A 60,948-nucleotide genomic window follows, 5' to 3' on the forward strand; every position below is an offset into this window, starting at 1 on the left:
CATGTACTGAGGTACAGTGAAAAACTTGTCTTGCATACCGTTCATACAGATCAATTCATTACAACAGTGCATTGAGATAGTACAAGGTAAAACCATAACAGAATGCAGAATAAAGAGTCACAGTAATAAGGTAGGTCTTAATGAGGTAGATTGTGAGGTCAAGAGTCCATTTCTTCATACTAGGGAACCGTTCAATAGTCTTATAACAGCAGGCTAGAAACTGTCCTTGTGCCTGGTGGTATATACTTTCAGGCTTTTGTATCTTTTGCCTGATGGGAGAGGGGAGAAGAGAGACTGTCTGCGGTGGGCGGGGTCTTTGATTATTTTGGCTGCTTTACCGAGGCACCGAGAAGTGTAAACAGAGTCCATGGAAGGGAGGCTGGTTTCCATGATGTGCTGAGCTGTGTCCACAACTCTCTGCAGTTTCTTGTGGTCACAGGCAGAGCAGTTGCCATACCAAGCCGTGAAACATCCAGATAGGATGCTTTCTATGGTGCATCGATAAAAGTTGTTGAGTGTCAAAGGGGACATGCCAAATTTCTTTAGCCTCCTGAGGAAGTAGAGGCACTGGTTAGCTTTCTTGGCCATGCTGGATACATGGTTGGACCAGGACAGGCTATTGGTGATGTTCGCTCCTAAGAACTTGAAGCTCTGAACCCTCTCAACCTCAGCACAGTTGATGTAGACAGAAGCATATGCACTGCCCCCCTTCCTGAAGTCAATGAGCAGCTCTTTTGTTTTGCTGCATTCAATAGTCTTAAAACATTTTTTTACTGAGCACCATTGCCACTCCTGTGAGCCCTTGGGGTTATACACACTTTCATTGTTTGAGGGGATTCCCCAGCAGACTCAGCTGCTCAATGTCTCAATGAAGGAAGGACCCCAGACTGAGGTCCTTCTCCACAGAGCCATTGTATTGGCTGCACCGAGCTTCAGTGCATCCCTCAGCACATACTCCTGCAGCATGAAATGTGTCAGTTGGCAGCATTCCCTTATGGACATCTGTTGTGAAGACTAACAAGCTTTGGGCAGACCAAAGGGCGTCCTTCACTGAGTTGATGACCTTCCAGCAGCACTTGATGTCCATCTCAGTGTGTGTCCCTGGGAACAGCCCGTAGATCAGAGTCCTCTGTCATGCAGCTACTCAGAATGAAGCATGACAAGGACCCTTGCATCCTTCTCCACACCCTCCTCGCAAATCCACAGTCTGCAAAGAGGTGAGTGACTGTCTCCTCCCCACCGCAGCCGTCCCAAGGGTAGCATGCATTGGGAGTGATATTCCGACCACACAGGAGGGATCTTACCGGAAGGTCCCCTCTCCCTGCCAGCCAGTTGAGTTCTTTGTGCTTGTTGGTGAGCTCCGATGATGAGGCATTCTATAAAATGATTTGCACAGTCTGCTCATAATTATCAGGTTTACTATCACTGACATATGTTGTGAAAATTGTTGTTTTGTGGCAGCAGTACAGTGCAAGACATAAAAATCTATAAATTACAAAATTGCGAAAAAAAAATGAGGTAGTGTTCATGGGTTCATGGACCGTTCAGAAATTTGATGGCAGAGGGGAAGAATCTGTTCCTGAAACATTGAGTTTGGGTCTTCAGACTCCTGTACCTCCTCTCTGACGGTAGTAACGAGAAGAGGGCATGTCCTGGATAGTGAGGGTCCTTAATGATGGATGTTGCCTTCCTCAGGCACCGCCTCTTGAGGATGTTCTCGCTGGTGGGGAGGGTTGTACCCATGATGGAGCTGGCTGAGTCTACAACCTCTGCAGCCTCTTTCGGTACTACACATTGGAGGCTCCATACTAGGCTGTGATGTAACCAGTCAGAAAGCTCTCCACCGTACATTTATAGAAATTTGTAAGAGTCTTTGGTGACGTAGCAAATCTCCTCAGACTTCTAATGAAGTAGAGCTGCTGGCATGCCTTCTTTGTGATTGCATCAATGTGTTGGGCTCTGAGATGTTGACACCCAGGCACTTGAAGCTGCTCACCCTTTCCACCGCTGACCCCTCAATGAAGACTGGTGTGTGTTCTCCCGACTTCCCCTTCCTGAAGTCCACAATCAATTCCCTGATCTTGCTGATGTTGAGTTCGAGATTGTTGTTGTGACGCCACTCAACCAGCCGATCTGTCTCACTCCTGTACACCTCCTCATTGCCATCTGAGATTCTACCAACAACAGTGGTGTCATCAGCTAATGTATAGATGGCATTTGAGCGGTGCTTAACCACGCAATCATGAGTGTAGAAAGAGTAGAGTAGCGTGCTAAGCACACATCCTTGAGGTGCGTCTGTAGAACAGCCCCATAGTATCCACGAGTCCTTGCCCTGCAGTATCTGTGGGATGTGCTGTACCAACCCTGGCTGATGGACTTATGGTCTAAGATCTGGAAGAACTTTTCCACAAAGGGCAGGTGGTGTGGCAACATCTGGGATGTTTCACGGCCAGACCCTCCTTTACAATACCAGGGAAGCTTGGTGCCAACATACTCTGTTTCCAGGCACAGCCTGATGCAGCCACACAGGAAGGTGGTATCAGGATAAGGGCGATGTTGGGTATACTTTTGCCCCAGTTGTCCAATAACTAACGGATCGTGACTCATCTGACTCGTTCCAGGCATATTACAGCCATTTCACCATCGAGTGCAACAATTCCAAGCTTTCAGCATTCCAGCATTTTTATTCCAGATCGCCAGCATTCCTTCCACATTCAGATAATTATTCTGCATTTAAACTACCTCCAATTTTCCTTGAAACACCACTGCTTTTGTTTCTCCTGCCTTCCGCCTTCCTGTGTACTTTCTTCTCCCTTCCCCATTTTCTCTGCATGTGATTTTACTTCTAACACGGTAGTGTAGTGGTTAGCATAACGCTATTACAGCACCAGCAACCCGGGTTCAATCCCGGCCAGTGTCTATAACGAGTTTGTACATTCTCCCCGTGTCTGTGTGGGTTATGTCCGGGTGCTCCAGTTTCCTCCCACATTCCAAAGACATACAGGTTAGGAAGTTGTGGGCATGCTGTGTTGGCACCGGAAGTGTGGCGACACTTGCGGGCTGCCCTCAGAACACTCTATGCAAAAAATGCATTACACTGTGAGTTTTGATGTACATGTGACTAATAAAGATATCTTATCTTACCTCAACTATTCCTGGTTCTGATGAAGGATCTCAGACCAGAAGCAGACATGCTGCCTGACTTGCTGAGTGTCTCCAGCATTTTCTGTTTTAATTATTTTAAAAATATAAATAATAGTGACAGTGAAATGACTGAATTGTCATGGAAACTCGTGCAGCTCATCAGACGGAAGAAAATGTGACACCTGTACCTCATCTGGTCCACATGTAATTGCCTCATGATGTGTTCTGCTGCTTAGTGCAGGAGTAAATAGGAGTGGGGGGTAAGTGCCAGTCTTGCCAGTGACACCCAAAGTGAAAAAAAAAACATAGTTTCACATCAAGCTTTGTTAACCAGATGAGAATGGGGAAATAATTCTGAGAAATAGAGAAATAGTAGAGATCTTCAATAATTTATTTGGATCAGGCTTCACAGGGGAAGAAACTACAAAAATCCCCAAAAATAATAGAAAATCTAGGGACTAGAGGGAGGCAGGAACTTAAAACCATCCCTATAACTAAAAACCAAAACACTGGACAAACTAATAGAGCTAAAGGCTGATAAATCCCCTGGATGTGAAGGTCTGAACACCAGGATCTTTATGGAAATGACTGCAGAGAGAGTGGACGTGTTGGTTGGAATCCACCAAAATTCCCCAGATTCTGGAGAGGTCCAGGAGGATTGCAAAGACAAATGCAACATCACTATTGAAGAGAGGAGGGAGACAGAACCGCAGGCTGGTTGGTGTGAGATCTGTCATTGGGAAAATGCCAGAATAAGTAGGTGATAGCAAGGACACTTAAGGTAACTAAGCAGAGGCAACATGGTTTTATGAGCAACACATACAAAATGCTGGAGGAACTCAGCAGGTCAGGCAGCATCTATGGAGGGAAATAAACAGTCGACGTTTTGGGTCAAGACCCTTCATCAGGACTGGAAAGACAGAAGCCAGAATAGGAAGGTTGGGGGAGGGGGAGGGGCAGATGATAGGTGAGTCCAGGTGAGAGGGGGAAGGTAAGTGGGTAGGTGAGGGGTAAAAGGGAGTGATGTGAGAAGTTGGGAGGTGATAGGTGGAAGAGACAAAGGGCTGAAGAAGAAGGAATCCGGTAGGAGAGGACAGTAGACCATGGAATAAAGGGAAGGAGGTGGGAGGTGATGGGCAGGTCATGTGGGTGGGAGAGGGGAAAGAGAAGGGGTGAGGGGTCACAGGAATGAGAGAAAGCAAAGGGGGTAAGGGGGGAGAAAAGGGGAGAAAAACAGAGGAGTGAGGTTACCGGAAGTTAGAGAAATTGATGTTGATGCCGTCAGCTTGGAGACTACAAAGGCAGGATATAAGGTGTTGTTCCTCCAACCTGTGTCTGGCCTCAACGTGGCAGTGGAGGAGGCTGTGGACAGACATGTCAGTGTGGGAATGGGAAGTGGAATTAAAATGGCTGGCCACCGGGAGGTCCTGGCTGTTGAAGAGGATGGAGTGAAGGTGCTCAACAAAGCAATTCCCCAATCTGTGTTGGGCCTCACTGATGCAGAGGACGTCACACCAGGAGCACCGGATGCAATAAATGACACCGATAGATTCACAGGTGAAGCACTGCCTCACCTGGAAGGACTGTCTGGGGCCCTGAATGATGATGAGGGAGGAGGTATAGGGACAGGTGTAGCACTTGGTGCGGTTGCAGGGATAAGTACCAGGAGGGGGATCGGTGGGGAGGGATGAGTGGACAAGGGAGTCATGGAGAAAGCAATCCCTATGGAAAGCGGAGGGGGTGTAGGGGAGGGGAAGATACGCCTGGTGGTAGGATCCCATTGGAGGTTTCGGAAGTTGCAGAGAATGATGTGTTGGACGCAGAGTCTCATGGGGAGGTAGGTGAGGACAAGGGGAACCCTGACTCTGTTATGTCGGGGGTGGGGTGAATGGGATGAGGGCAGATGTGCGGGAAATGGAGGAGATGTGGGTGAAAGCAGCATTGATGGTAGTGGAAGGGAAACCCCATTTACTGAAAAAGGAGGACATCTCCGATGTCCTGGAGTGGAAAGCCTCATCATGGAAACAGATGCGGCAGAGGCAGAGGAACTGAGAGAAGGGAATAGCATCCTTACAAGTGACAGGGTGGGAAGAGGTGTAGTCAAGGTAACTGTGGGAGTCAGTTGTAAAAGGTGTCAGTGGATAATCTGTCTCCGGAGATGGAGACAGAGAGATCCAGAAAGTGGAGAGAGGTGTCAGAGATGGACCAAGTGAATTTGAGGGCAGGGTGGAAGTTGTTGGTGAAGTTGATGAAATTGATGAGCTGCACATGGGTACAGGAAGCAGCACTAATGCAGTCGTCAACGTAGCAGAGAAAGAGTTGGGGAGTGTTACCGGTGTAGGTTTAGGACATGGACTGTTCCATGTAGCCCACGAAGAGGCAGGCACAGCTGGGGCCCATGGCTGCACCTTTAGTTTGGAGAAAGTGGGAGGAGCAGAAAGAGAAGTTGTTAAGGTGAGTACCAGTTCTGCCAGATGGAGGGTGGTGGTGGTGGAGGGGAACTGGTCGGGTCTGTTATCAAGAAAGAAACGGACAGCTTTGAGGCCTTCCTGATGGGGGATGGAATGTACAGGGACTCGACGTCCATAGTGAAAATGATGTGGTCAGGGCTAGGGAACTGAAAGTTGTTGAAGTGATGGAGAGCATGTGAAGTGTCACGGATGTAGGTGTAAGGGACTGGGCCAAGGGGGAAAAAATAGAGTCGAAATATGAGGACACGAGTTCAGCGGGGCAGGAGCAGGCCGAAACAATGGGCCTACTGGGGCAGTTGGGTTTGTGGATCTTGGGTAGGAGGTAGGAATGGGCAGTGCAGGGTAGGGGAACAATGAGGTTGGAGGCTGTAGAGGGGAGATCTTTTTATGAAATGGAAATTATGTTGAGCAATTTTACTAGAGTTCTTTGAGGATGTAACAACTAGGGTGGATAAAGAGGAACAGTGGACATAGTGTATTTGGATTTCCAGAAAGCATTTGATAAGAGGCCACAAAAAAGTATTACTGCATAAGGTAAGTATGCCCATTGAAAGTAACATGTTGGCAGAGGTAGGGGATTGGTGACCTGACAGAACACAGAGAGTGGAAATAGGATAAGATGAGATAAGATATCTTTATTAATCACATGTACATCGAAACACACAGTGAAATGCATCTTTTGCGTAGAATGTTCTGGGGACAGCCCGCAAGTGTCGCCACGCTTCCAGTGCCAACATAACACGCCCACAACTTCCTAACTTGTACGTCTTTGGAATATGGGAGGAAACTGGAGCACCCAGAGGAAACCCACGCAGTCACAGGGACAACATAAAAACCCCTTACAGACAATAGCCAGAATTGAACCCAGGTCTCTGGTGGTGTAACAGTGTTACACTAACCACTACACTACCATGCTTGCCATAAATTAGTCATTTTTGGATTGACAATCAGTAACTAGTGGAGTGCCACAGGGATCAGTGCTGGTGCTTCAATATTTATAATCTACATTCATGACTTGAATGACCACATATTTTGCAGTCACATTTGCTGATGATGCACTGATATGTAAGTTGTAAGAAGGACGTAATGAGCCTACAAAGGCATAAGTACAGGTTAAGTGAGTGAGCAAGAAGTTGGCATAGTGTACAATATGGGAAACTGTGAGGTTATGCACTTTGGAAGGAAGAACGAGAAAGCAAGTTATTATTTAGACAGAGTGACATTACAAAATGATGCAGTACAGAGGGATCTGCAAAAATGATATTATTCAGGTACAGCATGTACTTAAGAAGACACGGAATGTTGTTTTTTATTGCATGGGGTGTGGAGTATAAAAGTAAAGAAGTTTTGATGCAACTTTGCAGGGTGCAGATGAGACTGCACCGAGAGCACGGCATACAGTTTTTGGTCTCCTTATATAAGAAGGGATACACTTGCATTGGAGAAAATGCAGAGAAGGATCACTCTATAGATTCTTGGGATGAAGGTATTGATGTATGAAGAAAGGTTGAACAAGTCAGGCCTAAAGCCAATGGAATACAGAAGAATGAAAGTTTTCTTATTGAGACATATAAGATTGTGAGGGGGATTGGCAGGGTGAATGCTGAGGGGATGTTTCCTCTTGTGAGTGCATCTAGAACTAGAGGAGCATAGGTTCAGAGTAAGGGATCACCCATCTAAAATGGAGAAGAGGAGGAATTTCTTCTCTCAAGGTGATCATGAATTTTTGGGATTCGAGAGAGCTAAGGAGGCAGAGTCATTGAATATATTCAAGGCAGAGATTGACAGATATTTGAACTACAGGGGAGGTAGTGGGTATGCAGAGAGTGAAAAAGTGATGTTGAGGCCAAGATTGTATCAGTCATGATCTTATTGAATGGTGGAACAGGGCTGAGAGGCTGAATGGTCTACCTTTGTTCTCGTTTGTTGTGTTTTTGTCCTATGTACATCCATGTATCATTCATTGGGAAGCCATAGCATTAGCCCACACATATCCATAGACAACACCCAGTTCTACTCACTAACACGTCCTTCAATTACCCCCTGTCACTAATTTGATAGAATCTTTGTCTATCATGCATTACTGGATGGGTAGAAACCCCCTCCCATTAAATCTGCTGTCTGCTCTCTTCAATCCCTATTACATACCCTACTGCTAATCACAAACAGCATGCCCCTCTCTGAGGTCAATCCAGAGTATTCACAAATTTGGCCTGTGATGGATTTCCAACACGTGATGGAGATATAAGAGATTGCAGATGCTGGAATCTGGAGCAACACACAAAGTGCTGGAGGAACTCAGCAGGTCAGGCAGCATCTATGAAGAGAAATGGACAGTCGATGTTTCGGGGCAAGACCCTTCATCTGGACTACAATCCTGTGATCACCTTCATCAACTTCCTTCCTTGGCCCAGCTGACCTGTTGCCTGATCCATGCCTTTGTTACCTCTAAAACTCGACTATTCCAACAACTGGTTTCCTCTCCATATTCCATACACTATAACTGTGAGGTCATCAAAATTCTGCAATCCCTGTCCTAACTTGCACTGTCTCATTCAAATATCACATACCAACACATTGAACAGCATAAGTCCTTATTTAAGTAACAACTCAACTTTAAAATTCATATCCTTGTTTTCAAATCCAACTGGGGTCTCACCTCACCTTACTGTTGTTATTACCTCCGTCCCATCGAGAGTTCAAGGTATCCCTTCCATTCTGCCTATCCCTAATTTTAATGCCTCCAACACATTCAGCCACACCTCCAGTTGCAAAGGCTCTAAGATCTGTAATTCCCTCATTAAACGGCCTGTTCTTCTTTTCCTCCCTTTAAGGCCTATTTCTGACTAAACTTTTGGTCACATACCCTAAAATGTCTTTAAATATTTAGTTGCGTTTTTTCTGATAATGCTCTTGTGATCCACTTTCCGGTCACTTTGCTTAAGTGCAATACAGTCTGTATTAACCAAGGCCAACATGTGCAGCTCCTACTCTTCATCAATTTTTTATTCTATCCCACGTCTCTACTTCCCCACCCCCTCTTCTGCTGCATCATTAACGTCCCCTTTTAGAGGGCCACCTGCACTATAATCACTTGTTGCCTCAATCTTGCCCTCTATCTCCACAACATTTCCTTTTTGTCCTCAATTTGCACTCTACAACTTCAACTATCCTTCAACATTTAAGCTGAGTGAAAAGTGCTTGGCATTTATGTTGTTATCTACTAATCTTTACATTTTCTTTTTTGCCGATCTTAAATTTTTTCTGAATTTCCTCCTATCCATTTTTTGTCTGTATCTTGAATATATCATAAACCTCCTTTCTCTGATTAAGTCTGTCTCTATTTCCTTGGTTATCCCAGTGAGATCTAGGTTTGGGTTCTTAAACTTTCCTCTTCACGGACAGACACTTGGCTTGCAACAGTAGCATCTCTGCCTTGAAAACCATTGGATCTACTGGCACTTTGTAAACTTAACCCTGTGTCTGTGTAATGTGCTTAACAGTTGATACAAAATGTGTGGTTTAAAAATGTCTCAAAGTGATTGATCTTTTAAAACATCGAGAGACTCTGAGAACTTCACAGTGCACAAGAGCTATAAAGGTAAGAATTGCCGAGTAAAAGTTATGAGATTTTCAAAATCACCCAGGGATGAGTTAAAATAAAAGAAGAAGTTATCGGCAAGGTATTTAAATGAATATAATTTCAGGCTGATTCCTCACAAATACATTACAAATCCAATAATTTCAAATAAACAGCCTTTTCACTTTGTATCAAAATTGGCCAGTTCTAAAATAAGATAATGTAAACTCCTGAAATGTAAACTCTTTTACACTCTCTCCACAGACACAATTTGTCTTGCTGAGTATTTCCAGCATTCTCCTTTATTTTAGACATCAATCAACTATCTCACAGATCCAGTATTGTCCTTTTCTCTCTCCTCTGTTCTCACACATGTCCTCTTTGCTTAACAAGCCGAGGTGAAATGTTTCATGAAGAACCAATCCTCTCAAGAAGATGCATGAGAACAACTTTTTGCAGTAACCATTAAAAACACTAGTTACCTTGCATCAAACTTTGCAAAGTCAAAACAGAGAGCACAACTTCCATAGTCTACTTAAACTAACAATGATCCCATAGTCAGTTATCTCTGCAGGTGGAGATGCTGATGGGACAATAAATGGAGGTCTAGTCTGTTCTCTTGTGGAAACAAGAGATCCCAAATCACAACTTGAAGCAGAGCCCTCCCTGTTGTTCTGGACCTAGCCTGTCCTGGTCTGGCCGTGTAGATACCACAACCTCTGCTTCCTCAGGAGGCTAAAGAAATCCAGCATATCCCCATTGACACCAATTGTTATCGATGCACCGTAAAAAGCATCCTGTCTGGATGCATCACGGCTTGGTATGACAACTGTTCTGCCCAGGACCGCAAGAAACTATGGCACAGCTCAGCACATCACAGAGAACCAGCCTCCCTCCATGGACTCTTGTCTACACTTCTCGCTGCCTCGGTAAAGCAGCCAGCATAATCAAAGACCCCACCCACCCCAGACATTCTCTCTTCTCCCCTCTCCCATTGGTCAGAAGATACAAAAGCCTGAAAGCACATACCACCAGGCTCAAGGACAGCTTCTATCCCGCTGTTATAAGACTATTGAACAGTTCCCTAGTATGATAAGATGGACTCTTGACCTCACAATTTACCTCATTATGACCTAGCGCCTTATTGGCTACCTGTACTGCACTTTATCTGCATTCTGTATTGTTTTACCTTGTACTACCTCAATCCACTGTGTAATGAATTGATCTGTATGAATGGTATGCAAGACAAGATTTTCACTGTACCTGAGTACAAGTGACTATAATAAACCAATTCCAACTCTATGCCTATCCTTCAGCCAAAATCATAGAGCTGAATATGTGATCATTTCCATATTGTGTGTGGAAACTTGGTCTGTGTTCTGGTTGACACATTTCCTACAGCAGTAACTACATTTCAGGTGGCATGGTAGCGTAGTGGTTAGCATGACGCTATTACAGTGCCAGCGATTGGGGTTCGATTCCCATCACCGTCTGTAAGGAGTTTGTACGTTCTCCCATGTCTGCGTGTGTTTCCGCCGGGTGCTCCGGTTTCCTCCCACATTCTAAAGACGTATGGGTAGGTTAATTTGGGGTTTAAAATGGGCGGCCTGGACTCGTTGGGCCAGAAGGGCCTGTTACCACGCTGTAAATAAAATTAAAAAGTATGTAATTTGACTGCAAACTCAAAACAACAAATTTCATGTCATATAAGTCAATGAAAAGAAATCTGATTCTGATCGAATGAGCTATGCTGAAGTTGTGAAAAGCCCTATGTATAACTGCAAGTATGCCTTTGTGTTCATTACATCTCACCCTTGTGTATGGACATGAATACCATCACACCCAATATCTGAGGATTGCTCTATAATTGAATCATCATAGTAGGTTGTTTGGAATCTGACCTTTTTTTGTCTCTGCTCTTCTAGGAATCGGAGAACCCATCTTCCAGTCCAGGCAGTCTATACAATTGCCTACATCATCTCACAACACGCAGCTTGGTTTTACAATTAGTTTATTGAAATAATTCAAGAATACTCTTTTTAATTTTCCGAAGTAGTTTGAGGCAAGGCTTAAATACCCGATTCTCTAAATGATTTCCAGTACCTTTTATATACAGCAGAAATATCATTAAAGTTCCCTTAAAACAATATTTACTTTTAAATCGACAACCACAACAATTAATTATACAAACAATGAGTCCCATAAACCAGTAGATTTTGTTTAAAAAAAATCCATGGACTACCACATCTAGAAATTGGCGTCATGATTACAGCACAAGTAGACGTTATCAGAAATGTAATCAGAAAATATGATACTTGCCAAATGCCATTAGTGCTGCTAAAAATGAATCCGATATGAAACTAAGTCTTTAAAAAAAATCACCAGAAATTTTATTCGGACAGTACGGTGCCATGGAACCATATGTCAGTGTCAGTCCAAGGAGCCATACTCGCTGACTACATTAGTTTAAGGGGATGGCGCCATCCAGAACGGGTGGTTCTCATTTCTTTATGTATTCGGGATTAAAGTGCGCCCTATTGTTTTACAAAGAGCGTTGATTATTCTTTAAATCTCAGCCTGACATATTGTTTTATCGTTCAATTTTAAATGCTAGATGATAAAGAGGTAGCACTAAATATTTATATCCAATAAATATGCAATTCATTACCTCCTCAAAAGTCCTAAAAATATTAACAATGAAACCACTAAGTGACTCGAGCATGTTCCCGCAGTATGTGTATGTGTCAGTTTGTGTGTGTGTGTGTGTGTGTGTGTGTGTGTGTGTGTGTGTGTGTGTGTGTGTGTGTGTGTGTGTGTGTGTCTGTCTGTCTGTTGGTAAAATTCAATCTTGGCACCTGCCAGGAGCGTCTCCTCGCACTGAAATATGACTGGTTCTCTCAACAGTCCCACTGATCTTCAACGTTTTCTCTGAATGTCCATTTGTTTATTATTATCGAACGCACGGCTTCCCGGAGAATTAAGGACCGTTTGGAAGTAGGGTCTCACCTGGCCTCGTTTCAACTGAAAATTGCTGGTTCACCGGTCTAATTATTTACACACACAAAAAAAAGGTACATGGGCAGAGCGTCGACAGAAAGCTCTTCAAATCATTCCTCGTTTCACACATGGTAACTATCAGGGCGGCTCAGTCCAGCAGAAGCAGGAAAGAGAGAAAGAAGAGAGAGAGAGAGAGAGAGAGAAGGGACCACCAAACTCATTTCAGTTCAACTTGATCGCTTCATGTAGGTGAAGTGAAATCAAAGGCGACCTTCACCAATGATGATTTGGTCTTCAGGAGACGAAAGGAACAACAAAAGAAACCATTTGAAGACCACTTGCTGAGCTGTCTGCCCATCATGAGTTTCCCGACGTGGAGCTGATGTTCGAATGAAGTGTTAGCTCTTTGCCAAGTGAGGCCGAAGCACCTTCTAGCAGGAGAGGTAGAAGATGGAGGCGGTGATGGTGAGAGGCAAGAACAGCAAGTTGGACGAATGCAGGCTGAAGCCCCCTGTGCCAGTGGAGTTGATGGTGGTACCTTGGCTGATGTTCATGGTGGACCACGAGGTGGGCGGTTGGCTGGTGTACATGTCGCTGGAGTTGGTTGTGGTGGTGTTGTTATTAGCCGCCGCCGGACTAATCTGCAGAAGAAAGGCAAACAAACACAGCCCATTAACTGAGTGGGAATGGACACCGATCATTTGGAAAACTCAGTGCATGCAGGGAATAGTCGCCAATAGCAGACTGGGCAATGTACCCAATTCACATAATCTTCACTGCGTGGGGTAATGACACCGGTATATGGAAATGTTACCACGTTAAGGGGCATGGATACCTATAGATAGATAACACAAAGCACGGGGATAATGGACACCGATAGATACTACCAGTGGATGGAGATCTCCCCCTCAATGTGACAATTGGCAGATATAGATCGGTAAATCACTCCATGTGGGAAATGCACACTAATGGGCGGATACCTCACAATGGGTCCATATTTACCTCATTGTAGCTGGGAATGGACACCAATATACAGTTGCCACACCACAGAGGGCAATGGGGACCAATTTATGATTGTTATGTTTTATGTATATACAAAACACATGATATATGCTTTGCAAATGGGATAAAGAATACCAACATATAGCTCACTAGATGGGGAAATGAACCCTAATACAAATATACCTCACTGCATGGGAGGGATATAGATATAACTAGGTAGACCCCTCACTGGTGGAGTAATGATAGAAATCAGCAACATACAAAATGCTGGCGGAACTCAGCAGGTCAGGCAGCATCGATGGAGGGAAATGGACAGTCGAGACCCTTCATCTGGACTCCAGCATCTGCACTCTCATATCACTTCGTGGGACAGGAAGCGCCTACATTGATTCCTCGCTGCTTGAGCCAAGATATGGATGCTTATGGCTGGAGCAAATGCAAGTGTGTGGGTGAGGTTATGGGTGCGCTGATTTTTAATTCTGTGCTGTGATCTTATGACCAGTTTTGTAGTTCATTTTACATCGCTTCCGATTTTACTTCAAATTGACAAAACGGGAGAAGCGTCAACCGGTCCGCGTGACTGGTTAGCGTCCATTTTGGCACCAGTCAAGATTCACCCTGAAATGTGATTTATCCAGTGTTGGAAAGATCGGAGGAAAGAGCAGGGAACAAGTCACTGGCGGGACACGCGAGGTCTGAGCCGGAGCAGCGAGCCGCCTTCCTCGCTGGACCCAGTCCCTACACCGGAGGTCCCGCTTGGCGAGGACAACGCACTGCCCAACACACTGTTGGAAAACTGCAAACTCGGAACATTATACCGCCAGCAAAAGGCAGGAACAACCCAGAGGACGGCAACGCCGTTAGCCCGGCGAGGATAAACGAACAAAGCGAGAGGGAAGCAACTCCGGACAAGGGTAAATTGCCGAAACTTGCGACCCACAGACAAATTCAGAGCGCATTGTACGAAGCCCACCACTCCTAAACTCAACCAGGCTTTCATTGTGTAAGGCAGCGATTCAGCATCACACAAACTTGTGAACCCCTGTCGTGTTCGCGGGGTGAGCGTTCGAAGAAAGAGCTCGCGTCCCTTCTAACATCGGAGATCAGTAAGATTGTGACGCTCAGACACGCATTGCAGAGAGCATCAAGAGTCTGTACGTACCTGGGTTTGCATTAACACAGCCACTCCAAAAACCGTCAAACACACCATCCACAATTTAACCATTTTGTTTTGGCTGGGAACGAGTTTTTGCTTTTTTGGCTTTAAAACAAAATCCCTTTCTCTCTTCCCTCCCAGAGAAGGTCTCGGCGCGATGGCAGATCTCCGCTTCAAGTGACGGCTGAGTTGAGACTGAGAGCCTTTTTTATATCAGGAGGGAGCCCATGACGCGCTGGTAACGGATCACGTTAAACCTTCCCTTGGAGCCTCCCACCCCCGCAAACGGGAGCTGCCACAGCCCAGGGCCGGCCGAGGGTGGGGGAAGTGAAGGACGGCTCACCCTAAGGAGCGGTCGCACCTGTACACTGGTCTCCAGCCCTGGCTGCGCCGGACCGTATTCTTTCCCATTTCTCACACATTGCATTTAAGTTATAAACGCGGAGTTGTACTGTTTTATGAAGAGTTCACAGTCTAAGGGATACTCCGCCTGTTCTGTCTTTCTTTTCCCTCTCTGTCTCCAGGAGATTCGTTGCGCTAATTCCCCCCTTTTAAACGCCAGTTTTGCCTGCCAGTCCCTGCCGCTGCCTTCCATCCAGAGCCCCCGCCAAACCAGGCGATTAATGAGTGTCCAAACACCCCCGAGCTCGGAAGAGGGGGGTCTCTTTCATTTGTTCCCTCTCGCTGGAGGTTTTAAAACGGGACATTGCCCGTGTAATGAAAGGCAATCGCATAATACAGGCGGCTCAATAAAACAAACAGGAATTATCAAATCTTCAGGGAACTGGTGCGGTTGCTGCAAATCTGAAGCACATTAAGGTTGGAGGTAATCAACGGGTCAGGCAGCAACTGTGGGTGGTGGGGGTGGGGGGAAGAGAGAGAGAGAGACTGTCTCCGTCTCCACAAAAGCCGTCAGAGCTGCTGAGTACAGAGACTGGGAGCCCAGGCAAGCGAGCCTGGTCTCCATTCACCTTGAACCTCCTACCACCATTGGACTAGGACCTGCTCCTCTTCAGTGTGTCCGCTGGCGTGCAACCCCCCCCCCCCCCCCCCCCACCCTTAAAAGAATTCTTGCCTTGACATCTTCCACCCTGGAAGTCAGAACTGGAGTGTGATGCAGGAGGTAATTCCGAAGTAGTACGGACGAATTCAGAGTACATTTTAGGCACTATCGACCGCCCGGTTTCGATATAAATTTAGAGCCGTTGTGGAATGAGGAGCCACACACACACACACACACACACACACACACACACACATCAACGTAACTGGAAACAACCGTTTAGCATTGGCTATCCAATGACCCAACTTAAAACCAGTCCATCTTGGAATTAATATAAAGTTGGGTCATTGGGTATCCAGGACCCGAAAGTCCTTCAGGATGGTGGGATGGACACAGATTCCATGGGACCTGGGGAGGGGAGCACATGCTTTCCCAGGGCACCAATGCTCAATACAAGAGGGCATGGCTTTAACGTAATGGAGGGGGGGGGGGAGTTCAAGGGAGATGTCAGAGGGAGGTTTTTTTACCCAGAGAGTGGTTGGTGCATGGAATGCGCTGCCTGGGGTGGTGGTGGAGGCTGATACGTTGGTCAAGTTCAAGAGATTGTTAGATAAGCACATGGAGGAATTTAAGACAGAGGGAGATGTGGGAGGAAGGGGTTAGATAGTCTTAGGAGTGGTTTGAAGGTCGGCACAACATGGTGGGCCGAAGGGCCTGTATTGTGCTGTATTGTTCTATGGTTCTTAAACAACACCGCCCTTACATTTCTCCCATACATTGAGAAATAAACTTTCTCATACATTGTAGTGCTGACGAATAACATGTTGAACCTTGAGATATTGCACAATCATCATGTAAGGCTCTATGTCTCTCGTTGGGATGGACTGCACTTTGGAGAGATCTTTCTCATCCAGCGGGTGGGTGGGGACAAATGAATCATTCCCGGGGTTCACTGTGGCTGATTAGACTTTACCTGCGGCAACGCGTCGTTGCCTGAAAATAAAGGGTAGCAAAGGGGCATCTGGGCTCGGTGCTCGGGCTCACAGGGTGAGATTGGCACCTTAATTCGAAGAGGTCTCCCGAAAGGCCGCGCAAACACCACGATTTCACTGGGGCAGTCGGGCTGGTGTGCATGGAGGCGGTAAACGGCAACTGCGACCTCCAGTGAGCATGTCAGTGAGCGCAGCCAGCGAGGTGATCCGAGCTTCAGCTTGTCGTTTAACACTCAGATTCAACGATTCACGGGACAGAGGAATCTGTTTCCAAAGATATCTGTTCATTGTCAAAGCGGACTTGTTTTTCGCTGCAGTGGATTCCTTATGATCTAGTCGTTTGGGTTCTCCTGTCCGACCCTCCACCCAGGGTGAAGGGTTCTTATGACATATGGTTTCGCGGTCTAAGACCGGTTTGCCAACAGACTGTAACTCAGCTAAAGAGGCCTGTCCTTCACTCGCTGGCCTGACGGGAGGGTCCCTCACCGCAGCCCCACCCTGGGGTGCAGGGTCCCACACCGCAGCCCCACCCCGGGGCGCAGGGTCCCTTCATCATACTGCCAATCCACTCCTCCATCCCACTCCCACCTTTGGCATCCTGAACTGTTACAATGAGGCCCAATGCAAGCTCAAGGAACAACACTTAACCTCCGTGTGGCGCGTTGTAGCCTTCGGGACTTGTTATCGAATTCTCCAACTACAGCCAACTCACCTTTTGGTATTGGTTTATTATTGTCACTTGTACCAAGGTACAGTCAAAAAACTTGTCTCAGAATTGGCCATTTCTACTGTAAGCTCTTTTTTCTCTGTCCATGAGTACACCCTGACCTGCTGTGCGTGTCCCACAGCCCTTGCTATTAGCAACAGAAAACACAATCACATCTAACTGCCCCATTAACTCATTTGACCTGGTCTCACCCTAACACCGATATTACCCTTGTCCTCCCACCGCCTTCTCTGCAACACAAAACTAGCTGGTTTTCTCCCTTTTCCTATTCTGACCAAGGGTCTTCGACCTGAAGCTTAAGCTCTGCTTCTCTCCGATTGGTATTGGTTTAAGATGATAAGACATCTTTATTAGTCACGTGTACATCGAAACACACAGTGAAATGCATTTTTTTGCATCGAGTGTTCTGGGGCAGCCCGCAAGTGTCGCCATGCTTCCAGCGCCAACATAGCATGCCCACAACTTCCTAACCCGTATGTCTTATTATTGTCACTTGTACTGAGGTACAATGAAAAACTTGTCTTGCATACCATTCATACAAATCAATTCATTACGGTGCAGTTACATTGAATTAGTACAGAGTGCATTGAGGTAGTACAGGTAAAAACAATAACAGTACAGAGTAAAGTGTCACAACTACAGAAAAAGTGCAGTGCAGTAAGGTGCAAGGTCACAACAAGGTAGATCATGAGGCCAGAGTCCATCTCATCATATAAGGGAACCGTTCATAGTCTTATCACAGTGGGATAGAAGCTGTGGGTGGGGTCTTTGATTATGCTGGCTGCTTTGCCAAGGCAGCGAGAGGTAAAGACAGAGGTGTGGCAGCCCGCACACGTGGGACTCAAACCGCCATCAGGAGCCGCGGGCAGACATGCAGTAGCGTGTTTTGAAGTACCCGCTCGGGGCGGACCCTCCGGGGACAGTCAGACTTCACTTCTGCCCCGCAGATCGCAGGGGCCCTTGTGTAGGAAGATTTTCACATGCTTTGGAGATTCAGTAGAGGATTTTGAGTTCAGTACTCTCTGCCTCCATGTGTTCCTTGAGTAGCATGGTGCTTGCGGCTATATTGGTGACCCCGGCATTCCAGACGGCATCTGGAGCCGGCGACTCAGTGACGAGCCATGAGTTCGAGCAACTTGCACAGCGCAATCTCTCTGAAGCTCCCGACCTTCTGGGCCACTCAGCCCCACGTTTGGTTCGAGCAGGCTGAGGCCCAGTTCAATATCAGAGACATTACAGCCAACCCCACGCGGTACTACAACGTGGTCAGCGCGCTCGACCAGGACACGGCAGGCCGGATCATCGACTTCCTACACCAGCCACCAACAGAGGACAGGTACACTAAGCTTAAGGCGCTCCTGATCCGTACCTTCGGACTCTCCCACCGTAAACGAGCCGCGCGGCTTCTACACATGGATGGTCTGGGCGACCGCATGCCATCCAAGCTCATGAATGATATGGTGGCACTCATGGATGGCGATAAGCCGTGCCTTTTATTTGAGCAGTTGTTCCTCGAGCAAATACCGGAGGATATTCGCCTACTCCTCGCGAGTGAGGATTTCAGTGACCCACGCAGGGTCGCAGCTAAAGTAGACGTCCTTTGGCAGAGTAAGCAATGTGGAGCAGCCTCCATCGGCCTAGCCACGAGCGCACGCCCCAAAGCCCAGGCCCCGCAACCGAAGCCATCGAGACCCATGGGGGGAAAGGACAAAAGTTCGGAACTATGGTGTTTCTGTCACCAAAGATGGGGTTCAGGTGCGCGCCGCTGCCGTCCACCATGTGCTTTTCCGGGAACCGCCGGGGCCAGCCGTCGCTAATGGCTACGACGGCTGGCCACTGAGACAGCCTCCTCTACCTCTGGGACCGAAAGACCGGGTGGCGCTTCCTGGTAGACACCGGAGCCGGTCAGTGTACTTCCCCCCCCTTGAACATGGACACTTGTAATGCGGTCCCAGGCCCTGAACTCACCGCTGCAAATGGCGCCAGTATTCGGACATATGGCTCACGAACTATCCCACTGCATTTCGGGTCCAGCCGTTTCACTTGGAGGTGTCACAGCCACTACTAGGGGCAGATTTCCTATGAGCCAACTGCCTCCTGGTCGACCTGAAAGGCCGGCGTTTGGTCCACACCGAGACGTTCCAGACTTTCCAGCTAGGAGAAGCCAAGCTATCGGCCCTCTACCTGGATTCCTTGGCCCTCTCGGGTAACGAATTCGCCAGGGTGTTGGCGGAATTCCCCTCTATAGTCACCCCGCAGTTCTCCACGGCCGACCCCAAGCATGGTGTGCAGCACCACATCCCCACGCAAGGACCACCACTGCACACCCGAGCTCGCAGGCTCCCACCTGACAAGCTCCACCTCACCAAGGAGGAGTTCTGTAAGATGGAAGAGATGGGAATCGTATGCCGCTCAGACAGCCCGTGGGCATCCCCGCTGCACATGGTGCCCAAGTCCGCAGGAGGATGGAGGCCCTGCGGAGACTACAGAAGACTCAATGACGCCACAACCATCGACAGATACCCGGTACCCCACATCCAGGACTTCATGGCGAACATGCACGGAGCGACAATTTTCTTGAAAATTGACCCAGTCAGGGGATACCATCAGATCCCAGTGCACCCCGACGACGTGCCCAAGATAGCCCTCATCACCCCGTTCGGCTTGTTCGAATTCCTGAAGATGCCTTTCAGTCTCAAGAATGCAGCCCAAACTTTCCAAAGGCTCATGGACTCGGTGGGACGCGGCCTGGATTTCGTTTTCATTTACTTGGACGATATCCTGGTGGCCAGCAGTTCGCACCAAGAGCACGTGGCACATTTGCGCCAGCTCTGCCAACGCCTGAGTGACCACGGACTGGCAATCAATCTGGCGAAGTGCCAGTTTGGGCTGACAGAGATTGACTTCTTGGGCCACAGAGTCAACCGACATGGCGCAGTTCCCCTACCGGACAAGGTCCAGGCCATCTGCCAGTTTCCCAAGCCCAGCACAGTCAAGGTCCTGCAGAAGTTCGTACGGATGGTCAACTTTTATCGTCGGTTCGTGCCGGCGACAGCACACATCATTAGACCCTTGTTCAGCCTGATGGCCAGCAAGGCCAAAGAGGTGGCATGGCACGCAGAGTCCACGGAGGCATTCGAGCAAGCCAAGGAGGCGCTGGCAAAGGCGACCCTCCCAGTGCACCCGAGAGTCGATGTACCCACGGCACTCACAGTCGACACTTCCGACGCGGCAGTCGCTTCCAACACGACCACTTACTTTCTTCAGCCGGCACCTACTGCCACCAGAGGTGAAGTACAGCGCTTTCGACAGAGAGTTGCTAGCGCTCTACCTGGCTGTCTGGCATTTCAGGTACTTCCTCGAGGGAAGGGAGTTCACCGTGTATATGGACCACAAGCCCCTCACCTTCGCACTGACCAAGGTATCGGACCCATGGTCGGCTCGGCAGCAGAGACACCTGTCCTTTATTTCAGAATTCACCATGGACGTCCGCCACATCGCAGGGAAGAACAATGTCATTGCCGACACACTGTGTCACTCCTGCCTCCATGCAGTGGGCATATCGTCCTCAGGAATAGACTACACAGCACTGGTGGAAGCACAATGGTCAGACACCGAGATCCCGGCTTACCGCACCGATGTTTCGGGGCTCCAGTTGAAGGACATCCCCATCAGCCCGGCAGCAGATCGACTCCTGTGCGACGTGTCTACCGGCAAACCCCAACCCGTGGTACCAGCAGCCTGGAGGCGTTGGGTGTTCAACACGCTGCACGACCTGGCCCACCCGTCCATCTGGGTGTCCATCAAGCTGGTAGTGGACAGATTCGTCTGGCACGGTTTGCGCAAACAGGTTGGACACTGGGCCAGGACCTGCGTGCACTGCCAGACCGCCAAAGTCCAGCGGCACGTGAAGGCTCCCCTCCAGCAGTTCCAGCCTACACACAGGAGGTTCTAACACATCCACGTGGACATCGTTGGCCCCCTGCCAGTCTCCCGGGGCGCCAGGTATGTCTTTACCATGGTAGACAGGTTCACCACATGGCCGGAAGCCGTTCCGCTCGCAGACACGTCCACTGAGTCCTGCGCCAGGACGCTCATTGCAAACTGGATCGCCAGGTTCGGCCTCCCAACGGACATCACCTCCGACAGAGTGGCGCAGTTCACGTCTGGTTTGTGGACAGCACTGGCGCAGCTCCTGGGCACCCAGCTGCATCACGCCACAGCGTACCATCCCCAGTCCAATGGTTTGGTCGAGCGGTTCCACCGGCATCTCAAGTCGGCCTTGATGGCGCGCCTCAGGGGCCCCAACTGGACAGGTGAGCTTCCCTGGGTCCTACTGGGCATCTGCACAGCTCCCAAGGATGACCTGGGCACCTCCTCAGTGGAATTGGTCTACGGCGCCCCCCTGACGGTCCCGGGCGAGTTCGCACCAGAGGCCTGAGGTTTGGAAGAAACTCCAGCAGCGGTACTAGCGAGGCTGCGGGACAAGGTAGGGACCCTGGCACCAGTCCCGACCTCCAGGCATGGTCTCACGCCATCCTTCACCCCTAAAGACCTCCAAGACTGTGAGTATGTTTTTATTCACAGGAGCATGCACAGGTCACCTCTACAGCGGCTGTATGAAGGACCCTTCAAGGTGATCCAGCGCAACGGATCCACGTGTGTTGTGGAGGTGGGTGGCCGGAAAGAGACTTTTACAGTGGACTGCCTCAAACCGGCGCACTTGGACATTGAGCAACCAGTGAAGGTACCCACACCGTGCCGGCATGGCCGGCCACCCAGGCAAGCCGCACGGACTGGGGGCTCCACTCACTCCCCCGATGGACGTTTCTGGGGGGGGGGGGGGGAAGGTGTGGCGGCCTGCACACGCGGGACTCGAACCACCATTGAGAGCTGCAGGCAGACATGTGGTAGCGCGTTTTGAACTACCCGCTCGGGCCCACCCTCCGGGGATAGTTGGACGTCACTTCCGCCCTGCGGGTCGGAGGGACCCTTGGGTAGGAAGATTTTTGCGTGCTTTGGAGATTCAGTAAAGGATTTTGAGTTCAGTACTCTCTGCCTCCATGTGTTTCTTGAGTAGCGCAGTGCTTGCAGCTACAGAGTCCAAGGAGGGGAGGCTGGTTTCTGTGACGCGCTGGGCTGTCCCCACAACTCTCTGCAGTTTCTTGCGATCCTGGGCAGAGCAGTTGCCGTACCAAGCCGTGATGCATCCAGATAGGATGCTTTCTATGGTGCATCGATAAAAGTTGGTGAGTGTCAAAGAGGATATACCGAATTTTTTTAGCCTCCTGAGGAAGTGGAGGCACCGGTGAGCTTTCTTGGCCGTGGCATCTATGTGATTTGACCAGGACAGGCTGTTGGTGATGTTCACTCCCAGGAACTTGAAGCTCTCAACCCCCTGGGCCTCAGCACCGTTTGATGTTGTCTGACGTGCTGTTTCAAGCATTTTCTGTTTTTATAACTGGGGTCATGAAGATACATCCCACCCATGATATAGGAAATATACTGAAATCGCCAGCTGGTTAACGATCTACTAACTTAGTTTAAGTTCTGCAAAGTTCCCCCCACCCCACTGTGTGTAGGGAGCTCGGTGTTGGGCTATGTGCCTGTACAGACTTCTTCCTGTGGAGGAGCCGGTGACTCGGTAGTTTGCACCCGGAAGTTGATCTACTGTTGCAGTGTCCTCGGCGAGCGAAAAGAATAAGGAAAGGAGGTCAGAGGAAGAGAGAGAGAGAGAGAGAAGTGTGTCACGGTCTGCGGTAAGTAACATTTCTGAATATTGTGCATCCTTTACCCCTGGTGTCCCAGACCTGCTGAGACCATCGGTTCATTTCCTTCCCTTGCTCTCTCGTTCGCCGGTGGGTTTGTGCAGAGCAACCGAACAGATTGAAAAGTTATCCGGAGATGCCCCCCAGAGCTGGTTGGAGGGCGCTGCATTGGTGCTCCCTGTTCGCTTGTTGAGGTTAACAGTCAGCATTTTTATTTCTTCAAAAGAATGGGGATGTAATAGAAAAACAAACAAAGAAAAAACGCTGGAAATATTCAGCAGGTCAGGCCGCAGTTGCGGGAAGAGAAACGGTTAACATTTCAGGTCGAAGACCCTTCGTCAGAACCGGGAGGGGAGACAAAAGAAGTTTGTTGAGCTGCAGGGACAGTTAGAGATGGTCGCTTAAATGGAGGCAAAAGTGAGAGTTTCTACGTACTTAGAGTTTAGATCATTACAGCACAGTACAGGCCCTTCGGTCCACGATGTTGTGCTGACATCTTATCCTGCTCTAAGATCTATCTAACCCTTCCACATAGCCCTCCATTTTTCTATCATTCATGTGTCTATCTAAGAGTCTCTTAAATGTCCCTAATGTATCTGCCTCCACCACCTCTGCCGGCAATGCATTCCATGCACCCATCACTCTCTATGTGTAAAAAAAACTTGCCTCTGACGTGCCCCCTGTACCTTCCCCCAATCACCTTAAAATTATGTCCCCTTGTGGTAGCCATTTTCACCCCAGGCAAAAGTCTCTAATTGACCACTTGATCTATGGCTCTTGTACACCTCTATCAAGTCACCTCTTGTCTTCCTTCGCTCCAAAGAGAAAAGCCCTAGCTCACTCAACCTATCCTCATAAGACATGCTCTCTAATCCAGGCAGCATCCTGGTAAATCTCCTCTGCACCCTCTCTAAAGCTTCCACATCCTTCCTATAATGAGGCGACCAGAACTGAGCACAATACCAAGTGTGGCCTAACCAGAGTTTTATAGAGCTGCAACATTACCTTGCGGCTCTTGAACTCAATCCCCTAACTAATGAAGGCCAACACACCATAAGCCTTCTCGTCAACCTGCACAGCAACCTTGAGGGACCTATGGAGGTGGACCCCAAGATCCCTCTATTCCTCCACACTGCTAAGAGTCCTGCCATTAACCTTGTATTCTGCCTTCAAATTCGATCTTCCAAAGTGTGTCACTTCACACTTTTGCAGGTTGAACTCCATCTGCCTCTTCTCAGCCCAGGTCTACATCCTATCAATGTCCTGTTGTAACCTACAGCAACCTTCTACACTATCCACAACACCACCAACCTTCGTATCATCTGCAAACTTACTAACCCACCCTTCCACATCCTCATCCAAGTCACTTGTAAAACAAAATCACAAAGAGCATGGGGTCCAAGAACAGATTCACTGGTCACCGACAAAATACTCTCAATCTACAACCATCTTTTGTCTTGCCCCCTTCTAGCTCTCCTAAATCCATTCCTAAGCTCCCTCCTGGCTACCTGGTAACTCTTCAGAGCCCTGTCTTATCCTTGCTTTCTAAACCTCAGGTAAGTTTCTTTCTTCCTCTTGACAAGTTATTCTACGTCTCTTGTCAACCACAGTTCCTTCACTCTACCATCCTTACCCTGCCTCAATGGGACAAACCTATCCAGAACCCCATGCAAGTACTCCCTAAACAACCTCCACATTTCCGTTGTGCACTTCCCCAAGAACATTTGTTCTCAATTTATGCTTCCAAGTTCCAGCCTTACAGCATCATAATTCCCCCTCCCCCAATTAAATACTTTCCCATGTCATCAGCTCCTATCCCTCTCCAAGACAATGGTGAAGGTTAAGGAGTTATGGTCACTGTCTCCAATATGCTCTCCCACTGAGAGATCTGAAACCTGATAGACTCTTTGCCTAGTACCAGGTCCAGTATGGCCTCTCCTCTAGTCGGCCTGTCCACATACTGGCAGGAATCCTTCCTGAACACTCCTAACAAACTCTGCCCCATCTATCTCCTTTACACTATGGAGGTGCCAATCAATATTACGGAAGTTGAAATTATGCATGCCAACAACCCTGTTATTTTTGCACCTTTCCAAAATCTACCTCCAAATCTGCTCCTCAGCGTCTCTGCTACTATTGGGGGTCTGTAGAATACTCCCAATAGAGTGATCGCTCCTTTCCTGTTTCTGACTTCCACCCACACTGACTCAGTAGATGATTCCTCCAGGACGTCCTCCCTTTCTACAGCTGTGGCACTGCCCCTGATCAGCAAAGGTACTCCCCCGCGTCTTTTACCTCCTTCCCTGTCTCTTTTGAAACATCTAAACCCCGGAATATCTAGCAGCCATTCTTGCCCTTGTGGCAGACAAGTCTCTGTAATGGCCACCACATTGTAGTTCCATGTATTTACCTATGCTCTAAGTTCATCACCCTTATTCCTGATACCTCTCACATTGAAGTAGACACACGTCAGCCCATCCAACTGACTGCAATTCTGCTCTTTCAACTGCCTATCCTTCCTCAGTCTTTCTGCACTCTGCATCTACTTGTACACTAAATGCACCAACCTCTAACCTACCACTTGGGTTCCCAACCCCTTGCCGAACTAAACCCTCCCCAACAGTTCTAGCAAACCTGCCCGCAAGAGTATTGTCCCCCTCCACTTCAGGTGTAACCTGTCCCTTTTGTATAGGTCCTACCTTCCCTGGAAGAGATCCCAATGATTAACAAATCTGAAACCCTGCCCCCTGCACCAGCTCTTCAGCCACGCATTCATCTGTCAAATCAACCTATTTTTACACTGGCACATGGCACAGGCAGCAATCCAGAGATTACTACCCTTGAGGTCCTGCTTTTCAGCTTCCTACCTAGCTCCCTATATTCCCTCTTCAGGACCTCATCTCTTTTCCTACCTATGTCATTGGTACCAATATGTACCACAGCCTCTGGCTGTTCACCCTCCCCCTTCAGAATGCTGTGGATCTGATCTGAGACGTCCCTGACCCTGGCACCCAGGAGGCAACATACCATCGGGGAGTCTCTTTCATGTCCACAGAATCTCCTGTCTGCCCCCCTTGCTATTGAATCCCCTATCACTACCACTCTCCTCTTCTCCCCCCTTCCCTTCTGCACCACACAACCAGGCTCAGTGCCAGAGACCTGGTCACTGTGGCTTTCCCATGGTAGGTTGGTTCCACCCCCCCCCCCCCCCCACCCCCCCAACAGTATCCAAAGTGGCATACCTGTTATTGAGGGGAACGGCCACAGGTGTACTCTGCACTACCTGCCTATTCTCTGTCCTTCTCCTGACAGTCACCCAGCTTCCTGCCTCCTGCAGCTTAGGCGTGACTGTCTCCCTGTAGCTCTTATCTATGAACTCTTCATTCTCCTGCAGGAGCCGTAGGTCATCCAGCTGCAACTTCAGTTCCCTAACACGGTCTGTAAGGAGCTGCAGCTGGATGCACCTCGTGCAGATGTAGTTATCATGGAGACTGGAGGTCTCCGAGAACTCCCACATCTGACAAGCTGAACACATCACTGTCCCTGGAGCCTTTCTCACTACTCTGGCCTGGCACTAAAGGAAAAAGCAAAGAAAGAAGGAATCTTACTGGAGACTTACCTTAGCCTCCACCTCCTCTCGCCAAAGCCTCAGTCACCCACTCTAACACTGGTCCCCTCAGACAATGGCTGCTCCAAAATGAAACTTCCAAGTTTTTAAGGTGAATTGGCTTCCCACTTGGATCGCAAATTTTCCAGCCTGGCTTATTGTTTAATATTGAATCATAGGAGTCTATTTAGCCCAGTGTGTCCATGCCAGCTAAAGATGTAGCTTAGTATTTTTCTTAGGCAGTCCTTTGGGATTGTTGACTTGTTTCCATTCCAGTATTATGTAATCTGAGGTGGATGATGTGGGGACTACAGACCCTTGCACAGGTGGGCTGAGTGGTAACCAATGAAGTGGGTAGTTTGTGAGGAAGCCTGACCCCCCATTGTCTCTGTACACTGCTTGGGTGAACATTTTAGGATCCATAGCTTACAAAGCTATGGACTGGGAGGTGGGAGTAACCCGGGGGCTCCATTTTCCAAAAGCAAACTGTCTCAATTCAGCAACAATCAAAAACCAACAAAAAAAAATGAACCATTGAATCGTACACCACAGAAATGGGCCCCTTCAGCCAGCCTCCTCCATGCTGACCATGATGTCTGTCTATGCTAATCCTGTTTCCCACATTAGGCCTGTAGCCCTCATCGCCATTCCTATCCAAGTACCTGTCCATGTTGTAAATGTTGTAATTGTACCTGCCTCCACTGGATAGGGTAGTAAAAAAGGCATTTGGTATGTTTGCATTTTTAGGCCAAGACACTGAGTATAAGAGTTGAGGCAGCATGTTGCAGCTGTACAAAACATTGCTTAGTCTGCGCTTAAAGAGTTCTGATCACCACACTCCAGGAGGGATGTGGTAGCAATGAAGAGAATGCAGATGGGATTCACCAGGATGTTACCTGGAATGGAGGGCTATAGTTATAAGGAGAGTTTGGATAGGATGTTTTTATTCTCACTGAATGTATGAGGCTGAATGGTGACCCTATAGAGGTGTATAAATTATGTGGAGCACGAATAGGATAGACAGAATCTTTTTCCCAAGGCAGGGGAGTCTTGAACTAGAGAGCATGGGTTTACAGTGAGAGGGGAGAAGTTTAAAGGAGATCTGACGGGGAGTTTTTCATGCAGAGGGTGGTGGTTCTATGGACAAGCTGCCAGAGGAGGTGTGTTGCCACTTTCATTGAGTTTTGGACTTGCATCCCAAGGTTCCTCTGTGCATCAACACTCCTAAGATCCCTGTAATTTATTCCATATGTCTTACCAGAATTTGACCTCCCAAAGTGCATTACCTCACACTTGTCTGGATTGAATTTCATCTGCCACTACTCTGCCCAACTTTCCAGCTGTGTCCTTAGACAACCTTCTTTGCTGTCTACAACTCCCAATTATTTGTCCTCTGCAAACTTGTTAATTAGACCAACCATGTTCTCATCCAAGTAATATACACATATATGACAAACAACAAAGGTCTCAGCACTGATCCATGTGGTACACCATTTGTTACCGATTTCCAGTCAGAAATACACCCATCCACCACGAGCCCTTGTCTCCTATCACCGAGCCCATTTTGGATCAATTTTGCCAATACACTTTGGATCCCTTGTGCCTTGACCATGTGGAAATGCTGGAAAATATTCAGCAGGTCAGGCAGCAATTTAGAAGAAGAAATAGTTAATCTTTCAGGTCAACAACCTTCCACCCGAATTGGGAATAGTCATTAAAGTAAATTTTAAGATCCAGAGAAAGACTGGTGGGGATGGGGGAGAAAAAAGGCAAGTCCATGATTGAGTGGAAAACCAGAGAGGTTAAACGATTGAAGGAGGAGATGGTGCAGGGTAAGAGAAGCTGAGGAAATTGTTTTATGAAAAACAAAAGGTTGGGTTGGCAGGAATGTAAGTGAGAGTGGCAAAATGATTTTGGTGTTGAGTTTGCAAGGCCGTGATGTGCCTAGTCAGGAGGTACTGTACCTAGTCTTCCAGTACATTCAAGAGCCCAAGGTCAGAATGGAAGTGAGACTGGGATCCAGAAGCTTAAGGTCACACCATATTTTTTAGACAGTGAGTTCTCTGATTGACTTAGATCCACATCTCCTGGTTGTCAACCTTGATGACAAGGAAGTGGATACTTTTTATTTACCCTGTCGGGGCCTCTCATCATTGTATAAACCTTGATTAAATCTCCCTTTCATTCCAGCAAAAACAATCCCATCGTATTTAATGTGTCCTTGTATTTTAAAGTTCTCCAGCCCTGGCAAAATCCTGGCAAATCTGTCTGCATCTTCCCCAGTGTAGTTATATCCTACTTGTAGTGAGCAGAACTGTTCACTTTATTCTAGCTGTGGCCTAACTAATGTTTTGTGCATTGCAGCTTTAACTCACCTCCCTGGTTGTATTATCTTCTTTGCCTTGGCTAATAAAGACAAGCATCTTGTATGCCTTCTTATCTCCCTGCTTGTTATCTTCCAGAGCGTTTGTCCTCCACTTTAAGATCTGTCCGCTCTTCTCCACTCCTTAGTATCCAACCATTTATTATCTACTCCTTGCCCTTGTTTGCTTTCTTCAAAATCATTACCTTATACTTCTTCAGATTGAATTCCACTCACCATTTTTGGTGTCAGGTAGTTACCTGCCGTCTTCTCATTATCTTTTTCCTCATTATCAACCACACTGCCAATCTTGCTATCCTCAGCAAACTTCCTAATTATGGCTCCTATCCTTACACACATCATTAATGTAAAAACAAAAGGCAGTCTAAAACCAAAAGTCCTGCAGAGCCCCATTGCATAGAGCTCCCAAGTTGGTTGCCAAACCTCCTGTTGGCAGCTACCTTTCCTTTCTCACACAGAGCCACTTGTTAATCCAATTTTCCCTTTCCCTTGGACTTGCCTTTTCCTGATCAATTTCATTGAAAACCTTTACCTCTTTTAGTTTCTCCTTGGTGTGCGTGCGGCTGGCGAAGGCATTTTTTTAAATCTCCAAAGAAACTGTGTGCTTACCCTAATTTGTGCCATGTCCCTTTCACCCTTCACTCATGTATTTCCTGACCTGCCCTCGCATCCTATTGAGCAAATTTCAGGGTTTCTTAAACACAGGCATTCACTGCAAGTCGACATGCTCTCTCAGCTGCCTTGATTGTACTTCCGCCCACCCTGTCTATGTAAGGACTCCATTCCATTCTCTCAGTTCCTCTGTCGTGATTGCTGAGGTGCCTCTGAAATGTCTTCCTTCTTCTTGAACCGTGGCTTCCGTCTGCCATAGTGGACGGAGCCCATGACTGAGTCTCATCTATTTCCCACACTTCTGCTGTCACCCTTCTCCTCCTGGGCAGGGCAAGAACAGAATTCCCTAAGTCCTTGCCTTCCACCCCACCAGCTTCTGCATTCAAAGGATAATCCTTAGCAATTTCCGCCAGTTCCGACCAGATTCCACCTCCAGACATGTATTTCCCTCACTTCATTTTCATCATTTCAAAGGGGTTGCTCCGTTTGCAACTCCCTGCTCTGCTGTTCCATCCCCTTGCATCCACCACTCCCCATTTTACGACACTTGCCCATGCAACCACAGGAGATGCAACACCTGTCCTTTCACCTCGTCCCTTCCCACCATCCATGGACCCAAACAATCTGTCCAGGTGAAGCAGTGATTCACTTGAACTTCTTCCAATCTAGTGTATTGCATTTGGTGTTCACAATGTGGTCTTATCTACACTGGAGAAACCAAATGCCAGTTGGATGATCTCTTTGCAGTGCAGCTACACTCAAACTGCACGAGTGACCCTGAACTTCTGGTTGCCTGCCATTTTATTTCATCATCCCACTCCTACTCTGACCTCTGTCTGTGGCCTCCTGCACTGTTACAATGAAGTCCAATGCAAGATTGAGGAACAATACCTCATTCTTCCATTTGGACATGTTGCAGCTTGCAGGCTTTGTTATAGAATTCATCAGCTTTAGGTAACACACCCTTTCTTTCTGTCTGTGTCAGAACCGGCCATTTCTTCTTGTCATCATTTTGACTCCGTTTTTCTTTTCCAATTTTTTTGCATTGCCTGCTGAACATGTTTCACAACTTTATCATTAACAACATATTACATGAAGAAGCTTAACCTGATCTCAACTGCTGCTAAACTGCTTCATGAGATAATCTAGTTTCATTGTAGCAGAGCTATTCCCTCTGTATCACCTATCTCTTCTCTGCTAGCTAAAACAAACTTCTAACTTTCTCAGTTCTGATGAAGGGTCCCAGACCGGAAAATTCAAGTGTTTCTCTTTCCACAGATGCTGCCTGAACTGCTGGCTGTTTCCAGCATTTTCTGTTTCAGATCTCCAGTATTTCCAGTTTTTGATTTTCAAACAATATGCTCATCTGCTGAATGAATTGTTTTCCAGTCAGGGGGTGTAAATTATCGTTCTTTTGTGTAGCATTCACTGAACTGGTACTGGGAATCACCATAGATCATCATAATCCTAACAGGTAAAGAAACATCAAAGGAAAGTGCCTTTGTAATGAACTCTGCAGTTGTATTATTTTATAAGTGGGCACCTGGAAGTCATTTTTCATACCTGTAATCTGCACACCACGTTCATATTAGTCATAGAGGCATACAGCACGGAAACAGGCCCTCTGGCCCAACTGGTCCATGCCAACCAATGCTCCCATCTAAGCTAGTGCCATTTGCCAGCGTTTGGCCCATATCCCTCTAAATCTCTCCTATCCATGTACCTGTCCATGTTGTTAATGCACCTGCGGTGTCTAATAATAGATTGCAGAATATGTTGCATTAGATGCACATTGTGCAGAATGCGCACCTAATATCCTTGTTCATTTAACTTAAAAGACAAGCCCGAGAACCTGCTCAGTGTTGTTAATGCTGAGGTGGATCAAGTTGGCTTTTTGCAGGGATCTACTGATGTACTCCATCAAGTGGAGGGTCAAACCTGTCAGCTTGTCCTGCCACTGGACTCTGGGTACTGGTTGTGCTGGGGCATGCCCACTTGGATACTACACCGGGTCAGAGGTGATGCTGGGTTGGAAGCCCCACTGATTTCACTGGGGATTGCATGGCAAAGGTAGACGAGGAAAAGCAGAGGGCAGATTGCTTCTTAAAAATCAGTTTGCTTAAGGTTAATTTTTCAGAATATTTCTGTTTTTGTTTCTGTAACTAACTTCTTTAATTACTTGCATTAATTTTAATGGTTATAAATATCTGAATTTCAGACATTAAAAACTAATGAAATGACTTCCAGCTTTCACATCAGGTGAAGCTCCACCGTCAGCTTCAACAGGGATAGGGCTGCCACACTCTGTTCCTTTGGGCCCAGTCCTTGCCTGTACCACGTAGCTGGACTCTGGTATGCACAAGGCCAGTAAGACAAACCATCCCAGTACAGACATGAGCGGAGTTTCCGGGCGGAGGACCCAGTCCAGCATGGAGTAGCCCATCATTTTCCAGAAAGTTATACCCTCTTTTTTGTCATCATTTAGTGTGATGTCCCTTAATGTAGAACATGTAGTACAGCACGGGAACAGGCCCTTTGACCCATACGATGCTGAATAAAACTAAATCCCTTCTGCCTGTACATAATCCATATCCCTCCATTCCCCGCATATTCATGTGTCTATCTAATTCCCTGCATATTCATGTGTCTATCTAACAGCCTCTTAAACACCTCTATCATATTTGCTTCCACCACTAGAACCATAGAACCATACAGCACAAAACAGGCCCTTCGGCCCACCATGTTGTGCCATCCATCAAACCACCCTCACACTACCTAACCCCTTCCTCCCGCATATCCCTCCATCTCACATTCCTCCATATGCCTATCCAACAAGCTCTTGAACCTGTTCAATGTATCTGCCTCCACCACCACCCCAGGCAGTGCATTCCATGTACCAACCACTCTCTGGGTGAAAAACCTCCCCCTGACATCTCCCCTGAACCTCCCACCCATAACCTTAAAGCCATGCCCTCTCGTCTTGAGCATTGGTGCCTTGGGAAGGAGGCGCTGACTGTCTACTCTATCTATTCCTCTCAATATTTTATATACCTCTATCATGTCTCCTCTCATTCTCCTCCCTTCCAGTGAATAAAGCCCTAGCACCTTAAGCCTCTCCTCATATTCAATACTCTCTAATCCAGGCAGCATCCTGGTAAATCTCCTCTGCACCCTCTCCAACGCCTCCACATCCTTCCTATAATGAGGTGACCAGAACAGAACACAGTACTCTAAGTGTGGCCTAACTAGAGTTTTGTAAAGCTACATCATCACCTCGTGGCTCTTAAACTCAATCCCGCGACTTATGAAAGCCAACATCCCATTGGCCTTCTTAACTGCTCTTTCCACCTGTGAGGCAACTTTCAATGAACTGTGAATATGAACCCCCAGATCCCTCTGCTCCTCCACACTGCCAAGTACCTTGCCATTTACCCAATACTCTGCCCTGGAGTTTGTCCTTCCAAAGTGTACCACCTCACACTTCTCCGGATTGAACTCCATCTGCCACTTGTCAGCCCAGCTCTGCATCCTATCAATATCCCTCTGTAAGCTCCGACAGCCCTCCACACTATCCACAACACCACCGATCTTAGTGTCGTCCGCAAACTTACTAACCCAGCCCTCCACCCCCTCATCTAAGTCATCTATAAATATCACAAAAAGTAGAGGTCCCAGAAACGATCCCTGTGGGACACCACTAGTCACTGCCTTCCAATCCGAGGGCACTCCTTCCACCACAACCCTCTGCTTTCTGCATGCAAGCCAATTCCTAATCCACACAGCCAAGCTTCCCTGGATCCCTTGGCCTCTGACCTTCTGAAGAAGCCTACTATGAGGAACCTTATCAAACGCCTTACTAAAATCCATGTAAACCACATCCACCGCACTGCCCTCATCAATCTTCCTGGTCACTTCCTCAAAGAACTCTATCAGGCTTGTGAGGCAAGATCTTCCCTTCACAAAGCCATGGTGGCTGTCCCTAATCAGTCCATGATTCTCTAGGTGTTCATAAATCCTATCCCTTAGAATCCTTTCTAACAGCTTACCCACCACAGACGTGAGACTCACCAGTCTATAATTCCCTGGCCTATCCCTATTACCTTTTTTGAACAAGGGGACAACATTCGCAACCCTCCAATCCTCCGGCACCATCCCCGTGGACAACGAGGACTCAAAGATCCTTACCAGTGGTTCAACAATCTCCTCCCTAGCCTCTCAAAGCAGCCTGGGGAAAATCCTGTCAGGCCCCGGAGATTTATCTGTCTTAATATTATTTAACAACTTCAACACATCCTCTCTCTTGATATCTACAACCTCGAGAACATTACCCCTACCAGCACTCCCTTCCGCGTCATCAAGACCCCTCTCCCTGGTGAATACCGAAGAGAAGTACTCATTGAGAACTTCTCCCACTTCCGCCGCCTCCAGGCACATTCTCCCACCTTTGTCCTTAATCGGACCTACCTTTACCCTAGCCATCCTCCTACCCTTCACGTACTTGAAAAAGGCCTTGGGATTTTCCTTAACCCTACTAGCCAACGCCTTTTCATGTCCCCTTCTAGCTCTCCTCAGCCCTTTCTTAAGTTCCTTCCTCGCTACCCTATATTCCTCACGGGCCCTGTCTGAACCTTGCTGCTTATACCTCATGTATGCTACCTTCTTCTCCCTAACAAGTCATTCCACCTCTCTCGTCACCCACGGCTCCTTCACCCTGCCATTCCTTCTCTGCCTCACCGGGACATATTTATCCCTAACATCCTGCATAAGATCCCTGAACATCGACCACATCTCCATGGTACATTTTCCTTCAAAAAGGACATCCCAATTTACACTCCCAAGTTCTCTCCTTATAGCCTCATAGTTCGCCCTTCCCCAATTAAAAATCCTCTTGTCCTCTCTGCACCTGTCCCTGTCCATGACAATTTTAAAGGTTATGGAGCAATGGTCACTGTCCCCCAAATGCTCACCCACCAATAGATCCTTCACCTGTCCCAGTTCATTTCCTAAAACTAGATCTAACATGGCATTCCCTCTAGACGGCCTGTCAACATACTGCGTCAGGAATCCCTCCTGGACACATTTAACAAATTCCGTCCCATCTAAACCTTTGGCACTAAGCAGGTTCCAGTCTATATTTGGGAAGTTGAAGTCTCCCATTATAACAACCCTGTTATTTTTGCTTCTTTCCAAACACTGCCTGCCAATCTGCTCCTCTATATCTCTACCGCTACCGGGGGGCCTATAGAATACTCCTAGTAGAGTAACTGCTCCTTTCTTGTTCCTTAATTCCACCCATACAGACTCTAGAGATGATCCTTCTACAACATCCATCTTTTCCACAGCCGTAACAGTGTCCCTGACCAGTATCGCCACCCCTCCTCCTCTTCTCCCCCCTTCCCTATCCCTCTTAAAACACCGAAAACCAGGAATATTCAATATCCACTCCTCTCCTGACGTCAGCCACGTCTCAGTAATAGCCACAATATCATAGTCCCCCATACTTATCCAAGCCCTCAGTTCATCCCCCTTATTCCTGACACCTCTTGCTTTTAAGTAAACACACTTCAGTCCATCTACCTTACTACTTTTATAGCCTGTATTCTGCTTCTCCTTCCCCAAAGCCTCTCTACCTGTTTGATCTAACTTTTCCCCATCCCCTTCTTCCTCTGACCTACTCCTCCAGTTCCCTTCCCCCTCACAAACTAGTTTAAACCCTCCCGAACCACCCTAGCAAATCTCGCCGCAAGGATATTGGCCCCCTTCTGGTTCGGGTGTAACCCACCGTCTCTGTACAGGTCCCACCTTCCCCAGAAGAGATCCCAATGATCCAGAAATCTAAAACCCTCCCTCCTGCACCAGCTTCTCAGCCACGCATTTATCTGCCACCTCCTCCTATTCCTGCCTTCACTATCACGTGGCACTGGCAGCAGTCCCGAGATTGCTACCCTTGAGGTCCTGTTCCTCAATTTTCTGCCTAGCTCCCTGAACTCACTCTTCAGGACCTCATCCCCCTTCCTACCTATGTCGTTGGTGCCAACGTGGACCACAACTTCTGGCTGCTCTCCCTCCCGCTCAAGAATCCTGTGGACCCGATCAGTGACATCCCGGACCCTGGCACCTGGGAGGCAACATACCATCCGGGATTCATGCTCACTACCCCTGGCAGTTTGTTCCAGGCACCTACCACTCTCTGTAAAGAAAAACTTGGCCCCCGACATCTCCTCTAAGCTTTCCCCCTCTCACCTTAAATGCATGTCCTCTAATATTTGACATTTCTACCCTGGGGAAAAAGATTCTGACTGCCTCTCATAATTTTAAAAACTTTTGTCAGCTCTCCCCTCAGCCTCCGACGTTCCAGAGAAAACAACCCAAGTTTGTCCAATTTACAGCATATACTCTCTAATCCAGGCAGCATCCCGATAAACCTCTTCTGCACCCTTTCCAGAGCCTCCATATCCTTCCTGTAATGGGGATGTTAGAATGTTTTTTTCAGTTGGTTGATGTTTTCTCTACTGTGTGTGTATTTGTTTCTCTCCTATGAGTGGCAGTGTGGTGCTGCCAGGTCAGTGCAGAGAGACTTTATCTGTGGTTGTTAGAAATGCAGTCAATGAACCTCCCACAGGAGGCTCTTTAATACAGATGTAGGGTCACACTATCCAAAAAGCCACTTGCAAATCCACAGGGTAAGATGATATCCCATCATAGTGACTGCTTTTGTTCAGATGAGGGAAAATCAGAAGCATGAAAATTATTTTTAAAATAATATGCTTTATTTTTGGACTTCAAGAATTGATTTGATAATCCAACTTCCTGCCATGCAATGTTTCAAGTGGCTGCAACAACAGAACAACTGGTAGTTTAATCCAACCGACGTAGTAACTTTTAAAAGGTTTCTTTATTTGAATCTCACAAACTCTGTTCCCTTAACATCAGCCAAATGTCTGAAATAGAACAAGACTGTGTGCAGCCTTGTTTCTGTTTAACCGTGAGATGAGGTTCAGATCATGTTTCTGCCCTATTGCAAAGGCTATATAAAGTACTTATGTAATATCGCCAGATTTTGGCACTGCCTCAGCTGTTCTGCTGATGAGACTCCCATTCATACCTTTATTACCTTTAGACTTTATTCTTCTCACTCTGAAGGTGTGATTTTTGTTGGTAATCCAGAGTATGAACTTGCTCCCCATCAGTGTGGTAAGTGAATGTGTGGAAAGTATATAGTCGATACTATATCCACAGGCCAAGACTATCCCCTTCACAAGGGGTCATTGAGAACAGTTGTTGGATGGTGCCCTTGCTACTTAATATAAACAATAGTCATTTCTGATGTGAGTAAAATCACTTATACTGTTGATTTTTTTAATGTTTTGTTATTATTTTTACTACAGAGCTCTTGTATAAATAATGTAAGCATTTGAGAGCTCTGTATTTTATATTTTTATTTATTGAAGTTCTGGAAATCCACATTTTGCCAAGTGATAGGCCTATGACAGATGGTTACAACTGTCCTTGATTAATTAAAGTACTCCTAAATTTGATCTCAAATTATGGGTTTCCAGGTGTTCCAGCAAGTTGATGTTGGACTGGAGTCCTGTGTTGGCTGCACTTCAGCACTTCTGGTTAAATTGTTGGGGAGTGGCATAGTTAGCCTGAATCTCTGCTGTCTTTCAACAGCCCAGCGTGTGAGATGAGAGCCACTGGGGCCAGTGATTGCTTCCATCTTGAGTTCAGTTTATTTTTCAGAAATGGGTCTACAGTTGACTTGGCTCAGTGGGTCACTTGGTAATATTGACCAGCTGGTTCAATCTTAGAATTCATAATTTGAAATGGAGTTAATAAGCATTTGGAAATGTGTTGATTATTTGAGCTCTAGTGTGTATTTGTTAAAAGCAAGTTGTATGTCACAAAGTCTTTCATATTTTTGAAAACATGATGCTAGGTTGTTGGTATTTCCCAAATTCTTCCCCTCTTTAGCTGCTAATATACTTCTGTGAAATAAAATGAGCCATATCATTTTTCCTGCAGGTACAGAGGTGTCCTGATCCAGGAAACATTCTCGCTTGATTGCACCCAATCATTTTATTCCAGTTTCTTTGACAAGAGGTAAAAATAACCTATTATTGTTGCCCTGTCATGTCTTTGCAGTTTCCCCAAGCCAGGGTGGGACAGTCGCACAGCTGGTACAGCTGCTGCCTCATAGCTCCAGTGACCTGGGTTCAATCCTGACCTCAGGGGCTGTCTGTGTGGAGTTTGGACATTCCCCCTGTGACTACTTGGGTTTCCCCAGGATGCTCCAGTTTCATCCCATTATCTCAAAGACAAGGAGATTGGTAGGTTGATTAGCCTTTCAAATTGCCCCTAGTGTGCAGGTGGAACCTGGTGGAAATTGATGGGAACGTGGAGAGAATAAAATGGGATTAATGTATTGCAAGTAGGTGCTTGATAGTCAACACAGACTTTGTGAGTTGAAGGGTCTGTTTCCGACCTGTATGACTCGATGATTATTGATTGTCTCGGTATCTTAACTACCATTAGGCAGGAGGTACAGAAGCCTGAAGTCCCACACCACCAGGTTCAAGAACAGCTACTTCCCTTCAACCATTTGGTTCTTGAACCAACCTGCACAACCCTAATCACTTCCTCAGTATAGTAACACTATGACCACTTTGCACTACAGTGGACTTTTTATTTTGTTCTACTTGTGTTCTTTCTTGTATAATTTTTGTATAGTTTATGTTTTTCTTGTGAATGTTGTGCATCTGATGCTCTGTGCCTGTGATGCTGCTGCAAGTAAGCTTTTCATTGCACCTGTGCTTACATGCACTTGTGCATATGACAACTCAACTTTGATTTTCCTGCTTTTTAACTTTATTAATGTAGATTGACTTAATAATACTTTTTGATGCTGCACCCTTTAATCTTTTCCAGGCAATATGAGCAGCTTGATCTTCCCAGCTCGTACCCTGAAGAGTTTAAGCACTTATGTCATCTTCTGGAGGAAGTGTGCATCACGTGAGTTATGTGGGGCACAGGGTGTGCAAGCAATCTGTACCAATTTCACTCTGAACTTAAACACTGTCGAACAGAGATTCAAAAGACACCATGTGCTACCTGGACTCTGGGCGAAGCCTCTTATTGTATTCATGAGGCTCAAAAGCTCAAAAAAGAGGAACAAGAAAATGCTACAACAGAACCTGGAGGAAGATGAGGAGAGCGATGATCCTGAGAAAAGTGACTATGAGGATGAATCTGAGGAAGAGGAAGATGATTGCAACCAACCTAAAATTTACAAGGACCTTGAGAAAGTAGTGGTATCTTTTAGGTTTGACCTCATCATGAAAGCTGGTTTGGATATAGCAAGGAAGTAAGTGTTGAATCTTTGAACTGTTGAAAACAAGCTGGGAAACCCAACAGCTCCGTCTTCTTGCTATGCTTCAGCGCAGTTTCTGGGATCCAAACTAGAGACGCGACACAGAAGACAGTGTGTATTTATTCATCTCGCACCTACCACCTTATTTGTTGTATTCTTAAGAATATGAGATATAAAGAAAAGGACCAAGAGTAGGCCAGCTGGCTGTTCAAGCCTGCTCCATCATTCAACAAGGTCATAGCTGATCTTCCACCTCAAAGCTGTTTTCCTGCACTATCCCCATATCCCTCATTTCCCTTCAATATCCAGAAATCTATCAATGAACTCAGTGACTGAGACATCACAGTCTTTAAGGACAGGGAATTCCTGGACAGCACAGCAGTACGAGATTGCTTTAAGCTTGCATGTTGAATTCCCAAAAGTATCAAATTCAGTTGTTCATCATATCAGGACCACGATGATTATTCTTATTGTACTAAATATTTTCACAGGCTCATATTCCGTTTTCCTCAGTGAAAAAGCCCATTGAAGGTCAATACAATAACAGACAAATGCTGTTACCATTCTGGCCCACACCAACCTGCTGTGATATTCCAATGACAAATGATTGGATCCTTCGAAAGAAGTTGAGCGATTGTATGTTCATGAATACTGCTGTGTAGCATATTCACGATACAGCCTGTTTAATTGAAGGGGTATTATTCCTTAATTAGATACTCCAGTCCCATTTTCTATTCTTACTAACTCGTCTGTTTTTGTTTTCAGACAACAAATCTTATTCGTTCCGATAGTAGATCTACTGTTTATTCAACGATTTCCAACTTCATGCTTTTCACTTCTGTAGGGCAGTAATTGTTGGCTGTTGTCTCAACAAACTGGACGCCACCTGCGTGTTTGCTGGCCCTACGCTAACACACCGTCCCTTTCACCCATCACCCTTATGGTTACTGGTCTACAATAGCCCCCAATTTCTCAATCTAAAAGTTCTCATTCATGTAAATCCCCTTTGTGTCACGACCTACCTCTGTAATCTCCTACAGCCCTACAGTCCATTGATCAATGCTCCAACAATTCTGACTCCCGATCATCCTCGGATTAAATCACTCCACCACTGGCCAGAATACATTGCGCAGACTTCACAACATTAGCAACACATTACACAGACAAAGCGGCTTAACTGCCCATCATTTCACCCTGTTACAGACATTCCCTTTGTTCACCCATTGCCCTCCTCCATCTTTTCTGATTCTTAGATTAATTTGCTTTCTCTCTTCCTCTCTTCCAAATGGCCCATTTTCTGTGCTGTAGTGTTCTGTGGTTCCTCAGTTCTGATGAAGGATCTTCAACCTGAAACGTTAACTGTTTTCTCTTTCCACAGATCATGCTTGACTGCCTGAGTTTTTCCAGCAAATTTTTTTTTTGCTTCAGGTTCCAGTGTCTGCAGCTTTATTTGTTTTCCAGAGCAGCCTGCTTGATTGATTCGCGGTCCCATACCCAACATGTTCAGTTTCTGCACCATCAGTGCTCTATGGCTACAATGTGTACCATTTAGGGAGTGCATTGCGATTACTTGCTCAGGCTACTCTGACAGCGCCTCCTAAAGCTGCAGTCTTTCCCACCAAGAATGACAAGGGTAGCAGGTGCATGGGAAACTGCTACCTGCTGAGTATGGATAGGTACTTGATTGTTGTATGGACATGGTGGGCCAAAGGTCTATTTCTCTGCTGATTGACTCTGACTCTAATATCTCGTGCTTTATTCTGCAGCAAAGTGGAAGATGCCTTCTATGGTAACAAACTGAGGCTGAATGGAGAAAGGTTACTGAAGAAAAGTAAAGTGGTGCGTTTTATATTTTTACTCTACATGAAGTGCACTCAGCAATCTAATAGCTGTCCATTTCTGAATGTCTTTAGTCAGTGGGAGGGGAGCGTCTACATCTTTTGCAAGATGTGTCTTTCTTATCAGTTATTTACTGTTCTGGGTATGACAGAGGCACCAAGTCACTCAGTATAGGGTCCGTTTCTTGGAGTACTTGTAATCCTACTAAGCTGTTTTTGTTTTACCTAAAGTGTTATTGAGCAATAAATCACTAACTAAATTTTCAAAGTCCAAACACGGCTTCAAATGTTTTGCCTCATTGCTGATTGTGGATGTGGAGAGTGGGTGGTATTGTCATTAACTGAAATCACCTGTATTGGTATTGATATTGGTTTATTATTGTCACTTGTACCGAGGTACAGTGAAAAGCTTGCCTTACAAACCGATCGTACAGGTCAATTAGACAGTGCAGTTACATTGAGTTAGTACAGAGTGCATTATGTAGTACAGGTAGTAAGACTACCCCGTCAGTCTCGATGAGCATTCCCAGCTGCTGACATTTGCTCCCACAAGTGTATAACGGGAATGGAACATTTTCAGTGGTAAGAGAATTCCTTACTGTGCCCTTGCACCAGAATTAGTGCCAGCCAATCAGGAATTGGCTTCCAGTGGCTGCAATAACAAGGGTAGCAATTTCACAGGTAGGTAAATTGGACAAGTGTTTTCTATTTCATCGATCATTTGATGGATAGAGATTTTAATATGGCATACAGGGCAAGAAGTAAATATTACTAAAATTCTGAAAACCCATGCAAGCACCTGCATGGCCATCACAGAAGCACAGAGACCATTTGGTGCATTGTGAAATAGTGGAGTCTTCATCCATCACATTAATATCCAGAGATGGGTCAAACTTGAAGCTGCCAGATGTCAGCTTTGGCTCAGTTAGTAGCACTCTCACCTCTGAATGTACAGGTTGTGTGTTCCATCACACTCCTGAAATTTGAGCATGTAGACCCAGCTGAGGCATTGGTACACTGCTGGGGAAGTGCAGTACTTGTGGGTGTAGCATATTTCATTTGAAACCTAAACACTGTGTGGTCCACTAAGTTGAAATTAAAAAAACCCCACAGGCACTACTCCCAACGAGAACAAGCAAGTTCACCCTGGTGCCTTGAATAATACTTATTCCCCAACATGAATAAAAATTAAACAGTTATCTGGTCATTATCACAATACAAGACGTCATTGGCTGTGAGCATTTGGACATTGTGTGGGTGTGAAAAGCAGAAGCGAAAATAGATTTCTTGTGACTGTGTCCAGGTATTACTTCTGGAGCAGAGAAACAAAGGACTGCAGATGCTGGAATCTAGATGAAAAACACGATGATGCTGGAGGAACTCAGCAGGCCAGGCAGCATCCATGGAGAAAAGCAGATGGTCAATGTTTCGGATCAGGACCCTTCTTCAGGACTGAAGATAGGAAAAGGGGAAGCCCAATATATAGGAGGAAAAAGACATCTACCTATCACCACTATCTCTTACCTGCATCTACCTATCACCACCCTGTGCCCACCCTGCCTCCCCTCTTTTGTCGGCCTATCCCTGTTCTGTTTTCCCTCCTCTTCCTCTTTTCCTATCTTTAGACCTGAGGAAGGGTCCTGACCCAAAACATTGACCGCCTGCTTTTCTCCTCGGATACTGCCTGGCCTGCTGAGTTCCTCCAGAATCATGGTGTTTTTCATTTCCTTCTGGAGCACTTGAGTTTGATCATCAACCACCTATACACCAGCTCATTCTAGGGAGGAGACCTTAGAATTGAACTTGGAGCCATTAAAAGAAGTATTGTCAAAATTATGCAGCAAATCCAGTCAAAACAAGTTAACATTATGTGGGGAGCTTGAAAATCAAAAATACTGCAGATTAGTATTAGTTTATTATTGTCACTTGTACCGAGGTACAGTGAAAAACTTGTCTTACAAACCGATCTTACAGGTCAATTCATTACACAGTGCAGTTACACCAAGTTAGTACAGGTAAAAAAAATAACAGTACAGAGTAAAGTGTCACAGCTACATCAAGTTAGTACAGGTAAAAAAAAACAGTACAGAGTAAAGTGTCACAGCTACAGAGAAAGTGCAGTGCAATAAGGTGCAAGGTCACAACAAGGTAGATTGTGAAGTCATAGTCCATCTCATTGTATAAGGGAACTGTTCAATAGTCTTATCACAGTGGGGTACAAGCTGTCCTTAAGTCTGGTGGTATGTGTCCTCAGGCACCTGTATCTTCTACCCGATGGAAGAGTAGAGAACAGAATGTCCCAGGTGGGTGGGGTCTTTGATTATGCTAGCTGCTTCAACAAGACAACGAGAGGTAAAGTCAGAGTCCAAGGAGGGGAGACTGGTGTCCATGATGCGCTGGGCTGTGTCCACAACTCTCTGCAGCTTCTTGCGGTCTTGGGCAGAGCAGTTGTCATACCAAGCCATGATACATCCTGATAGGATGCTTTCTATGGTGCATCGGTAAAAGTTGGTGAGAGTCAAAGGGGACAAACCAAATTTCTTTAGCCTCCTGAGGAAGTAGAGGCACTGGTGAGCTTTCTTGGCCATGGCATCCACGTGGTTTGTCCAGGACAGGTTGTTGATGTTCACTCCCAGGAACTTGAAGCTGTCAACCCTCTCGACCTCAGCACCATTGATGTAGACAGGTGTATGTACACCGCCCCCTTTCCTAAAGTCAATGGCCAGCTCTTTAGTTTTGTTGACATTGAGGGAAAGGTTGTTGTCATGACACCATTCCACTAAGCTCTCTGTCTCCTTCCTGTACTCCGATTCATCACTGTTTGAGATACGGCCTGCAACGGTGGTATCATCTGCAAACTTGTAGATGGAGTTAGAGCAGAATCTGGCCACACAGTCATGAGTGTATAGGGAGTAGAGTAGAGTAGAGGGCTGAGGACACAGCCTTGAGGTGCACCAGTGTTGAGAATAACCGTGCCGGAGGAATTGCTGCCTATCCTCACTGATTGCGGTCTGTTTGTTAGAAAGTCAAGGATTCAGTTACAGAGGGAGGTGTTGAGTCCTAGGTCTCGGAGTTTGGTGACAAGCTTGCTTGGGATTATTGTATTGAAGGCAGAGCTGTAGTCAATAAACAATAGTCTAACGTAAGTGTCCTTACTGTCCAGATGCTCCAGAGCTGAGTAAAGGGCCAGGGACATGGCATCCGCTGTAGACCTGTTTCGGCGATAGGCGAATTGCAATGGGTCCAGGTTGTCTGGGAGGCTGGAGTTGATGCGTGCCAGGACCAACCTCTCAAAGCACTTCATGATGGTGGAATCAAATCTGACATAAAAACAGAAAATGCTAGAAAAATTCAGCAGGTCTGGCAGCATCTGTGGAAAGAGAAACCCGTGAACATTTCAGGTCAAAGACCCTTCCTCAGAACTGTGTGTGAGAGAGAGAGAAAAGTTGGTTTGACTAGCAGAAAGGGTGGAGGAGGACAATGGGTGGAACCAAGGCAATGTCAGTAATAGGGTGAGGTGATGGACAGCCGTGAAATGAACAGTTAAGCTCCTTTGTCTGTGTGATGTGTTGCTAATGTTGTGGAGTCTGGGAGATGTTGTATAATCCGGTCTATTGGGACGTGCTGAGCAGGCCAGAATTTATGAATGAAAGAAAAAAATGGAGAGGAATGGCAGGCACAAATGGCCGGTCCTGATCCAAACAGAAAGAAAGAGAAAGTTATCTCATGTTGGAGAATTTAATATTCAGTCCTGCAGGCTGCAACGTGCCCAGATGAAAAATGAGGTGTTGTTCCTCAGGCTTGTGTTGGGTCTCATTGTAACTGTGCAGGAGGCCACAGACAGAGAGGTCAGAGGCCTACTCAACACATCCCAGTGCTCCAGTCTACACAACATCACCCAGCCCTCACAACATCAGCCACACGTTTTACAGGAAAAGCTTAACTGCCAATTCAACGGCTGTCCATCATTTCACCCCATCACTCACATTCTCGTTGTTCCACCCATTGCCCTCTCCCAATAAAAAGGTAACACTAATGATTGATCCGTACACAAATGTAAAGGTTTGCACTGGTTTATTGTTGTATATAGTTTGTTTTTTATGAATAAAGTTTATTTTGCAATAAAAAAAACTTCATCTCTCAGTCCTGATGAAGGGTCTACAACGTGAAACATTTAACTGTTTCTCTTTCCACAGATGCTGCTGTCCTGCTGAGTTTTCCCCACATTTTCCATTTTTACTTCACCTTCAGAACTTTCAGGCTAAAGTTCCGGGGGCACTTTTTTTTAACAAAATAAGAGTAAAAATTGGACAATTGTTTTCAACGACACCTGCAAACATCTTGTTATTTTGCACATAGAAAGCATCCTATCTGGATGCATCACGGCTTGGTACGGCAACTGCTCTGCCCAGGACCACAAGAAACTGCAGAGAGTTTTGGGCACAGCCCAGCGCATCACGGACACCAGCCTCCCCTCCTTAGACTGTGTCTTTACCTCTCATTGTTTTGGTGTGGCAGCCAGTATAATCAAAGACCCCACCCACCCGGGACATTCTCTCTTCTCTCCTCTTCCATCGGGTAGAAGATACAGGAGCCTGAGGGCACGTACCACCAGACTTAAGGACAGCTTCTACCCCACTGTGATAAGACTATTGAACGGTTCCCTTATACAATGAGATGGACTATGACCTCACGATCTACCTTGTTGTGACCTTGCACCTTATTGCACTGCACTTTCTCTGTAGCTGTGACACTTTACTTTGTACTGTTACTGTTTTTTTACCTCTACTGCATCAATGCACTTTGTACTAACTCAATGTAACTGCACTGTGTAATGAATTGACCTGTACAATCGATTTGTAAGACAAGCTTTTCACTGTACCTCAGTACAAGTGACAATAATAAACCAATACCAATACATCCTAAAAAAATAGTAGAGCAGAGCAGAACAGACTTTAAAAGAATGTTGTTTTACTTGGGGAATAAACCTAAAAGGGGATAAAGGAAACAGAGTCAGAATTGCCTGATAGGTGGTGACAGAGGATTTCTGTTACCTCTGAGGGGTTTCTGCTGATCTTCTGAAGTTGTGAGAGATCAGAAAGAGCAATGCGAAACTTCTTTGGGTGTAAGTAATGATTAGATTTTCATGCAGCTGAACTGAATTTGGACCTGAAGGTGTTTGTGTTCCTCCTGTATTTTTAGGTGAAGGAGGGTGATGTTCTGGATCACCTCATTGGGGAGGACAAAGAAGCTGAAACAGTCACTGTGATGAGGGTGGTGCTTCGAAAGGTTGCTGAGGAAATGACGGATACTGACAAATACAGGGTAACCTTGAGACGCTGGAAAAATCTGAAGCTGCCCAGAGCGGAAGTGTTCAAGTAAGGCCGCTCTGTCATCAACTACTTACCTGTGATGTGTGAGGCACCAGGATCCAAAATAGTAATCGGCGTGAAGACTTCTATTTTCTATAATTTCTCCACAGCAACATGAGGTGTTCACAACAATTTGTGTTTCTGTAAAAGCGCCCGGGACTGTCATGAACAAATGGTGGAAAATGCAACATAGTTTTTGCATTTTGATCACAACACTCTTCACATGAAGAGCATCTCCAAGAACTTCCTGTGGGGATGCACTAGTCTGAAGTTGCAAGAGGAAGATTTGGGAGTCGCGCCTTGAGCTGAATGGGGGAATAAGAGAGGTTGACACAGGCTTTGTGGAGAGAGCAAAGGAGGTTTTGGAACAGAAATAAAGTCTGCATGGGAAGTGGGGTCAAAAGATCAGCCTCAGGAGGAAATGGAGAAGCAGCAGGGATAACCAAGATAAGAAATTTGAGTCTGGGGAAACATCCTCCCTTCGTTCCAAAATCCAAGACTTCTTTAGGTTTCAGTGAAAACTCCTCTCATTCAACTGAACTTGAGATAATACAGACCTGACCTACTTGCTCTCTCCTCATACTACAAACCTGGAACCAGTCTAGTGATTCTTTAATGTATTCCTTCTGTGGTAATTACATCCTTTTTTATGTAAGGAATCCAAAACTGTACACAGTATTTCCAGATGAGTCTCATCAGGGTTGCACTACAGTATCCTTAATCAAATCCTCTGATAATAAAGGTTAACATACCTAATTTCTAATTGTTTATTACATCTGCCCATTGGTTTTCAATGACCTGTACAAGGGTACCTACTTCCTTTGACCGTTAACATTATATAGAACATTACAGCACAGTACAGGCCCTTCAGCCCATGATGTTGTGCCGACATATTATCCTGCTCTAATATCAATCTAACCGTTCTTCCCTCCCCCATAGCCCTCTATTTTTCTATCATTCATATGGCTAGCTAAGAGTCACTTAAATGTCCCTAATGTATCTGCCTCCACAACCTCTGCGGGCAGTGCGTTCCATGCACCCACCATTCTTTGTGTAAAAAAACTTACCCCTGACATCCCCCTTATACTTTCCTCCAATCACCTTAAAATTATGACCCCTCGTGTTAGCCATTTTCATCCTGGGAAAAAGTCTCTGACTGTCCATTCAATCTATGCCTCTTTTCAGTCTTTCACCACTTATAATTTTCTTTCTTCTATTTTGTGCACCAAAGTGGATAGCTTCCCATCTTTCCACGTTATGTATGCCGTGTTCTCACCCATGCATTGAGTTTGTTTGTATCCCCTTGAAGCCTCTTTACATCCTCAAACCTTACTAATAATCCCAACTAATTTAGTATTATCAACAAACTTGGGGATGTGATATTGGGTGGTCTCAGCCAAATTATTGATATAGATTGTGAATGGCTGGGGCCCAAACACTAATCCCTGCATCAACCCAGTAGACACAGCCTGCCAGCCTGGGAAAGACCATCTTATTGCTATTCTGTGCGTTCCATCTGATAACCAATTCTCAATCCACATCTGTATATGCCCACAATCCCATGTACTCTAACTTTGTTGACAAACTCTTTGTGAGACCTGTATAAGCCTTCCAGAAATCCAAATATACCACATCCATCAGTTCCCCCCTTATACCACTAGTCACATCCTCGATGAATTCCAGGAGATTAGTCAAATGTGATTTTCCTTTCATAAATCCAGGCTGACTCTGCTCAATCCGAGGTGTTCTGTTGTTCCATCCTTAGACGGAAATGACGAATGAGCTGGGTGCCGGAGTAGACACAGTGGTGGAGAAATAAGAGGTACCTATAAGTGGTCCATGGCAACAAAGTAATTGTATCATGTAATTTTAAAGTGCCACTCTTCAGTAGCAGAATAATAAATTGTATAAGGCACTAGAAAATAACACGTTTTGTGACTGAGAGCATGATTTCAGGGGATGTGAAGCCAATAAATGAAGCTCTGATCCAGATCAGATATAATCTAACTGAAAGCATTTATGAGGCTGCATAATTTATTATTAAAGAAATCGAGCAAACTCTAGAAACCACACTTTGTTTCAGATGTGTAAACCTGCTATTTTTAAAAGCAAGTAAAGCTCTTATTAGCTACATGTAAGATTGCCGTGTTATGAACAATGCCCCTCAAAGATTTCTGTAAGCCATACCACAAAGCTGTGGTGAGCTGCAGCATATTTGATTTAAATGCAGGGTGCAGTATGCTCCTGTAGAGGCGTGTGATACTTTTTAGTCACAAACAGGATCTGCTTGTTAGAGGCAAATCAGCATTTAATGTACACCTCTAATTACCCAAGAAGGAACCATTTCTAGGGAACAATAAAGGGGGGGGGGGGGGGGAGAGGGGGTGACCAACTCTGTGACCAAGCTTTGGTCACCTGTACTGGTATCTCCAACTGTCAAACATTTTATTGATAATATTCTGAAGTGCCTAGAAGCACTTTACCCCATTAAATATGCTGTGGAAATGTTAGTAGATAAAATCACTTGCATTGTATGGCACTCATGGCCTTAGATTCTCCCAAGCCCTTTCCAGTCACAAGTATGTTTTGAAGTAGTCACTATTGTAATATAATGCAGCAGCCAACATAAAATCCCACAAACTCTAATGAGGCAATTTGTTAATTGAAGGATACAGAATGGCAGGCCTTCAGGGTTATCCCCTGGCCTTTTTCAGAAACTGCTGCTGGATATTTTGTGTTACCTGCGGGGACTGTGTAAGATCTCATTCCAAAGGACAACAGTGCAGTACTCCCTCAAGTCCATACTGGGGTGTCAGTTTAGATTTTTGTGTTTAATTCTCCGTAGACTTAAGCCCACAACCTTCTGAAGAGGCAGTTGTACCCAGTGAGCCACAGTTGACACAAAATTGTTTTTGTGTTGTTCCAATAACTGCAAAAGACTGACCACGCTCATTATCTCCCCCAAATTGCAAACCTACAATCTACCAGGGTAGCCCGGTGTGCCTTACTGTGTTGTGTGATGCCTAAATCAACAGCTGTCACAGCAAAGTAATGTCAGTGCAGGATTAGATGAGAGCCCAGAACATGGATCTTGCAGCACATGTATTTTTTTAAGCACCATGTGAATCAAAAATGAATTCACCCAGAGTAACCAATGCTGGTAATCATTTTGAAATTAAACCAGGCACTTCTGATTGTGATCTACTTCCTCCCAACATCAGGTACACACCTAAGGTCATTGTTCATGAGATGACCATTTCCATCCACACCCTTATAAATTTGGAACTTGAAGCTCCACAGTATGACTATCATACAACCATCTCACTCTAACAAAGAACACATTGGAATTGGTTTGTTATTGTCACAGAGAAAAACTTGTCTTGCATACCATTCATACAGATCAATTCATTACACAGTGCATCGAGGCAGTACAAGGTAAAACAATAACAGAAAGCAGAATAAAGTGTAATAACTGCAGAGAAAGTGCAGTGCAGGCAGACACAAAGGTGCAAGGTCATAACAGGATAGATTGTGAGGTCAAGATTTCCATCTAGGGAACCATTCAATCGTCTTATAACAGCGGGATAGAAGCTGTCCTTGAGCCTGGTGGTACGTGCTTTCAGGCTTTTGTATCTTCTGCCCAATTCTCCTGTTACATTGGGCCAGTTTCTTTCTTTTCATACGATTTTAAAGCAGCACTCTACTGATGTTGGGAGACGTAACTGGGTAGTTTCAGGTAGCCTTCCAGATGCCTTCCAAAGTATATAGAGTGTGCTTCAACTAGAGACACAAGAGAATGCAGATGCTGGAACGTAAAACAAAAGCCAAACTGCTGGAGGAACTCAGTAGCATCTGTGGAGGCAAAGAGATGGTTGACGTTTCAGGTTGAGACTTTGCATCAGGACTCACACTGTAATGAGGTTTAAGCACACTGTTGTATGATTAAACTAACTGGGAGCATTTCTCCCAACATTTAGCTGCTGAGAAACCCATTCAATGAGTGCTTCACTGGTGACACCAGTGGCAGCTTTGTGTTGCTGGAGCCCTTCTTGGCTAGCCATCCAGCATGGGCTGGAATTCCTGTGGCAAGAGGCAAAGACATGCCCATTTCAGAAGAATCTCCTTGCAGAGGGTCTAAAGAGATATTCCATCCTGCTCACATCACTCTGATGCACAATGTGTTTGCAGGCTCAGGATTTTCAAGGTTGTCATCACTGAGATTCGTGATATTCTCTGGGAAGCCCTACAGCTTTACTTGGCTCTGGACTGCCCTCTTATAGAGGTCAGGATCACAATGATTCCGAACTTCATTGGCACAGGATCTTCCTAAGTGACTGCAGACTCTGCCATTGCTGTATCAGAGATGACACGAGGTGAAGAACACGAGGTCTCCCAACATTGCTGGCTTCCCATTAGTGCAGGCAGCCATGGACTTCACTTCTGTCTCTATGCAGGATCCCATTAAGGACCTAAACATTTTTATGAATAGGAAAGATTTTTACTCCCTCAATGTGCAGGTGATTGTGGATCACTAGAAGGGATGGTTAATGCCATATATCTGGGAAGCACATATTTTTCATCTTCAGGGAGTCTGCACAACCAGATACTTTTGTTGACCAGAACTACCCACGTGGATGAATCCTGGGAACGAAGCCTACCTTCTGTTTCCCTGGCCAGTCCCACTAGCATGCTCAAACTACAGCAATTAAACACAGATAGAAGAGCCAGGACATTAATGAAAAATACCATTGATCTCCTAAAGATGAGACACTTGCCTCCATCATTTGGAGGGCCATCTTGAGTACACACCATGTACCTGTGGAAAGTTCATCTTCATCATATGCTGCATTCTGCACAGACTTTCCCAATGGGAAATAGCTGAACGGAGACCCAGACCTGAAGGCCATGAGGCTGAGCATGCAAAACTACGGCAGCAAGAGTAGCTGGGTGAAGTATACCAACACACAAAGCGCTGGAGGAACTCAGCAGGTCAGGCAGCATCTATGGAGGGAGATGGACAGTCGGCACTTTTGGGTCGAGACCCTTCATCTCAACTGGTCGACGTTTCAGGTCGAGGCCCTTCATCTGATGTTGCCTGACCTGCTGAGTTCCTTCAGCATTTTGTGTGGAGCTCCAGGTCCCAGCATCTGCAGCCTCTCATGTTTTCAGGGTGAAATATATGTGGGCAGAGACACATCCCTGCTCAGCAACCAGTTTCATCTCCCAGATGAGTGCAGAAAGTAGGCGTTGGCAACATGTTAGGGTCTCCCTAATAGAGAATTGATTTTCATAAGGATCTTGCACAATTATGGTCCCCAATACGAGTCAAGTGATGCTTGCTGTAGGAGAACAGAGATCAGGGAGCCCAGAAGATGCATAAAACCCTTTCACATCCTGGTGTACAGATCCTCCTTCAGTAACGTAGAAACATGGAAAATAGGAGCAGGAGTAGGCCATTCGACCCTTCGAGTTTGCTCCTGCTCCAACAGTTCCCTGCTCTAGCTTTCTCCCCGTATCCCGTGATCCCTCTAGCCCTAAGAACAACATCTAACTCCTTCAATATCTTTAATGATTTGGCTTCAACTGCTTTCTGTGGTGGAGAATCCCACAGGTTCACCAATTTCTGGGAGAAGAGATTTCTCCTCATCTCAGTCTTAAATGGCTTAGTCCTTATCCTTAGACTGTGACCCCAGTCCCAGACTTCCCGGCCATCGGAAACATCCTTCCCTGATTCTAATCTGTCCAGTCCTGTTAGGATTTTGCAGGTTTCTATAAAATCTAATTTTTCTAAACTCCAGTGAATATAAGCCTAATGTCTTCACCTAACAGTTGTGCCATTGCAAGAATCATTCCAGTGAACATTTGCTGAACATCCTTCCTCAGATAAGGTGGCCAAAACTACACATTACTCAAGGAGTAGTCTCACCAAAGCCCTGTACAATTGCAACAAGGTACCCCTGCTCCAATACTTGAATGCTCTTGCAATGAAGGCCAGCATACCACTTGCCTTCTTAGTAGCCTACCTAGTACCCGTGTGCTTACCTTCAATATCTACTGCCCAAGGACACACAAGTCTTATTTCATCTCCCCCTTTCCCAATTTATCACCATTCAGATAATGATCTGCCTTTCTGTTATTGCTACAGAACTGGATAACCTCACAATTTATCTACTCCATGTTGCTATGTATTTGCCCCCTCACTCAATCTGTGCAAATCAACCTAAATCTTCTCTGTATCCTCCTGTGCTCACTCTCCCATCCAGCTTTGTGTCATCCACTAACTTGGAGAAATTACATTTAATTCCCTCATCCAAATCAATAAATGTCATGAACAGGTGGAATCCAGCACCAATCACTTTGTTACTCGTCCCCCTAGTCACAGTCTGACACTTGGAAAAAGACCCATGTATTCCTACTCTTTGTTTCCTGCCTATCAATCAGGTCTCTTTCCATTTCAGTACCTTATCCCCAAACCCATGTGCTTTAATTCTTATGTGGGACCTTATCAAAAGCTTTCTGAAAGTCCAAATTCACTACATCCATTGGTTCTCCCTTGTCTATTCTGAATTTGCATTGTCAAGAGTGATTTTTCTTTCACAAATTCATGTTGACTTTGTCCAATCCAGTCATTCTTCAAGTGCTCTGCTATTACATCTTTTATAATGGATCTGGCATTTTCCCCACTATCAGTATCAGGCTAACCAGCCTATAATTCCCTGTTTTCTCTCTACCATTTTTTAAAATCTGTGGGTTACATTGGAACAGTTCCAATGAATTGGATGGTGGTCAGAGTCCAAAGTACATTGGAAAATGACCACTACGGCATTCAGTATCTCTAGGGTCCGATTGAGAACTGCGTTAGTCTAGACTTAGTGCTTCTTTCTCGATGAAAATCATCCAAACACTGTTTCAAGTATCTTTCTGAGCAAGTTCCTTACTTTTTATTTTTCCTCTCAACCCCATTCTCCTGCCTTCTCTGCGTAACCTTTGACACCCTTACTAATCAACCTCCACTTTAAATATACCCAATGACTTGGCCTCCACAGCCATTTGTGGCAATGAATTCCACAGATTCACCACCCTCTGGATAAAGAAATTCCTCCTCATCTCTGTTCTAAAGTCCTTCTATTCTGAGGCTGTGCCCTCTGGTCCTGGCCCCTCTGGAAGTGTGTCTGTAAGGGGAGTAAGTCTATCAGCGAGTGTGTGGGTAAGGGAGGAGCATCTGTAAGGGGAGCATATTCATAAGGAGAGTGTGTCTATCAAATATCATGTGATTATTGCACAGCAAATTGTCAACAGCTATGCCAAATTAAACACGGTCCCATTGAGAACTGCGTTAGTCTAGACTTAAGTGCTTCTTTCTCGATGAAAATCACCCAAACACTGTTTCAAATATCTTTTTGAGCAATTTCCTTACTTTTTAAATAGAACACAAATTTGTACTTGTGCTAAACAGAACAATGTGTTTTACTGCACCATTAGTAGGTGAAATCCAATTTCTAGGATAAAGTAATTCACATCTTCACCTTAGGAGTGGAGCTGTGAAGTGTTCAGAGCCCTATTTTTAATCGGTTTCCTCAGCTCCAACTCTTGGTTGCAAAATGCTGAGTTCCTCCAGCATCATTGTGTTTTTCATCCAGATTCCAGCATCTGCAGTCCTTTATTTCTCTTGGTTACAAAATCTATTAAGTTGCAAGTGTTTCTTCCTGGTGCATCCCATGTGTTCCAATTCACCGCCTGATCCATTGGTGCTACAGAATTGATGCTATAGATATTGATAATTTCTTTTAGATTGCAAGTTTTTAAAGTTTTTTTTTCTGGATGTGGTTTATGCATATTTCAGCTAGATATAAACCACAGCCCCAAGCTTAATATTGCCCTACTTTCCTGAAAGACACACTCTCCTTAAGACAGTCTTACTGTGGTGGTTCGATGCTGTGCAAGAGCTCTAGAGCCTAGTTCTGATGAAAGATCATCAACCTGAAACATTAACTCTGTTTTTCTCCTCACGGATGGAGCCTGATGTTTAGTACAAAGCATTTCCAGTCTTTATGTTAAGTATAACCTATTGGCAAGTGCATCAACCCAGCAGAATCTGGATAATGTGGGGAGTGTGGAGGCAGTGAAGTGATATGGTAATGGTGCAAGGACTTGACTTTCATTCTCAATGCTAACGGTACAATACCAGTAACTATGGTAACTGCATACATTATATATTTTTTTTTTTTTTACAAACAACTTACTCTAAACCTCATTCATGACAAAGCATTAAACACTGACCCTCCCGAGGGATAATGATGAGTGTGATAGTTCCACATGATTTCCATACAATTTCACTGTCTCCTCATCTTTTCACAGAAGATCAAAATACCCTGGGGAATTGTTCCCTCTCCACTAGTCACTTTCATTTCCTCCCCTGTCTCCCAGCCCACTGGTCTCTCCATGCACCTTTATCCTTCTTCCTCATCCTCCATCTTATCCCCAGACCAATATTCATCATTTCCTCCCCCTTCCATTCTCCTGCCTGCTCTCTAATCTGGGTCCAATGCTCCCATTATCTCCTGTTTGAAGCAAACACTGAACTTTCCCAAGTATCTAGGAGCAGGAGTAGGCCATTCAGCCCTTTGAGTTTGCTCCCCTTTCAATATAATCGTGGGTGATCACCCAAATTCAGTTCCCTGTTTCAGCTTTCTCCCCATATCCCTTGATCCCTCTAGCCCCAACAACAACATCTAACTCCTGCAACTTAGATTTATTTCTTTCACCTGAACCCTGCTTTCTCCAGACCACTGCTGATCCATCCTCCTCTGGTTCAGCTGATGGTTCCTGCTCATACTTGGACAAATTTCCTATTGCCTCTTTCAAGAGGCAAGAGGTGTGATTAGAAGTTATTCCTCATCTTGTCTAACTGTGTGTACTTGTTAAACAGGGTTATCATCACTGGCTGACCTACACCAGTTCTCTGCATCTTCCTAAATGCATTTGAGAAGCAACAGATTCTTCATTATGATGAGATGATTTAAACGAGCACTCTTCCACCCCATCTCCAAATAATAAGCAAACAATGTTCAAAGAATAATTATAAAAGAACAATTTATTTGTCCTAGTGATTATTTTTATTCTCCAGTGACAATCTGGAGATCAATCTTCTAAGTGCAGGAGTCTTTAGGACACTCCTGGACATCCTACTGCAGCAGTACTTTGGAAGTATATGCAATAAACAGGATTGAGAGACTGTGGCAGTTCAGAATGAGGAGCTGGGGCTTCAGTGGCTGGGAGGACCCTGCAGGTTGCTTTTCTTCCTTTCCCTCCTCAATGTTGCTGCATGATTTATTTGCTCTTGCTGCTACAAAGACTTCCTTTTTCTTCATGCCCAGAGCCCAATGGCACCCTGTGACTGTGGTTGACTGATCACACGCTACAGGCTCAGCTGCTGACTGCTTCAACGTTCCAATCTGTCACTCAGGCTGCATTAACCCCACTGCACATTTACAAGCGAGCTCTCCACTCTTTTAAAATAGGTCAAATGTTTTAGAAGCAAGATAACTAAAGGAAAGAATTGAGACAATGTTGTTGGTGCTTATTCTTAAAGGAAACATACACCACTTCAAAATGTGTGTTTTTTTTTAAAAAAAGCATCAAAGTATATTAAGGATTTTTAGGAAGAGTTTTATGTACATAGTGATTCATCAGCAATTTATCAGTCTGTAACACAATGATAAAGGTCCTACTGTCACTGGACACTGAGGGGCTGGGCTCTATGTAACAGCCTCTCAAAGACTCCATGGGTGCATTGTTGAAAGAGGAAACATGAACAACCTTGATGCATTGTGAATGGAATGCATTGGTTTGATGGCACAATAAATGTAAAGACAGACATTGATTACATTGTATTTCCTGTATACATTTTTGTGAATAAACTTGATATTTGAAATAAAGGAACATATTTACTATTGCTGGGAAGCAGGTTGCAGTGTTGAGTACATGCACTTTGTTTTTTGTTGCTGCAGCATTTCCAGAGAGGTACATGGAGTGGAATGGATTTGCTGGGAACCTTTCATACCACCCAGTATTGTGTGCTCTCCACTGGCCTGCTTGTGGCATCCACTGGGTGTGTTGGAGGGGAAACTTCACCCTTGGAAGGAAGATGCAGCAGGGAAAAGGCAACATGGATAGTGAGTAAACACAGTCAGCCAGAAGTGATAGGTGTGTTTACACTTGAATGACTTCCTTACCTTGTGCATGTAGTGGTGCCATGAGGGGTTCTGATCTGTTGGTGTTGGCTGGAAGTACATCTCCACTTAGTGTCATTTGATTAAATATAAACAACTCATTGGCTGGGGTCTCTGGTTCTTGGAAAGAAAGTCTTATGGTGCCTTTCACAAGCATGGGCCTCCTCAAGGTACTAATAGCCCATGAAGCAGTTCAAGTATGCTCATTGTTGCAATGCAAGGAACCAGTAACAAAATGCTGGAGGAACTCAGCAGGTCAGGTATCATCTATGGAGGCAAATACACAGTCGACATTTCGGGTCGAGACACTTCAGCACTGGAAAGGAAGGCGGCAGAATAAAAAGGTGGGGGGAGGGGGCAGAGCACAAGCTGGTAGGTGATAGGCAAGTCCTGGAGAGGGGTAGGTGAGTGGTGGAGGGGGGGGGTAGGGAAATGAAAGGGAATGATGCAAGAAGTGAGAGGTGACAGGTGGAAGATGCCATGACCTCTCACCTCTATCCACCTGTCATCTCTCAGCTTCTTATATCACTCCCTTTCATCCCACTCCCCAACCCACCTACCTTCCCTCTCACCTGGACTCACCTATCACCTGCCAGCTTGTGCTCCTCCCCCTCCCTATTCTGGTTTCTGCTCTGTTCCTCTCCAGTCCTGATGAAGGTTCTCTACTCAAAATGTCGAGTGTATTTCTCTCCATGCCTGACCTACTGAGTTCCTCCAGCATTGTGTTGCTCCAGATTCCAGCATCTGCAGAAACCCTTGCGTCTCCAAGGAAACTGCAGGCAGTTTGTGCACAGGAAGACCCTAAATGCTTCTCTATTGATGCTCCAATCTATTAATTACAGACAACTTCAGGTGGTGCTTTCTCAATCTTAACAACCTCATTCTTTTTGCTGGTTGTCTTTAAAGCAGTTCCCTCTGAAGAGCCTTTTGCCAGAATAAACAGTTTTGCTCTTAGAATCATACAACATGGAAATAGGACCTTTGGCCCAACTGGTCCTTGCCAACCAAAATGCCCATCCAAGCTAGTCCCATTGACCAGCATTTGGCCCATAACCTTCTGAACCTTTCCAACCCATGTACCTGTCCAAATGTCTTTTAAAAGTTGTTATTGTACCTCCCTCAACCACTTCCTGGGGCAGATCATTCCATATAGTTACTGCCCTTTGTGTAAAAAAAAAAGTTGCCCCTCAAGTTCCTCTATCACCTTAAACCTATGCCCTCTAGTTCTTGATATCCCAACTCTGGAAAAAGACTGAGTGCATTCACCCTATCTATGCCCCTCATGATTTTATACTCTTCTATAAGATCACTTCTCAGCTTCGTACATTCCAAGGAATAAAGTCCAAGCCTGCCAGACCTCTCTAACTCACTCAAGTCCTGGCAACATCCTTGTAAATCTTTTCTGTACTCTTTCCAGTTTAATAACATAGCAGGGTGACCAAAACTGAATACAATACTCCAAGTACTGCCTCACCAGCATCCTTACAACCACACTAAGACCTCCCAACTTACATACTCAGTGCCTTGACTTACGAAGGCCAGCATGCCAAAAGCCTTCTTCACCACCCTGCCTACCTGTGACTCATGAACCATGTACTTGTACTCCAAGGTCCCTCTGTTCTGCAATGCTCCCCAGGGTCCTACCATTTCACTATGAAAGTCCTACCTTGTTCTTCCTTGTAACTTTGAATATCTGTTAGGTTTCCCCTTTGTGTTGACAGGGGAACAATCCCTTCTTTCCAGCTACTTTTGACTTCAAGTGTGCTGCTGACAGAGTACATGTTCCTGCAACCAGGCACTGGACAAGGGAAGTGAATTCCATGTAAACTGTTCCCATCTAGTGCCAGGGAGCCTGCAGAGTTGCAAAGAAATCAGCCCTACACACAAAGCCCTATGCATTAACACAGAATCCAGGAATAGTATATTCCCATGATTATCTGACTATTGTTAAAGCTCAAGTGCTGTCCACCATACCTTCCAATCTGCAGTTATCACCCCTCTTAAAACAAAACTTCTGACCCCTGTCCTTGCAAACTACAATCTCCAACCTCACCTTCCTTTACAAAGTCTTCCATCAGTCTCCCAAATTTTTGCCTAGTTTTCCAGGGAATGCTTTTGATCTGAAACAGTTCTTAAAGTCACGAATGATATCAAATGTGCTCTTAGAGGCCTTGTTCATATAGAGCTTTAAACAAGTGACATCAAACAAGTATTCCATAGAACAAGAGAGCCTGTGGCATCAAGGATTAGAGACCGGCCAAGTAAGAGTAAAGAAAAATCATTTTAAGACAGAGGGTAATATGCAGTGGGGGTTTCCCTGGGTTTGGCACAAGGACCACTGCTTTTCTATATACTGTATTCCTGACTTGGATTTGGGTGTGCCGGGCACAATTTTCAAATTTGCATGACAAAACCAGAACAGCAAGGAGAATGAGAAGAGCCTTGAAGATTCTAACTGGCTGGTGGATTGGACAGACAGGTGGCAGATGAAATAAATGCTGAGAAATGCAAAATATGTGTTGTTAGCAAAATTGAGAAAATGCAGAGAGACCTGGGGGTATATGTGCATAGTGCATAGAAAGTGGCAGGGTAGTTTGAGAAGAGGCTTTAAAAAAGCAATAGCTTCATACTTAGAGGTACTGAGTAAGAGAGCAAGGAAGTCAAGATGAATCTTTATGAATCACTGGTTTGACAATAGTAATATTGCATCCATTTCTGGGTGCTATACCTTAGGAAGGATGTAATGATATAGTTTGCTTTATTTTACTTTAATTTATACAGCACAGTAACAGACCCTTCTGGCCCAATGAGCCCATGCCACCCAATTACACTCATATTAACCTACTAACCCATACATCTTTGGATTGTCAGAGGAAACTGGAGCACCCAGAGGAAACCCAGTCATGGGGAGAATGTACAAACTCCTTACAGACAACAGCAGAAATTTCAAAAGGGTGTAGAAGAGACTGAAATGATAACAAACATTGTAGATGCTAGAAATCTGGAAAAAACAAATTGCTGATAATATTCAGCAGTTTAGGCAACATCCACAGAGAGAACCAGAGTTAACATTTCAGATCAATGAACTAGTCAAAGTGATAAAACAAGTGCATTTTAAATTGCAGACAAGTTGGAAGGGTGGTGAGAACAAAGGGGAAATCTCAGGAAAATGCAGGCCCTTTGGCCCCTTGAGTCCACACTGACCACCTGCAAGGGTGACCCTGAACTTCCAGTTGCTTGTTATTTTATTCTCCTTCCTACACTCTGACCTGTCTCTGGCCTACACAGTTCCAATGAAACCCAACTGAACTGCATCCAATCATTTGACTGGACAAGTTAGTCCTCCAGACTCGTACTGAATGTCAGATAACCAGCCTTTCCAGTTTGCATCAGAACCCATTGGTTCTGATAAAAAAAGTCATGAATTCTTCCTCTCTCCATGGATGCTGTCTGGCCTGGTGAGCATTTTCAGCAGAGACACAAAAGACTGCAGATGCTGGAATCAGCAGCACAAAGAAGATACTGGAGGATATCAGCATGTCAGGCTGCATCTGTAGAATGAAATGGGCAGTCAGCAATTCAGGTCGAGACCCTTCATCTGGACTGAAAGATAGAGATAGATCACCAGTATTAAAGGGTGAAGTGAAGGGGTGGAACAAGACCTAGCAAGTGATGGGTGGATCCAGGTGAGGAGAGGTGATAGGCAGATGGAGGAAGGGAGAGTGGAAATAGTGACAGAAGCTGGAGGTGATAGGTGGAGGCGACAAAGGGCTGAAGATGGAATCTAATTGGAGAAAAATCAAGCAAGGGAGGTGGGGAGGGCAGATGGGAACAGTGGGGGAAGGGGACCTATTGGGAGGAGTGTGTGGGTGATGGGCAGATGGAGTGAAACAGGGTGATGGGGGCTGGGGTGATTATAGGAAGAACTGGGTAAATCAGGAGAGAGAAAAGGGATAGAGGGGGAGCAGTTTACCAGAAGTTAGGGCATTTTCAGGACTTTCAGATTTCCATCCTGCGGTGCTCAGCATCTCAGTTCCAACATACTTCTTGCTCTCTCCTCTATCCTTATTCATCTGCTATTTACATCTCTTCCACACAGAGCAGCTGTGATTACCAAGCCATCATTGTTTGCTTAACTGGCACCACCACTATTTACATCATTCAGTCTCTCTTGGTCTCCACCCTATGACAAGCATTCCCTCTATTCTCTCCACCACTCCCACTTTCCTGCAACTTAAAACATGCTTGTTTTTTTTGGAAAGTTTGCCTAGTCCTGATAAATGGACATTGACCAGAAACATCAACTGTTTTTCCCTCTCTCTCCAGTGAGGCTGCCTGTCTGCTGAGTTTTCGCTAAAGTATTTGCTAAGGGAGTGAGGGACATTAGTTTTGTGGATAGTCTGGAGAAGCTGGAACAGAGATCCAAGATCTAACAGAGGAACGCAAAATGATGTAGACAGTAGATAGAAACTGTCCCCATTGACCGAGGCATCAAGAAGTGGGGGGATATAGAATGAAGATGTCTGGCAGTGGGGTCATGAGGGAAAACTTCTATAACACAGCTAGTGGTTAGTGTCTGGAATGCACGATCGGGGTAGTATTAGAGGTAGATTCAAAAGGGAGCTGGGCAGGAATCTGAAAAGGAATTTGCAGGGCTAGGGAGACAGACTAACTCAAGTGCCATTACATTAAGC

General features: G+C 45.7%; 1 protein-coding gene across 2 annotated transcripts; it reads left to right on the forward strand.

Annotated features, from left to right (window-relative positions):
* The first annotated feature begins 22,698 nt into the window (after nt 1-22,698).
* Nucleotides 22,699-48,066, forward strand: mtres1 (mitochondrial transcription rescue factor 1). Of its 2 annotated transcripts, XM_052025223.1 has the most exons (5): nt 22,699-22,831; nt 37,468-37,545; nt 38,371-38,806; nt 40,579-40,651; nt 45,853-48,066. In XM_052025223.1, the coding sequence occupies exons 3-5, from the start codon at nt 38,376-38,378 to the stop codon at nt 46,030-46,032; spliced, it is 684 nt and encodes a 227-aa protein (XP_051881183.1). In that variant the 5' UTR covers nt 22,699-22,831; nt 37,468-37,545; nt 38,371-38,375; the 3' UTR covers nt 46,033-48,066. The 2 variants fall into 2 exon arrangements, with proteins under 2 accessions (XP_051881183.1, XP_051881184.1); XM_052025224.1 differs by lacking the exons at nt 22,699-22,831; nt 37,468-37,545 and adding an exon at nt 37,558-37,772.
* The last annotated feature ends 12,882 nt before the right edge of the window (nt 48,067-60,948 follow it).

The sequence above is a fragment of the Pristis pectinata genome, chromosome 10, assembly GCF_009764475.1.
Source record: "Pristis pectinata isolate sPriPec2 chromosome 10, sPriPec2.1.pri, whole genome shotgun sequence".
Taxonomy (NCBI): Eukaryota; Metazoa; Chordata; class Chondrichthyes; order Rhinopristiformes; family Pristidae; genus Pristis; species Pristis pectinata.

Bases quoted from the DNA above. Each gene is read 5' to 3' on its own strand.
- mtres1 (XM_052025223.1), top strand. From the start codon at position 38,376: ATGAGCAGCTTGATCTTCCCAGCTCGTACCCTGAAGAGTTTAAGCACT. The intron at 38,807-40,578 runs GTAAGTGTTGAA...TTTATTCTGCAG, and splicing joins GGTTTGGATATAGCAAGGAA to CAAAGTGGAAGATGCCTTCT. The intron at 40,652-45,852 runs GTGCGTTTTATA...CTGTATTTTTAG, and splicing joins TACTGAAGAAAAGTAAAGTG to GTGAAGGAGGGTGATGTTCT.